Raw genomic sequence first — 57,090 nt, 5'->3', positions numbered from 1 at the left:
TAATTCGACTGACTTGACTGACTTTGTAAGAAGTACTGATCAATGCGAGGCCCTTGTCCCTTCTTCCTCAAGCATTTCATTCTCCCATTGCGCAGAGCTGAGCGCCTACGGAAACGCTACAAAAAGGAGCGTGCGAGAACTAACTTTTATAAAGACCCATTCAAATTTGTAAAGAAATTATTCACCAGTGAGAAGAATGGCACATTAAAAGCATCTACGATTGAGCTGGAGAGATATTTGGAGGAAACACATACAGATGCAAAAAAGGCATGAGCCTATGTCAATTCCGTCCACCTATCAATCCACCAGGATACCAAATGGAGGACTGTGCACCTAAGTGGAAAGAGGTGGAGCAGGCTGTGAAAAAGGCAAGGGCTTCATCATCTCCAGGGCCTAATGGAAGCCCGTATAGAGTGTACAAGAGTACTTCAGGAGTTTCTACGAATTCTGTGGAAATTGATGAAAGTGGCATGGGAGAAACAGGTTGTACCTAGAGCATGGCTCTGAGCAGGTGGAGTCTTTATACCTAAAGAAAAAGATTATACAAGCATCATTCAGTTTCATCCTATTTCCCTATTAAACGATGAAGGCAAGATTTTCATTATTACTCAGAGATTGTCAACTTACCTATTAAAGAACTGCTTCATTGACACTTCAATACATACAAAAAGCGGGCATTCCAGGCTTCCCAGGATGCTTAGAACACATCAATGTGATCTGGCAACAAATTCAATCAGCTAAAAAGGAGAGGAAGGAGCTCCATGTGACACTCCTGGATTTGGCTAATGCATATGGTTTAGTGCCACATGAACTTCTTTGGGCAGCATTTGATTTTTTCAGTGTACCGATGACAATAACAAATTTAGTGAAAGCCTAGTTTGGAGATTTGCAATTTAGTTTTTCAACTTCAGAATGCAGCACTACATGGCAATGCCTAGAGGTTGGAATAATGGCAGGATGCACCATTTCTCCACTGGCTTTTACCGTTGCAATGGAGGTAATCATTAGGGCATCAAAATGGGTAGTAGGAGGAGAGCGATTGGCTTCTGGAATGCGACTACCACCAATTAGAGCAATCATGGATGACATGACAACCATGACTACAACAGTAGCCTGAACTAAACAGTTATTGGGTAAATTAACCAATAACATTGAATGGGCACGAATGCAATTTAAGCCCACTAAATCAAGAAGCATCCGTATAATTAAAGGCAAAGTAGTTGATAAAACATTCTTCATTAATGGTAAGAAAATACCAACAGTGTCTGAGAAGCCTGTAAAGAGTCTTGGGAGATGGTACGATGGGGATCTAAAGGACACAGTTCGTGTGGGAGAAGTTAGACAACAAGCAGTGGAAGGGTTGAAGAGCATTGACAGCTGCGCTCTACCAGGCAAACTAAAACTCTGGTGCTTTCAGTTTGGTCTATTGCCGAGGTTGCTGTGGCCACCGACTGTGTACAAGGTTTCTTTGACAATGGTAGAGAAGCTGGAAGCTTTAATCAGTTCATACATCAGGAAATGGTTGGGAGTTCCACACTGCCTCAGCAGAGTGGGACTTTATAGTAAAGGAATACTGCAACTACCAGTCTCCGCTTTAACTGAGGAGTTTAAGTGTGCCAAGGTCAGACTGGAAATGACATTAGTAGAGTCATGTGACAAATGCGCAAGGGAGGCAGCACCTGTGTTGAAAACTGGAAGAAAGTGGGCAGCAAAGAAAGCTGTGGAAGATACAAAGGCTGCCCTTCGAATTGGTGATATCATGGGGCAAGTTCAGCATGGAAGAGTGGTCTCAGAGCAACTTGGTCTCAGTTTAGCTCCTCCTACAAGGCACAAGGCAGCCCCAGCTCAAAGGAGGAAGCTGGTAGTCAACGAGGTGCAAAAGCAGGAGGAGAGGATGAGGTGTATAAAGGCCATTTCCCAGGCCAAGCAGGGAGAATGGATGAGATGGGAGAGTGTGGAACAACGTAAGATGGGCTGGCAAGACCTATGGTCAATGGAACAGAGTAGGATCAGTTTGCTCATCAGGTCAACATAAGATGTTCTCCCATCACCACAGAACCTAAACCTCTGGGTAGGAGAGGATCCCTCATGTCCTTTGTGTTCATCACCTGCAACATTAAGGCACATTTTGATAGGATGTTTGGTGGCTCTTAGCCAAGGACGGTTTACTTGGCGCCATGACCAGGTGCTGCAATGTTTGGCCTTAGCATTGGAAGACAAGCGTAACATGACCAATAAGTTGCCACCTGTTCTATCAAAACATTACACACAAAAGACAACATTCCTCCGCCCAGGAGAGCAATCACCAAGAAAAGGTGTTAAAACCAATCCTCACCCAGGACAACTGGAAAATACTGGCAGATGTTGATCAACGGCTTATTTTTCCACCTGAGTTTGCCACACCTAACCTTCGACCAGATATTGTCTTGTGGTCTGGATCAGCACGCCTTGTTCACCTGATAGAGCTAACAGTGTCATGGGAGGATTCTGTAAATGAGGTGTATGAGAGGAAGAAACTGCGATATGCTCAACTAGCCACTGAAGCGGAACAGCGAGGATGGAGAGTCCGGGTTTACCCAGTGGAACTGGGTTGTCGAGGATTTGTGGCACACTCTACAACCTGGTTTCTCAGAGACGTCGGATTCAGTGGCCAAGACTTAACTGAAGCAGCAGAGAGGAGCAGCAACTGGCTGTGGCTGATTCATCAAGCACAATAGAAAGAAAGAAACGCTGATGTACAATAAGTAAGCTGGGCTGAGTTGAGTGGGGGACGGAGGGGGTTGATGCTGGGACGCCAGAATCACTGTCGAGCCCTCTTGAAGTGTCGTGGGGTAGATGACGAAACACTGAGGACGTAAGGTGCCCACTTGAAGACCCCAGAGATGTACCCTATTTAGCTTAATCCGTTGGGTGAGTTGATGCGCCAGGGAGAAAATAAGCTGATCCCTGGAGCCAGCAGTATACTTCAGCCATTAACACCAGACAGAAGAATATTTACATCATCATATAGAAGGAAACGTAAATGGATGGAGACACATATGGATCACATTAGTTTACTATAAAGCTACGTCTTAGTTGGTACTTATCTTGGTGAGAGCCGAGTGCAAATCAGCATGAAGTTTTAACATCTACTCTCGTGTAATGGAAATCTTAATCTCATAATAGGTGGGAATTATGGGAATACTGGATTCTAAGCAACAAAGAAATGCCACAATTTATCAAGACCTTGAAGCAGATAGGAGGGAGAAACGCCCATAAACACCTCATATGTGGTCGCTCCCAAGTATAAAGGCCCCGATACTCACGGCAAAGTTCTTTTTCGTTCTTCGTTTTAGGGTAAAACAAAGCGATTTACTGTTATTATCGAACATCTGACACTGCCCACACTGCTGAGAGCGACTGATAGATGAATATGTAAATATGTGCTGTGTGCTTTCCTCTCTGTAACAAAATAAACACAACAAAACTAAACTAAAAGAAAACGGCAAGCATTTTTTAATTAAGCATAAAAAAAGCATTTGATCATAGCAATGTGGATATGCTTGCTCGAGTTCTGCAATTCAGCACTCTAGTAAGTCAGGTCACTTTTATAATTTATTATGTTTGCCACCCCAATGAAATCAGTCGGTCGTACCTGGCCACCCCAGAAAAAAGTTCTGGCTACGCCCCTACTCTGACATATGCCGCAGCTGTGCTTCAGGCGACTCAAGTTCAAGTCCTGGCTTAAGGTGCAGGCTTCTCAAGCCAACATCAAAGTTTGTTTACAAATTTTAGCCTCTAGTTACTTTGAATTATATATCATCAAGTTGACAATGCATTTTGCCTTCAGATAGACCAAATGCGTTCTCCAAACCTCCTCAACAGCATCACCATCAGAATCTGATATGCCTAAATGGAACCATATGTAGTAAATGCATATCAAAACAGACAGGATCATATTATTAATGACATCATGCCCAAATCTGCTCTCCTTCTCTTTTTTTGAACAGACTGCCGAACACAATGAACTTGTGAGGATCTAGTTTAATGCCGCTCAGGTACTTTCAAGCCTCTGAAGTCTCATTGCCTCTAATGGCTGCTTTTATATTCAGTCACACCTGACTCATTGAAAATCAAAGCCTGGAGGCCCCTTTTCACAGTGACTAAAACTAGCAGGAGAATCAACCTGGTGAGAGGGGCAACCGTGTTTGCAGCCAAGTGACAGGGAATTTATGGGAGCACTTAGGCTTCTAGGGAAATAAGTAAGAAAGAGAGAGCGAGTAAAAGAGGCAAACACTTGTCTATGAGTGGCTTATTAAAAAGGTGAGAAGTGAGTGTACTGTCTGGAAGGGGGAGTAATTGTGCTCTTAAAAGGGACTTCAAAAGGCCAGTCGTGTCGGTGGAAAACCGTTAGCAACATGTGAAGGAAATGGCTCATGAGGGTCCGCCGCTATTGGCATGTGGTGGATCAAACCATCTGGGGCGGAGGAACGGCAGACACCATATGTCCAACTGTCCTCTTGTCCATCTTTTTGTGAAACCACATTTGTCTCCCTGCTGTTACGTTCTATGAAATGGGCTAATATGGCACAAAATGGTTGATTATGACCTGCATTGCTGATAAATCAGTCAATGGTTTTCAAGATAAGCTACCCAACAAATACAACACCGTTGTAAATTGTATTTAATATGACAGATGGTGTTTTTTTTTCACGTTAGAAATATTTTTTTCCCGTAAAGTTGCAGATCTAGACTAGCTCATAATGTTGAGCTATGGAACTTGGGTCTGTTTTTATTACTGTAGTAGGCTGGTGATATTTAAATGTAAAAAAAAAAAAAAGAAAGGTTTTCACAACGTTTCTAAAACTTTTTACTTTGGTTAGTTTTTCTTTTTTAGACTGGTTTCTAAAATGTTTTTAAAAACAAAATGCAACACTACCTAAATGCAACCAAAATTTGTGTTTGCTATAGCATGGCTAATAATTACAGTCTGCACACCTTGTACTAGAGAGTACAGTAATGTTTTGAGCTATTACCAGCAGTTTGTTCTTGATTTCATGGTGATATACAGTTTCAGTTATTGCAGGAAAATATGCTACGGTCTGTTCTGCAGAGGCTGGCAAACAACCAAGCCTCCTTCCCTTGCTGGTTCTGCGTTGCAGTGGGGATTAGATGTTCTCTGCAAGTTTATTCATGGTATTATAAAATGGTGATGTAGATCCAGTGGCTTACAAATATTCCCTCAGAGGATATTGAAACTAAAGAGACAAGTATTTGGGGTTTTACTAAAAACTTCACTGGATTAAGCAGTGATATCAAAATGATGGCCATTGATTTAATTCCAACGACTCCGGATGTGGTTTATGAAATGGCTTTAAAGGGATAGTTCACCCAAACATGACAATTCTGAGATCATTTACTCGCCCTCATGTCATTCCAAACCCACAAGACTTTCTTCTTTGGGAGAATGCTGTTTTAGACCCCATTGACTTTCATTGTACGGACAAAACTTTATTATTATTTTAATTTTATTTTTTAGCTGAAAAGAAAGTAATTATCTTATTTTGGATGAATTATCCATTTAATTTACAAAGTGAACAGTGATACAAACAGTATATAACCAAGGCAAGTCACCTTTATTTAAATAGTGCTTTGCAGTAGGCTACAGGTTGTTTCAAAGCAGCTTCACAATATAATGATCAATGTTGCAAACTTCATCAAATATGTGACAAATTCAAATTCTTCTGTAAAATAGCTCCACAGAAGAAAATCTCAAGTCAGTTCAGTGTTCATTCAGTTCAATAACTGTGTAAAGTTGATAAATTATTAAATGAGTTCAATTCAGTTGCAATCAGTACAGAAGACAAAAGTGTAATTGTTCAGCTCAATTCAGTTCAATAACTACGGAGCCCCTAAAGGGACATGGTGAACAAATAAAATATCATGGAAGGAAAAATTATTTGGCAATGCTTTTGCGTTCCCCTAGAAACTTTGAGTTCGCTCACAAATTGTTTGCGTTCCCCTGAAAACTTTACGTTCGCTCGGAAAAAAAATTGTGAGGGAATGCAAAGGTTAGAATTTTTGTCCATGTCCCTTTAGGGGCTCTGTAAATAACAGTGTCAATGATGCAAAGAATGAAAATTATGAAATGAAGCATAAATTCATCGAATTAGCTGAAGCAGCTCTGCAGAAAGGTTGGTTCTTATTAGTGCAGTCAAATCAATAATATTACTGAATATTGAGTGTCTTTTAAACCACCTTGCATTTCAAGGTACACGTTTTTTTTTTTTTTACATTCTTATCAGTTCTTTCTTTACCTGGGAATCGATCCCCGAACTCATATCGAACTCTACCGTTTGAGCTACTACAGGAAAGCCTCTTTGAAAATTTTACTTTGAAAGAGAGTGAGGTAAACGAGACCGACAGTAATGGTGCGTTCGTACTTACGAGGTGGGAAATCGTGTTTACGGCGGCAGGTGCGTTCAAGTCATTTTCGTCGGAGTAAGATGGCGGTGAGTACTTTCTCTTAATTATTTACACAAAAATACAGCAAGGTTCTACTCTAGTTCTAGAAAATGAAGAACAAAGAAAATGTGCATTTGGAACTGCTCATATTCCTCAGGCAGATCTTCAGACTGAGATTTATTACAAATTGTCACTTAGCACCACATCTTGAGTCTTATTACTCCCAATGCTTTTTTTTCTCTCTAGCAGCCAAGTATTGGAAATGTTTTACTGCTACTAATTCAACATCTGAAGGCCTTTTTATTTTTTATTAATTGAGGGCTTTGAGCTCTTGACTCTTTGACAGGGATACAATGATTAGATGGGGGAAAAAATGTATGGTGCATTACTTGCAAGTATTTTAGCAAGCTTCTCTGCAGGCTAGAGCTCTGACCTTTAATAATGGATCAAATATTATGGTCAATATACAAATAATTTACCTAACTCAAATTTCAACATCAACGTCACCAAACCCATACACTTTTGCTGTCTTGCCAAATGTCAAGGCATTTTTTGAGCTTGCAAATGTTGCCTTATTTAGGGGTATTTATTTATTTATTTATTTTAAATTAAATTTTCAAGACATTGCACTAGGCCCATGTGTTTCTCATGAGTGTGAGTTATTTTGAATCTGGAATCTCAGCCCTTTCAGCTGCTGTTTGCTTTGTCTTGCCTGCCTTTTATCTCCCACTGGAGTGATCCAGAGCAAATATCATTTACAGGTGCAGTAGTATTATTTTTAATCCGTTTAGAGGATTGGAATTTAGGAGTTCTCATTTGTAAGTTTAATTGCAGGTTGGTGCAAATTGACTCTTCAGAGAGAGAGAGAGAGAGAGAGAGAGAGAATGGCAAGACGCTGGGAATGTGGGGAGGGATGTAGTGGTCACTGAGGATGAAATACTGTACAGCAGATACTGAAGAGTGGAGTTGAGCAATTATTTAGATGAATTGGCAGTCACTGCTTCTGAGATTTACTGAAGAATACTCAAAACAGAAAAGAGCTTTATGTATCAATGAATTAATTTGTCTGTTTAACATGGTAAGAAGCGGTATGTATTCACATGCTTCCATTTTATAAGAAAATGTGTGTCAACTGTGTGTTGTACAAAGCTGTGAAACCTTATAAAAGAGGCATATTTTTTTTAAATGAATGTCCTTCTGTTGGGACATAGCAGTAATGTCCTGCTTAAAAGTTGTGAATGTTGCTAATTTATTTAAGTAATTTAAAGCATATTTTATTGTAATAATATTTTAGGTAAATGCAGATTAATTTTCTGTTCCACAACCTCAGAAGAACTGCAGCGTTTGTCTCATACAGTGGGGGGTGACAGTGAAGATGCTTCAATGTTCTATATATATTCTATAATGTTTTTTTTATATATATATACATTATTATTATATTGTTACATGTTAAATCATTTTATTATGTAATATTGTTTCTTATTAATACTAGATTTTTGAGTGAAAAAGTCAAAAAAGTTTTGAGAATGATCCAAAGATCATCTTCAATATAGTGGCAGGAACATGACTGTCTGTATAGAGGAGTTTCCATGATAAATGCCACAAGCATAATTTTTTCATGTTAATTGGACACTTTTTAATACCAATCATTATTTTTCCTGCATCATTTTTGTGTTGCCTTGAATTATCTTTTTACCACACATGAAATTGTCTATTCCTATACTGTTCCACACAGGTGCTGATGAGTGTTCATGAGCAGCCACTGATTTCTGTAGGAAATCCCACATCCTGCTTCCTGTAAGACAAAGGTAAGAACCCCTGATGTGTTCACAAGAGCACACAATAGATAACACATGCTTTGTAATCCACAACCATTTATTCATGTCACCGGCTGCTAATGTATTAAGGAATGTTCCTGGTTTCACGGTATTTGTTAAACAATGTTGATTGCCACATATAATTATTTCCCCTCATTTGTCCAAAGAAAGGGAGAACTCAAAACTGACTGTTGCATGAGCACCAACATGTTAAAAGCACATGTGCTAACCACTGCACCACACATATAAAACCAGGCTGGCAGAAGTGTAATATTTGACATTGCTTTATGTTTCCCATTACATTTGGCCTGCTGTTATTAGTAATTTTGTTGGCATTGTCTCTGCACTTTTGATTTATGAGTCCCTCTTTTACACATAAAGTTTTTACATTTATTTACTTGGCAAACAGTTTACAAAAAGTCCTGTTTATTACCTGTTAAATAAACTCAGCCCTCACCATTAGAGTTGCAGGCTTCAAATTAATGCATTTAGGGTCAAGCAAAAAAATAAAAAGGAGGAAAAAAAGTGAAGTCTTAAATATCCAGTATGATTAAATATGAGCAGATGATACCACACAGGAGAAATAAACAGAGGGAATTATCAGGTCCATTTGACCACGCTCATAATTGAACATGCGAGACACCGCAAAAAACACTCTAACGTCTGAGATCTTGTTCAGCTGAGACCGCAAGCAGAAATGGAGCTTGGATGTGATGTCTGTTGCAGAAACTCAAGAAGAAGAGAAGTCAAAGCAAGATGACTAATCTGTGGGCCCTGGATGTTTCTGTGCAAAGATAAATCAAGTGAAGCAACGTCAAGTCTCGTTAGTAAATGATGAATCAGGTCGAATATTTTGCAAATACAACCCAGAGTGGTTTCCTGGAAAGTCTTGACATCATTTACACAGCTGCTCATGTAAACGGATCATCCTGAGCCTTTATTACACTTGAGAGCCCTGCGGTGGAGTTTCCTACAAGTGGTCAAGCTTTACCTTAGGATCCGTCAGGGAGGTGAAGACCTCCCACTGGTGTCTGGGTAGAAACGGACCAAAGATAGACAGGACTAAATGTAAGGTGATGTTTTAATGGCATTTCTTAATGTTTTTAACTGCTATGCGTGTTTTTCTCATTATAATTTAGACAAAGTATGTTTTATTTTACTATTAGGCATCTTAAATTCCACCGTGAGGTTTGTCCATTAGATCTTTCTCATTTGCAAAGTCTATTTGCTTAAGTCTAGAAGTGTCTAGCATGTTGACAAGTTGACAAAGAGAGAACTCGGATTAAAACAAGAATGTTTTTGAGCGATCCCAGAGCTCACCGTTGACTTATACCTTAACCTGACAACATATCTCTCTTAGAAAACTGATACGGATGACTCTTCTAACTCTTCTTGCATATTTCACACCCTTCCACTCCACAACATTAGAGTGTCATGGTCACAACTGACATGGAAAACTTTGACTTTTAAACAATTAAATACCTTCTGAAGGAAGTGTCTAGCAGTGAAGTGATCTGGATGACAGTGGGTGCTACTGACGTCTCATTGCAGGTTATGGGAAGTGAGATAAGTTGAAGGGAAGAATATGGACTGAAGACTTCAAAGCAGAACATGCCCACTATGTCATTGTAAATGAGTATACGGACAAACTACTGGGGTGAAGAAGATAATGCTTCAAAAGTATTTGAAAGTTGGAGATAAGGATCTCATCAGTGCCCAATAAATAACCTTCTGTGGTGTCTGTTCATAGTAAGATGTCACGGATGTAGCATGCAGCTTTGAAGCATTAAAACAAGAGAAGGGTATCACAGTTTACTTGGTTCAGATATCTAGCCCTGGTTTCACAGATTAAAATGCATGTTTGACTTAAAAGGAACTTGCACTGACAGATTGTCTTAAAATATGTTAACGCCATTGTTTTGTTTCAAGATGCACACCAGTAATGTTTTTTTTGGCACATTTATAAAAGCTACTTAAATGTCCTAATTGAAATCAGGCCTAATCCTGGCTTAATCTAAGCCCTGTCTGTGAAACCAGTTCATAATGTCAGAAAATAATGACATTTTGTTTTACTTTCCTTATTTTCCTTATCCAGATTTCATTCATTTGAATGTTTTTCCGAAATAATATGTAGCAGTGTAAAATAAGTAAAATATGTTAGTAATTATAATGGAATAAGAATGTAAAAATGCTACAGTAAAAACATGATATTTAGTTGTGTTCCCATAGCAAATATTTTGAAAACTTACATTTGATTTCAAAGGACTATACATGCACTTTTTGAAGTAATATGTATAAATAACCTTATAATTTAAAATGATCATTTAAATAGTATTTAACAATGTACATGTAGATATTGTAAATTAAGGGTAAAAAGTGTGCTAAAATGATGCTTTTTGTAAATACAATTCCCTCATAATTTACAGTGAAAACAGGACATCCCCGTATAACACATTTAATTGTTATTTAAATAAATGTATTTAAATGTATTTTTGTCCCTATCAGTTATGCATATTGTGGTGGTTTATGTTACATTTTATGTTGTTTAGTTCATGTTTATTAGGTCATGTTTAAGTCATGTGCGTTGCCCTGGTGGTGTTTAGTAATTGTGTGGGTAACACAAACTATTTACGTTCATTAGTCATAGGTCAAGGAAAGGCTAGTTTTGAAAAACTGTAAGTCATCGTTTGGCCTTCTTTTACCACTTATTTGTTTTATGGCTTCTAGGTTAGTAACATTATATAGGTTAATTAACTATCCCATAATGCCTGAAATATGGCCAACCTATTATTGAGAGTTACTTTCTGACAACCACAGCTGCCATTCTTTAAATTATTATTTTTTTTTTTTTACAGTATACTGTAATCTTAATATGTTTTAAAAAACAAAACAAAACAAAAAACACATTTTTAAAATACAGAGCATGACAAAGCCAATTGACAGTAATGCAAATGTCCACTGCTTGCTGGGTTTGTACTATAGCTGTTATTTATTGAAATGATCTGTCTTACAGGCTGTGCTCAGTTAATGTTTTCTGACTGCACATCCAGACTGATGAAATCCAACCTTTATGGCTCTAAAATATTCATGCCGATGCTCAATGTCTTTCCACTCTGTAAGTATGACATGCTTTGTTCATCTTGTTCCAATTTCCTTTTGTGAACGGCCTGTCAGTTCTTAAGATAATCAGGCAGTTCATCACTCTTTTCATGCTTTTGGACTATTGGTCATTTTTGTACTTTCAGCTCTGTCCAGGGGTTTGTAAATCACATTACATCATCACATTAAACTGTATTATCTGCTGATCAGTTTTTTTCCCCCTGTTCCAAAATGATTACTGTCATTTTGAAATGAGTATCTGGTTGGACACCTGATCATGGAATTACCCACAATCAGGTGTCCAACCAAATACTTGTTTCAAAATGACAGTAATCTTGGTTTGTTCTTCACTGAGTGGGTTTGAGTTTCTTGTTTGTGTTTCTCACAGCATGCAGAAGAACCCCACTTTTACGGGGACAACATATTTATTGCGTGAGAAATCAACTACACATGAGTGATGTGACATTTAGTTTAATTTGAAAGAACTGTTCGATTCCACATGTCAAACTGTTGCATATTAAGTTCACCCAAAAAATAGGATTCTAATTATTTACACACCCTCATGTTATTCCAAATAAACAGATTGAAATTTAAGTTTTTCACTGAAAATCTTGGTGGAAGGAAGACATTTTTGGATCAACTTGATGGCAGATTTCATATTTTTTGGATGAAATGTGTGTATATGTGACCCTGGATCACAAAACCAGTCACATGTCGCACGGGTATATTTGTGGCAATAGCCAACAATACATTGTATGGGTCAAAATGATTGATTTTTCTTTTATGCCAAAAATCATTAGGATATTAAGTAAAGAGCATGTTCCATGAGGATATTTTGTAAATTTCCTACCGTAAATATATAAAACATATATTTTTGTGAGTGAATGCAGCAAAATTGCGAACATAAATGGACAACTTGAAAGGCAATTTTCTCAATGTTTAAATTTTTTGCACCCTCAGATTCCAGATTTTGTTGTTGTATCTCAGCCAAATATTGCACTATCCTAACAGACCATACATCAATGGGAAGCTTATCTATCCAGCTTTTATATGATGTATAAAGCTCAATAAAAAAAAATGTACCCATGTGACTGGTTTTGTGGTCCAGGGTCTCTCTCGCACGCTCGCACGCACGCACACACACACACACACACACACGGAACTGATAGGGACAAATGGAGCAAAAAAAAAAATATATATATATGTCATACACGCTTTAAACTGAGAACAAAGTCTTTTTTTGTGAGAAATTATATAAATGACTATATATGTGGGGTTATTATATATTATGCTATTAGAATATTTTTGAATTTTTGAATTGGCTTTCTTTTTTTTTCTTTTTTTTCATTTTGTTATGTGCTTTTGTCATTTTTCTTCTTTTTTGTTCTATTTCGGTTTTAGTTTGAGTAATTTTAGTACTTCAACTTTTTCATTTCAAATTTTTCAAATTTATTTTATAATTAATAAAGTTTTTCATAAAATATTTATATTCTATTTTATATCTTTTTTCAATGAATGAAAAAGATGTATTATTTTTTATATTTTTAATAGATTAACAATCATTCATTAGTTAACATTAGTAAACTACGTTAGATAACATGAACTAACAATGAACAATAATTCTGCAGTATTTATTCATCTTAGTTAATGTTAATTTTTAACATGTACTATTAGGCCTACATTATTAAAATCAAAAGTTGTGTCTCTTGAGATTAGTTAATGCACAGCGTACTAACATGAACAAACAATAAACAATTGTATTTTTATTAACAAACGTTAAAAAAGAGGAATAAATGATAACGACACCAGTGTAGTCGCCCACCAGAGAATCTGTGGGGATTTATCGAATTGATGGCTACAGGTCACAGGTCATGCTGTAGGATCTTCTTTAACAGTACCAGGCAGAGAATGTCAACACTGGGGCGGGATGAGATTCAGGGAGCCTCTTTAGAGTAATGTTCACAGAGCTAGAGGAGTAGAGGCCTGTCTGGATGAGTAACAGTCCTGTCTGTCTGAAACAGTCCAGCAGTCCCTCTATCAACAGCCAGAATGCTGTTTTCTTCCAAAAATAAAGGTCTGTGCTTCACGGATTCTGTGTAGGTGAAAGCAGCTGGCACTCTCGCCATTTATAGGTCTGAAACCAGCTCTGGCTGTGGTTATGATTACTGATTTTTACAAGTGTGCTGTAATGTAGTTTGTCATAACATCAGACCTTCTCTGTCAGTTCCTGTCTCATGGCTTTAGATCATGTACTCCAAGGGGGGTGATTGAACATGAATAGGGGGAAAGTCTTTCTGGCTTGTTGGATAAAGAAAAGTGAGAGCACTCCATCGCTCTATGATTGGTTATTATTGGCTATGATTGGTTCACGCGATAAATCCCACTTCTTGTTTTCGTGCTTGGTTCGCAAATCAGTCTGAATGAACAAAATGACTGCATTCATGGGAATACTAATTAAACAGCTCAGCCACTAATATCACTGCTTTATGTCACTTCAAAATCAAACTTAGAGTTGCCTGAAAACATGTGTTTTTTTAGTGAGCAAACAGCCCGGTGAAATTAAAGGTACATTAAAGGTTCGTGTTTATGACCAGCGTGTACCCAAGCATGACTGATGATCCGAAAATTAGTTGACTATTAAAAAGTACACAAATAAAATATATTATAGAATTGTATTTGGTTTTTTTTTCTTTTCTTTTCTTTTTCTTTTTTTTTATGTTATGTAAAGTAATGTTTATTTAACCAGGAAAATGTGACAAACTTAAGTGTAACTGGAACATGAATTTACATTTGATTTATTGATTGATTGATTTCCAATTGAAGCCATTTTCTTTTGAACTTTCTATTGATCCAAAAATCCAAAAATATTAAGCTGCTGCTCTTATAATAGTATAATAGTGCTCTTTGATGAATAGAAAATAGATAGATAGTATTTTGTTTTTATTATTAAATAAAACAAACTTTTGAACTGATATATTCCAATTGTGCAGCAATAATTTAGACATTAAAATAGAAAAAGAAATCCATGGGTATATAGCAATAATAATAATAATACAAATAATAATATAGCAGGTATGTTTGGGGGATTTTCTGCTATGGGTTGTGATTATCTGGTACAGTTCTTGATCTATTTTTTTTCCCAGTTCATCACTATTTTCTACTTATGTTTTTTTATTTTTAATTTTTTATGTAGTGATGAATAATGGCAGAATTTTTCACATATTTTATTATTACAAATATTTTTCATTAATATTTTGCGTGTAAAGGCGAACTTTCGTGATCTAACTATTGTGAAAAATGCTTATGGAGAGTTTTTGCTATACGTTTTTATTATTCCAGACAAAAGAAATCTCCTGAATGCACTGTAGAAGAAACACAGCAGGCATGAGAGGAATCCAGAACAATACTTTGAAATTAATGGTGTGACCAAAGCCAGGAGACATACCCGAGATGATTTCCTTCACTTCTGCTGAATCTGGGACAGGATTGTTGTAACAGTGCATAACTCATTAAAGGGAGAGTTCACTCAAAAATGACAGTCACTGTCATGTCATTGCAAACTTGAATGATTTTCTTGAAGACAATAAACAGACAGAATTTCCTCTTTTGTGTTTCTTGAAAGAACAAAGTCGTACAAGTTTGGAACAACTTGAGGCGAGTAATTGATTTTGGAGTAAATTTGTCATTTAATTTTACTTATGTTTTTATAGCTTGTTATACACTGTAGGTATAAATCTGAAATCTATGTGTAAGAGATTAGCTGTAAGAGTCACATGGTGTTGGAATCGTGCTGCACTTGGTGAGAATCATAAAACTTTACAGCTGCTTTCATCTTTGTTCACATTCTTTAAGAGTCAAGACATGCTTTGATTCTGGTGACCAGTAAAGGCTTATTTCAGACTGTACTACCTGAATGAGAACATGACTAAGACGGACCAAACCAAGACATGAGCAAACAGGTTAATTACAGTTTATTAGCAGAACAGTGAGTGTGCTTGCAAGCATTTCTCCATTAGTTAGGAAGGTTTTTTTGCGTTTGAGAAAACAGCAGGATGCCTCTTGACTCAAGTTTTTGATTTCAGATGTCACAGTCACTCATCGATATCAAAAGATGTGTAGCATCATAAACATCTGAAATCAGATGTACTTGACTCATTGCATAATTAGAGTCATGAGGAAGTCATAATGACAAATTAATTAGGAGTTACCAACTTTATGACTTGGTCTTATTGTTTTTTGGTGGCTTGGCAGGATCAACCCCCTTCCCACATTACAGATGAGGAACTTGCTTTAGTATTAACACGCGTTGATGTCTCCTTCACGCTCATTATGGTTTCATAGAACCGGCCCGCGTTCCCCTCTCAGCTTCAGCCCTGCATGGCTTGTGTCGGTTGGTTCATTCCATAGAAGGGTGACATGTGGCATACGTATGACCATCAAAGGATATTTTCACCATATGGAGAACTTGTCCTCTTCTTATCTCGCTCATCACGAGAAGATATATTTAGTGTATGATATGTGTGGTATGGTCTAAATCAATATCAAAATATAGCTGCAAGCGATAATCATTAAGGTCCAAGCAGATTGGAAAAATGTGAAGCCACATTTCAATGCTGCAGTTGTTTTGATGGTAAATTTCAACTTCCTTGATTTCAGCTGCTTAGTTTTAAGGATACAATTATAGCATACAGCACTATATTTTTACACAAATGGCATGCAAATTTGATGAACAGGTTGAATGTTTTCCAGAATATTCAAAATGACAGGATTTTGGGTAACACTTTATGGGGCTAAATTTAGAATTCAGAAACCCTTGTTATTAGCGATATCGGTGGCCATTAAGTGAACTGCAGCCAGCAACTTATTGCTTTTGCTCGCACTCGTGCACATGTAACGTTCAAGAGACTGTACATGATTCAATACTCAAAGCATAGTTATTTTTAGTTCTTTGCTTAGAAGTAAAAATAAGTTGGAAATACCTTTTTTTGCGATATACTGATAACAAACATCCTGACGCCATCCACGCTGCTGAGGGTGACGTTTATGAATAAGTAAATATGTGCTGCACGCTTTCCTCTCAATACCAAAATAGACACACCACAAACATGTGAGAAAACAGCAGTTAAGTAAGCATCTGATCACATATAGATATGTTTGCACAAGCTCTGCAATTCACCGGCATCATGTCAACAAATAAGGTCATTGAAAGTACACTGTTATGTTTGACTATAAAGTAAGCATTACATCCTTTCCATTTTCCTGGCAAAAAATGACCAGTGTCCTTCACATTAAAAATTTTTTTTTTTGGTTCTGTTTTTTATTTAGATTGAACTAATTTCTATTCGTAGTAATTTTAGTACTTCACCTTAAACCTATTTTATTTCAGTTAGTTGGCAAGGCAACATTTCTAATTTTTGTTTTTAAGTTATCAAATATTTATGTTTTAGTTAACAATAATGACACAGGTACACACACTCCGAACCACGGTCACCTGGACTCCTTAGCATTTAAGAGTAATTGAAAAAAGAATGCCATTGTAACAGAATATACAGAGTATTGCGTTTCACTTCGACCGCAGGGTAAACTGGACACACGTTTTCCCTCTGTTGTGCTCTTTGCATGATTACAATGTTCCAGAGCATCTTTCTCTTTCTTTTTGCCTCAATGGACACAGAAACTACTGGGAGACATGTGGTCTGTTCTCTTCACATCATTGCAATGTAATTGCTGATCAAGAGGGGGTTGAGAGTTCAAATTGGTGCAACAGATGGAAGGCACACTTTGATATATTAATGGGGAAAAACAGTAGATAGATAGATAGATAGATAGATAGATAGATAGATAGATAGATAGATAGATAGATAGATAGATAGATAGATAGATAGATAGATAGATAGATAGATAGATAGATAGATAGATAGATAGATAGATATACAGCAATATGTGCACTGGACAGGATATGTTTGTTGGACTCGTCTGGTATGAAAACAGTGGAATGTCTGATATTTTGTATGTTTCAGCAGGTGCTTTTGTGAGAGACTCATGTGATCATAATGTTTTAGGTCATGCAGTGTTATGGCAACTGTTACTGCTTGAAAATGTCAAGAAATGTACGTTTATCCATGTGGTAACTTATAGTGTATTTAAGGTAGGCATTTAACTGTGTGTTACTTGGGCATCAAACCCATGACCCAGAAAATTAAACTCATTGCCATTTCTAGTGCAGTTTTTAAACAATTAAGCTATAGTAGCTGAAAATTGAGAAAAGCTAGTTGATTATACAGAGAGTAAATTTATTATGATGTTTGAAGTGGTTTAATCAAAGCTTCTGGGAATTATTTGTTTTAGGAAAAACTCATCTGTACATTGTTTATATGTTGGACATTTACAGATATTTAGAATAACAAGCTGAACAGGAAAAATAACTGCACTGTGACCTTTATTACGTTTATGCCTCAATTGCTTTATTTTCTTAGACGATTGACAGCATTATGTGAAAGCAAATTGACCAACAGTGTCTCTTGCATCTGCTCTGGTCCCTATTCATTTATTTTAATTTAATCATTTAATTTAAAACAATAGTAATAATAATTACAATATGTAATAATAAATATAATATTACATTTAAATTTAAAATATATTATTAATAAAATAAATAATAATAATATAATACAAATAAGATGTTTTACTTAATACGTATTTTAATATTTATTTATATGAATCAATATTTTCATTATTAATTCTATTATTCTTATTATTCATTGTCATTTTCAACACCTGATGCACAAGTTAAACTTAAGTTTTTTGTGTTTGGTTTAGTACAAGGGGTAGAACATATGTTTCTGTCTGTAGCAACGCTCAGTAACCTGAGGCAGTCATTGATAGAGTGATCCTGCACACACTGACTCCAGTTCAAGTGTGACATTCAACCTCCACCTCCTGCTTTGGGAGGGCAAAGGTACTTCTGGTGTCATCCTGTCGATTAGCCAGCCGTGTCATTAATTGGCTCTACTTTTTGTGACCTCTGGATGACTGTAGTTTGCTCACCGTCCTCCGTACAACTCCTAACAGAATTTTATAAATATCGGTTTTAACTTTTATTCATTGGCTATACGTGCTAGAAGCAAAACACCCTTTGCAAGAATCTAAATTCACTTACACGCTCTACTGAGTTTATCAGTCTCGGTTAGGTTTGACTGGAGGGAGATTGCTTTGTCCTAAAGGGCCTGGGAATGTTTTCGTCTCCAGTCTCCTCCCACTTAAAGCCACCTGGGCCTCATTTCCTCACTTCCTCTCCTTGCACTTCATATCTTTCACTGAGAGTTAAAACACCTGATAAAACGCCCTGCTGACACCTGAGGCCAACTAAAAGATTCATTTCTGAATGATAAAAACCCTGGGGGGCTTTATAAGAGTATATTACTTTTTTTGTTGTTTGTTCAAGAGAGATTATCATTTTATTACCTAATTCAGTAATTATTTGGTTAAACTTTTTGGAAATAATTTGTCTTGTATGATCTGATTGAGCTAGTAGAACACACTTGTTGACCTGTGTTTCTTTTCTGTACTAATTTCAAATGTTGTACATTCACTTATTTCCTCAGCGCGACATTTTCTTAAACATCGCATTGTTCCGCATTGAGGAACTTACACCCATGAGCTGCCGCTTGACAGATCCAGTTAGATTGTGTTATCATTTATTCATTCCGCTTCGCTTTCCCTGAAACTAGAACTAATCTAACCAATGTATTATTTACCATTAGTGAATACTTACCTAATGCATATTTCAACACCAGGCAGCTGCGTCTTTGTCTTGGAGGTGCTGATCACTTAGTGCTATTGAATGAGCTTGGAGATTGTGACAGGTCAAAGGTTCAAATGACCAGAGGTCAATGTCACACACATATAAGCACAATGACAATTAAGGGTTTGTCTTGATCCACCCTGTTATAGCCTTTGCAGCAACTTTAACGGTCACTGACCTGGGTATTTTCTGGTTGGAAATTATACCTATATATATATACTGTATATATATACTGAGATTCAAATGAATGTATTATGTAAAACCAAATGCATACTGTTAAGAATAATAAATCTTACAGAGTCACTGGTTTAATCAAATCTGCTGCACATTTCTGATATAGATTCTGTGGCATAGCACACAAAATATGTCTTGCTGCTTTTTGTTTTGAAACTGGGGAAATAGTTAGGAAATTGGTGCAAATTACCCTCAAATTGAAGGTTGTCAGAGGTGTCAAACAGTTCACATTGTAGCGTTACTTGTGATAGATGTGAATTGCATGAACTGTGTTGCACAAATAGTGAATTTTTGTAGTGCACACTGTTTAGAAGCAATATACTGTATTAGCTTATTGGTACTAAGCTTAGGGGCCCAGTGCCATTCCTGCATAGAAATGCAGGAACGGTATTGGAGTTTCCTCTTAAATATTGTGGTTGGCTTGTAAATTAATCATTAAGAAAATCTTGGATTAAATGAGAGCAAGATAAATGTAGGCTTTGAAACTGGTCAGTATATTTACCCATATTTAGCTTTCAACATAGAACTTAGGAACAAACAGTCCTTTGGAAGTTCGCTGCCTGAAACCCTCTCTTTTAGCTTGCACAGTGACACACCTGAGAGAGAGAGCCCAGGCAAAGGTCCTCACTGCAAGAAAGGTAGAATTTCACCCCCTTTGAAGTAACAGAGAAGGATTCAGGCCCCTTATTAGCCAGATAGAATCTACACTCAGACATGTAAGTTAGCGATTCAAATCTATTGGGACAGATTGAATTCCGTTAAATAGTGCTGTTTTTTAGTTTTCTCAGGCTCTCTTGGCTATCTCTTATGAGGCAGCAAACAATGAGAAACACTGCAGGACATTCAGTGGCAGAGGCTGGCTGGGAAAAATCCTCTGGCTGTCTCATATTCGCTCCTTTCACAAATCTCTCCATAGATAGGTTATCTGCGTAAATGGCAGTCTGTACCCCAGAGTACTTTAATATGATAATGATTATTTTTAAAGCTTTTTTTGGTCAGCAGAATTTTTTTAACAAAATTTTATTTTATTTTAGTTGGCCAATTAAAATAAGTGAAATATTAATGGAATAACTGTGAAAATGCACTAAAGCAGACAACATGCAAAAGTAATCGTACAGTTTTTATGCAAAAGCTTTTAAACTGTACTTGCAATGGTTGTTCTATATTGTCGTGAATTATCTAGGATTTATCTAGTGTTACATGCGCATATGTTCTCTCTCCTTTATTTCTGTTAAATATAAGTTTAATTAAATGTAATTGTTTCTCTATATATTTTTTCCAAATAGGTTAAATCTTGTAAGAAGCACTGCTAAACATGATTATTTAACATTATTTAATTTATTATTTATAAATGTACTGTATTCTCTAAATAGGCAATGTATCCCAGGAAATACTTAAATTTATAATAAAAGCATTAGAAAAGTGTCAGAAAAGACATGAAAACGTTATTTCGGTGTAATAGAAAATTGCAAATAATGATAATTGTGGAAAATTAAAAGCATTCAACCATTAAATAGGTTAATTGGCAAATATTACAATTGGTCAAAAGTCACAATGTCGTCTGTGTACTTTTATCTTCCATCGCCTAGGGTGGTCCAATATTCACTAGAAACCAAAAGAACATTCAGTTCCTCTTTAAAAATCATTAAGTGTGTCGCAATAATCAGAGTCCTTTGAGTTCCCATTCTTTTGATTTTGGTTCCTTGTCCTTAGTGTTGGCAGGAAATGTCTGACAGAGGAAGTGTGTGATAAGACCAAGGTGTTTGCAGGGAGATGTGAGATTAAGTGCTGGACCAACATTTCTGAGGACCCCGGCCACCGGGTTAGACAAGTAATAGGTAGATGGAGCTCTTGGGGGTTACGGGGAAAGGAAAGACACCTTTGATTGAAAACAGCCATTTATCCTCAAACATGAGCTTTTGAGAGGATTAGTCTAGGGTTTTGGGTTTTCTCCTGTTGTTAAAGTTTGTCTCACTAGAGGGACCCAATGCCAGTACAGTTTTGTTTTAACTCCAGACTCAAGAACAAGAACAGCACCCCACATCTTTGCCATTTCAATGACAATATGCAGATAAGAATGCGAGAAATAGTACTTTGAACTTTGTGCTATAGAAAATGATGACAATGATTTGCCGGGCAATGTGTTTTGCAAAACAATATGCTCTACTAAGTAAATGATGAATGAAATTGGCAAAGGTATATCTGCTTCTGTGAGCACAATGGAAACATTTGTTAACAAAACTTTGTATCTGAAGATAACTAGACTTCTTGACATAATATTGACAGAAAATCATACTGTTTTATGAATGCTTTCAAATGCACTAGGCACCGTTTAGTTGTACTAACACATGTTTCTTTTCCCTCTTTTTTTGCAGCCCTTCCCCCCACCCGTAATGAGTAAACGTCTCCCCCCGGTTAGTGGTTGTCTTCCTTGCTTCTTTGCGACTCCAAAAGATCTTTTGACACAATATAAGCCTGGCATGAATGTGAAATGATTATGCAACATTAGAATTTCAATTAAATTCCCCCTCACAGAAATGTCTAGAAACACACATAATCCCTTAAAGATCTTCTCACACCTTGTTTAGTTAAAGTACTAACTGACTTGGCTCTCAGCTGCGCTACAGTTTGGAACTTAAGACTGAAGATGTGCCCAAATATGATATAAATGATATTTACTTGGCAGAAGTTGAATCTGGCATGGTTTTTCCACAGAAAAACAGCAAGGGATGTCGAACAAGAGGAGAGTAAGCGGAGATACGGATTCTGTTGGGCAATATGAAAAGGAAATTAAACCACACACAAACCAGATTTGAAATAAAGATTGTTTTCAGGGTAAGTTCTGTCCCACAAGAGCATTGATGTCTCATTTTATTGTAGGAAATGCCCTTTTTAAATGTAGTTCAATGCCTAAGACTTTTATATCGCTATAAAAGTTTCCAAAAGTGTATTCAAGGTACAAACAGTGCAGGTACATCCGAGTCTTGTTTTTTTTCTCTAACGTAGGACAGAAGACTGATGAGGATGGCGGTAAATGAGGTAAAAGCAGCAATCAGCTCCAGGTGTCTCTGATATGGCTCACATGCCACGGGGGGGCTGCAGTAGTTTGCCGGAGGAGACCTGTACGGGCCGATGCATGGGGCTCCCAGCCCAGATGGGAGGGAACGGGGTGGGAGGGGCAGTAAGAGAGAGGGAGACACTGAGAGTGGGTGAGGCAATTGGGAGAAACAGAGTGAGACAGATAGGAGAGGGGCGAGGAAAAATGCCCCTCGTCGCCTCTCATTCTGACGCACACATGCAAGCAAAACATGCACGCGCACACGTGGATCTTCAAAGCCGACTGCTTTCACAGTCTCCCTATTAGCTAAAGAGATTACATCTGGGGCCCTGAACCAAATAAATAAGGTGAGAGGAGTGTCAGAGCTCAGTCTGCTCCACCTCAGGATCCTCTCAGCACTTCAGTGGTGAGCAGAAAGGAAACACTCTAAATCAGAGGGACATTGAGAGAGCTGGACACAGCAGGGATTACACTTTTTTTCCTACTGTGGATTCCTCTCGTTTCATCAAGAACAGATTCGCTGGCCTGTTGCATTCGGGCCGTTTTGCCGTTCTTCTCCAGAACATTTTCGTTGTCTCTTGCTGTCCTTGTTTTTCCCCGTCCGACAGGGGTTCATCAGTGGATTGTACGTGGGAGAGCAGGAGGAGGTGAAGCAGTTCCCCACGGAGGTGTTTTGAGTTATGGATGTTGACACATTCCTTCTGGACACGAGGGGAACCGGATCCAGCCTGAGCAGCACAAGCAGACGCAACCGCCACGGACGTTTCACGGGGCTGCACCTCCTGGTATCACCCTTTCTTCCGTCCAGTTCTTCAGCATGTACCTTTCTGTGAGGCTCTTTCCAGTCTTCCGAGCTCCAAGACAATGTGCAAATGGAAAGTGACTAAGGGTGCCTCAGCCTGGTTCCGTCTGTCCTGCCTTTCCCTGCCGCTGCTGCTCCTGCTCCTGTGTTCGGCTTTGCCTGTGGCCTGCCATGACTCCCACAGGGCCGTACGCGCCCCGAGGGGCGCCAACTCCTCGTCGTCTGCCGTGGTGGGGCGGCATGTGCGCAGCTACAACCACCTCACGGGGGATGTGCGCAAGAGGAAACTCTTCTCCTACCAGAAGTTCTTTCTCAGGATCGATAAGAACGGAAAAGTCAATGGCACCAAAAGCAAGGATGATCCGTACAGTAAGTAATGACCATTTTTCTCCTCTTTCTTTTCACATGTGGGTCCCATAGAAGAAATGTCACTGTTTATTTCCTGCCTCCTTTGATTTCGGAGTCAAACATCCAGCACATTATATAAACCTTACTTGATGTTGGTGGGCGCGAGCTGCTGTGCGTGGAGCTGGGCTTCGCATGCGTTGCTAAGAGGTAGTCAGCCCTAATGTTGGTCCTTAGGTTTCAGTGCCCAGATTTATTCATAGCCACTTTCCTGGAACCAATTTGAAAATAACAGGGTAGTCTTTTTTCTGTAAAATATGCAAAATTTTGGAAGTTACTCCTGAACACCATGCAGTACATCAGTTATCTTTATTAGTGCTCCAGTGACTCCCTTGTTGCTGCAATAAATGGCTTTTTATTAATTTAAAGCTTATGTCAGGCTGTTTTATACTTTTTTCTGTGTTAAAAGTGTAATCACGTTCAATCATAAATCATCTTTAAATAATCAGAAGAATTTCAACTTCATTTCACTGTTTGTGGCATGTCCAGACACCCGGCAAGGAGCTCGAAGCACCTGGCCACCACACTCCGAAAACTCCCACTGCACTTTTTCGTTAGTAGGTTGCGCACACATTGCCACTAATAAAAAAAGCTTTGACATATGGGTCCCATGTGCGTGCTGCTTGGCTTTTTTAGACAAGGGTGTGCTGGAACTCCGCAAGACATGGCTGTGGGTATTTCAATTAGCTGAAATGCCTCTTAAATGTGTTGCACAGAAAGTCTCTTAATAAATCCAAGCCCAAGCTTGAAGAGTTTTGGAAAGCTTTCAACTACCATCAAAGAGTTTGTCCAGAAAGCTGGACAGTGTTAGATGTCCAGTGTTGTAGATGTTGAACACTCACATGATTATCTTTTTGAACATAATTATAATGATTGCCAGCTATTTATTTAAATTAAACATAATACATAATACATAATATATTAAATTATTATTTTTATATATATATATATATAAAATATATGATTTTGTACTAATACCTATGCCAGTGATCTCTGTACAAAAATTCTTGCCACTTGCTTACCACATGTGAAAATTGCACTGTCCTCGTTAGCTCCCACAGTGACCCTTAGGCATGAAACATACTGGTAATAATGTTCCGGCCAGATGCACTGGTCGGGATTCACATCTCGTTTTAGTGCTGATATATCTGAAGTGTGGATATGGCCTGGAATGTCTGCGGGAGGCATAGCAAAGGGGAACCACTTGTTGGTGAATGGATCATTTCTCCAAAACAGATTGGACCTCTTCCATCCCTCTGCTTTCCCTGTGTTTTTTTGCGGACGCTATAATTTAATTCGAAGGGCCTCTGGTGCCCACAAGGTAGCAGCAGTGCTCCCCGTGTCCCTCGCTTTAAAACAGCGGCGCAGTGCAATGTTAGTGCGCGGCGTTTACAACAGGCTTGTTTGCTTGATTTATTCTGTAATCAGAGACCATTGTTGTTGCCGCAAATGCCCGTAAAAAGGGCAGAAATGAGTGGCTTGCCATGTTATGTATCATCATGCACTTGAAACATCAAAACATCCTCAAATGATTTTACTCCAGTTGGAGCCACTGGCATTTTAAAAGGAACCAGTCCCTTTGCGGTGTAATATTTCTCTCAAGTTAACAAAAAGAATATTCCCATGAACAGCACGGCATGTTATTGTATATAGTCTGATGTCATGTCGACAATAATCTTTGTTTGATGGCCCGGTGTTTGAATAGAGCTAAACTTTACGAAGAGGGAAAAGTCTGTGCACAATATATCTGTGCCTGTCAAACTCGTTTTAAAAAATATATATTTTATACTTCAACATTCAATGTTTATGAAAAACACACTTTGCATTCTGTTGAAAGTAATAGTCGAATGAACTGAAGGTCAGTATTTTTTCTGCATGAGCATAACTTCAGCCAGAGTTACAGAATATAAGAAGTATAAGATGTTACCTATTTTGTTTACCAAATTCTGCAGTTTTAATGAGACATTAATAGAGTCTATTTACCAGCAATGCACATATAAAATGTCACATCTTGATGTGAAATTTACATTTACACCACCGTAAATACTCGCAGTAAATCAAAAGCCCGTATTTTATGAGAGGGCCAATATTTGTTTTGCATATTTGATGTGGAAAAATATTTGCAGAGAGCCTAAGTATGATAGATTGTTACATTTCCCAGATTCAAACTCCCAGTCAGAGAGTCTCTTTGTCCATGTTTGAGGTTCTCAAGTCCAGCCTTCTTTAGTTTTCAAGTCCACAAAAGACCTGTCTATGTGCAGCTTGAAATCCTATCCCACCCATATTGTTTGATTTTCTTTCAGAATCCATCAGCTCAGTATCACTTTTGTCACATTGTGTCTCCCCCAAGACATTTTTGGAAATGGCACCCCGTGCTGGAACTCGGAGCTGTCCTCGGTGTATTGAGCGAGCCTAACAACAAGCTCACTGTGATGCAAAAGCTCTCACAAGGACCGACCCGAGTTGAATCTTTCTTTTCCTGTTTTGATCTTGTTTGCCGTCTCTTTCCTCTGCGCAATTGTTTTATGTTTATCACACAGTCCTCGTGCTGAAGAAAACGTCAGAATCAACACAAGTGCAAAACCTCTGGTGTTGTAGTTCAGTGGCATTGGCATGGCCGGAGGAAATTGTTAATGAGGATCATTAGGCCTTGACAGCTTTGATTGAGGGGATGTGTTCGATCGGAGTTCAACTACTGGTTGAATCTTAAGGTCTAAAGTGCAGGGGTCTTTCCAATCATCGTGTCAGCTCTTGGGCAGCAGATCAAACAAGGGTCAGGCCAGCGGTCATTATACGTCTCACTTCATTTGGGGGCAGTTTAATCTAATAGGGCTCAATTAAGTATACAGATTGTTGCTGGTCTAATGAGGTGTTTCCAGGCCAAACTCCATTAGCTTTGCTCGGAGTGGTACTCTTGTTTTTCTTCATGATAGAACATTTATATAAATTGCTAGTTTTAATTCAGGTGTTAAGGTTCAGCCACATGCATACAAAGCAGCTCAACAACAAACCTCTTACTGGATGAAATAGCTTGTTTGCTAAATGATAGTTAACGCTCATAACCTGTCTTTCCGCCTACGTTCAATCAGCTTCTGTCGGTTTACCTCATATAAAAGCTGTTTTGTCATTTTAATGAGAGAGAAAGACGAATAAGCTTATTCTGCCAAGTGTTTCTCAGAAACTAGAGTGCAGGGACACTGGCCTGCTGGGTAGTGTTGCACTGCATTGTTGTTATGACTTCAGAGGGCCTCTCGCTGAGGCTGGTGTGATGTTAAATGCTTCATCAGGAACAGTAACAAGATAACTGCATGCTAGTTGATGCTAGTTAACCCTTTCCCTGTCATTGACAGAGTTTTCTAGCTTTCCGTGTTTTCACTATTATAGGGTGGGGGGGGGGGGGGGGCGCTATTATGCGTAATAGAGTAGAGAAACTCCGGATCAAAGACCGAAAAAGGAGCAGAAACAAGCTATAAAAGCATTGCTTATGCAAGTTGTAGCCATATTTGTTGCCTATAATGCAGAAATAGATTTCACATCTGGAAGAGAGGAGTGCACGTTTTTTGTGTTGGCTACGTTCGTTTTTTTTTTGTGTTTTTTTTTTGCATAAGTCCGTTTTCTCTGTATCATATATACGCACATTTGAGAAATGATCTTATACCAAATGTAGGAGGGTTTCTACACAGCATTTTATAAATGAGGCCCCTGGATTAATTCTCTTATTATTTGCATCTAGCAAATCCCAACAACAACAAAAAACTAAATTACCCACTTTAATACTGAACCTTCTTTATGAGCATCAGGTGATATTTGTTCAGCATCATTCTGCCACCATGATCAGAACTGAAGTATCCTCATGTAACGTAAAGAGCTGTGCAGGTAAAACATCAAACCCTCAAGAGGCGCACTTGCAACTGACGCTAGCGGCTGCGTTTTTAGCGCACTTGTTAGCGTGCTGATTCAAATCCCGCTCTGAGTGGGTGCGAGTAGGACCAGTTACACTCGCTGTTATTCTGATAGGCCTATATACAAATTTAAAAGGCTTGGTTAATGCACACAATGTAAATAACAGTGATTTGGTCATAGTGCTCAACCACTCCAAAAAGCATGTTGCAAACAAAACATTTTGACAGAATGATTAATTGTGCAGCCTTACTAGTTAGTGATCATGTATGTTGTACTGTATGTTTATCATAACATCAGTATATTCAGTCAGCTCCTGCTTCATAGCTCAAATGAAGCTGTAAAATGACTCACTGGTGAAAATGAACATATGCAATGTGTAAATTTAAATTACATGTTGCCAGCCCTGACCACATGGATGGCACTCTTCAGAAGTGTGTATGTGCTCTCTGTGGTAACTTACGGTGCCCGTTTATAGCTCCCGTGGGAAATCCCAACCACACAAGTAATAAAAGTGACTTATGAGGATTGAGCTGATGTGCAAAAGGTTAGTGCCAGTGTTTCATTCTCTTTGACCTTGATGTCCTCATATACTTTCTCCTTTCTGATTCATAAATAACAGAGCTGTTTTTACAAGACATCTCTACAAGAGCCATGGCCCTCAGAAAAAAATCCAACTTGCTGATAACTTTGACATGTTTCCTTATGTTTCCATTATATTTATTCCATCTACTGTATACTAATGTTCAAAAGTTTGGGGTCAGTAAGATTTTTTTTTTCTTTAGAAAAAAGAAAATATTAGCAAACACAACTGTTTTCAACATTGATGATAATAATAAGAAAAGTTTCTTGAGCACCGAATCAGCATATTACAGTAGAATTAATTCTTTGTGACACTAAAGACTGTTGATGATGTTGGAAATTCAGCTTTGCCATCACAGGAATAAATTACTGTACATTTTAAACTATATTAAAATAGAAAACAGTTATTTTAAATTATAATATTTTTTATTACAATAAAATAGTTTTTACTGTATTTTTTACCATGATATGAAAATGTATTTTGTAATTTGTATTGTATAGTTTTACCGTGTAAACTTAGATAAAAGTAAATGTTTTCAAAATGACAAGTCCATTAAACCTACAGCACATGTGTAAATTCTGTAGTAGCAGCTCAACATCTTCATCTAGTTAATGCATCCATTTTTCCCATGCTGAAAGTTCAACCTGGAGGAGTGGAAGACCAGATGTATGCCTAACCTCTGACCCCATTACCTAAAACAGAGTGCCATTTGTGCCAAGGGGTGTGCTGGGGAGAAACACCACTGTCTCTTTTCTGCTATGGTCTATCTGATTGCCAACAGACAGTGACCAAAAGCACACTTGTCGACCGCTGGGACAAAAATTTTTTACTTTCAGGAAACAATCACAGTACAATACTACTGATCATTGAGCAATTTATGGTGTAACACTGAGATGTAACATGTTTTAAGCCAGGTACAGGGAGTCTTGATAACTGAGATATCTACTGTACAAATACCCATTGTTCTATTTATATTTATCGAGCCTTTAGCTAGGAAAGGCTGAGGGAACAGGACTTTGCCATGTCTTTCAGTGTCCTATTAATCTGTTAAGTGTTTGACATGCTACAATACTGGACAAATGTATAGCTGAAAGCAGGGTGAAGTTTTCCTCAAACAGATCTTCTCACAAGCTCCAAGGGGAATTCCTAAGCGATGTGTGCTTGAACAGATGGCGGTGGTTGGGGCATCAAAGCACTGAAGTGAGACCAGGGACAGTGTGAGCAGAGATGCATCTGGCCAGTCAAAAAAGTGAGCAGGAAGTTTGAGTGGTTTTGCTTTGGTCCCCATTAAGATGGGTGTCTGCTAGGAGGAGGTTGGAATCTGTTTGCAGCCACAGAAGGTCGTCTGAGTGTTTGGTTATCTTATGTGTGTGTTTGGGGATGGTGCATGCATGGTTTCATGTGCTTGTGAGCGCGCAAAGTGTTTTAGTGGTTTCATTGCCCTGGCAGTGCAAACATTGAACAGATTTGTCTGTCATCAAAAATTGGTTGAGCAGTTTACATGGTGGTTAACAAATGCCTGGAGAAAGACATGATACTTAATATACTCTGATGGCCTATGTGAAAAGAGTTTTAAATGGGATTGTTCACCCAAATATTAAAATTAATATAATAAATAATGTGTGTGTGTGTACACATACACACACACACACACACACACACACACACACACACATATATATATATATATATATATATATATATATATATATATATATATATATATATATATATACACGCATATCCTTACCACTTGTTTCAGTATAATGAAAGTGAATGAGGCAAAAGTGACAAAAAATCATAAGAAGTCATAAAATCATAAACACACATACAAATAAATATTTTGAATCAGATCTTTTCAATGAATCAGTTGATCCAGTTTACAAAATGGGTCTGAATCACAAATCAGACATGTTATAAAGTTTACTTTTTTTTTTTTTGGGTGAACTAAATGTGCAACAATTTAAACAAACACATTTTGTACTAAATAATTATTAATTATTTATATATATATATATATATATATATATATTTATTTATTTATTTATTATTATTATCATTACTATTAATAATTCGAATACATATCATTTATCTCAGTTCATAATCCCAGTCCTCTCCTAAATAATTCTTAAAACAACCCATTATGGGGCACTGAGTATATGGAGCCTATATGCAACTGGAAGAGAGAAAGAAGAACTGTACTCATTTTCTGACTTTCTTTTCTTTTTCTTTTTTTCTGTGCTGTTTCAATGAGTCACATTTTAGCAGATTTATAGCAGGAAAACAGCACTACTATTTTCACTACTGACCCATTACATAACATGAAATAACTTCACGTAACTATTTCTTGTGTATTAAGCTCAGACCAAGACATGCACATTCAAACCGTATGCCCCTGGGAAACAATGTTATCATGTAGTCAAATACACATCATCCGTATTTGGATCACATCAAGTCACAGGCCAGTGGCAAGTCATGTGTTCCTTTATGTTTTTCTTTAGGCCAAGCACACACTACAAGACTGAAGGTTGCCTGTGCACATTTAGAGATTCACATTTTCTTCTACGCACTGTCACAGATTTTCAATTGCACTTCTTAACCAAAATACAATATTTGACTTCTGTTTCCCACTCTCACCTTCCTTTTGCCTTCAGTCTTGTAGTGTGTGCTTGGCTTGGCAGGTCATTATTTTTCGGCACGAGATATAGATCTAGAGACCTAAAGAGAAATATTTAGAGGCAGATGTGCCGTGGTGTTATGTGCTATGAGTTCTCGGAAGATAACTGTTGGATGAGAGGGAGAATGGATTGCCAATAGGTTTGCATTGCATAGCAAGTGTCTGTAGGAAAATCAGCAACTAAAGCCTGTTTATGAGGTGCTGAAAAAAAATGAAGGAAAAAAAATCATCAATCATCACAAAAAGATTTTAAGCTCTCAAAAAGTTGTGTTATTCGGAGTCTGTCTGCAGAGTCCACATATGCTTTCTGTAAACGATCTTGTGCAATGCAGAAAGGCTCATTTAAAAACAAACGAAAATCCAGATATGCAAGGTTCATCGATTTCATTTTTAACACGACAGAGGATGCACAGACATGACCGAGAACATCAGTTTATCGTCATCTGATCTGATGCGTATTAGCATGAACATTTTTTGCATTTCTCCATACAATCCAGCACACACTGCTAATGAAAAAAGGTGACAAAATCCAACATATCTTATGGCAATTCGTAATTATTTTATGTTTTTGTGAATTGGTGGCTAATTCGTTTGAATTCATATGATCTCATTCATACGTTTTTGTGCGATCTGCTTACGCCCCAGTGTCAGGTTTGTTTAGGGGTGGGTTGAGTTGACCTTCATGCTTCCTTTAAAAAAATAAAAATAATAATTGTCTGTTTTTGTACGATTCACACAATACAAATGAATACGAAATTGCCACCTTGTAACATAGTTACGTTTTCCCATAAGATCGGGTTGTAAAATCTTCAAAAGGTCTGCATACAAACACATTCACAGTCCTCCCAGCCAGAGTTCATTCAAAGTCACTCTATTTCAGCAGGACCAGGAAAGTAGGATAATGAGACCGGCCCCCCAGACCCGTCCACTGATCTCCCCGAGCCCAGGAGCCAGGGGCCCACAGAGCCCAGATCAAAGGTGCAAGTCACTGTCATCAGAAGCCAATGACGGGTCAGCTGCAAAGATGCCTTTTAATGGGGACCCTTTTTCCTTTACGGTCTGTGGAAGGGGGTTTAATTGAAAAGACGTGCGCATCAGAGGCGTGGCAGTCCAAGGTTCCCAGGACAATTAAGCACTCTGGTGTAATATATGACTTGACCTATACAGACTTTGCATCGGTGTGGAGAGCTGACAAGCAGTTGAGGGTTCCCAAGTGCAAGTACGATTCTTATTTTGACGTCTGGAAACGATCCAATCTGGAAACTGCTAGGGAAAGGTCCGTCTGCCTGATAAAATTTTTTATTTCCAAACATGTTTGAAGTGGATGGGGGTCTCTTTCACTCTCTTGCAAGCTTTGGTAGTGATGCAGGTTGCACGAGGCTACAAATATAAGGCTGCGGGGTTTTTGTAATTACCACAAGATGCGATAACCTGAGTTCTGTCACTCTGCCAAGAAAACACTGAACGCCGTTAAGCTGGAAGGGGGGCGGCCACCTACAGAGCCTGGGGCAGAAGCCAAGTCTACTGAGGGAAGATCACGCTAGGCTACGGGTGGGACTCACTGGACCACCGTTGGGCCACGGGCAGTGTAATGTCACAGACACATGGCCGGGTATGGGTAAGGTGGGGCCGGGCTTGTTAAAACGCTAAGGCTTATAAGTCTTTGTAATCTGAGCCCTAATGGGGAGTAAAACAAGAATACTTGGAGGATTAGGTTGCGCCACGAAAGAAAATTCTCACATTTTTTTAAGAGAATGTCTTGGCTAGTGCTTTGAATAATGCAGGCGGTGAAATCGTGTTTGTCAGAATACCGGAGCACCATGATATAGATGTAACAAAACATTGGGTCTGCCAGGAAAACTGTTTAATAGTAATCACGCTCTTATGAGTCAAGGAATTGCTGTCTGTAGAGCAGCGGTTTTCAAACTGTCCTGTGTGAGGGATTCCAAGTGGTTGGCGAGTTTACTGGCTGGAATAAAAATACAAATAAAATCTTTTTTATAAAAAAATAATAATGGCCGGCAAGTTGACTAGCTGATAAAAAAATAATAAATATATAAAATATTTATAATTGACAAAAAACACCAAAATTTATTCAAAATGTAAAATTTACATTAGTAAAAAAAACTATATTTTAAATTTGTTATAAAGGGCTTCTGCTACTTTGATAATGTAACTGATAGTTATCAGTTATAGGCTATTTTAAACACAATGGACAATCTGTATGCCATTTAAAACTGTAGGTAATTGTTTTTAAGTAGTTTGAAGTTTCCCTCAGACTTGGGTGTTAGGTGGTCTGCCGGTAATGTTAAAGTGGTCCACCATCTGATTAAGTTTGAGAACCACTGCTGTAGAGGTTTGCTGAGTTTTAACTCTTACCTGACTGCGCAGACGCACTTTAATGAGCCAAATAAAACTGTAACAGACTTGTTGCACGCACAGCTGTTGTTTTTGGTAATGTCTTAAAAATGTTGATTAGATAATATGTGCTTGCGAGCTTACTGCGCTTCAGACACTGGCCTTAAAACGTTTCTCTGTACTTTTAGGTCAAATCTCACATTAAATAACTGGTACTTGACAGAAATCTGAAATGAAAGAGAGGCAGATCTTAAATGTTTATGGTGTGGAAGAAGAAAGCATGCAGCGAGACCTGTTGCTTAGATGCCTCAGAGATGTTTTGGTTTTGTAAATCCAGTCCTTTGTTGCAGACCTGCATTTCAGCTTCAATGCAGACAGGGGAAACACTCTTGGAACGCGTGAGGTAGTCGTAAAAAAATAAATAAAAATTAGCGTGTTTTGGTTTGACAAACCACATCAAATAGCCGAAACCAAACAGGTGCTTTCTGCCAGGAGATTCAGGCTTTATTTTGACATTGAAAGCTTTAAAGAGCAGTCACCAAATTTACTGTAGACATGACATGTTGTTTGCACACATGACATCACTCACAATGTGTCTGCATGTGTACACACAAATGTATGTGTCTGTATAATAGATGTTTGTTATATGCTTGGGATTTCTCGTCAAAATGTATATGCGCGTGTCATTTTGGGCAGCCGTTCTATTGCTTTTGTCCACTCTATTGCTCTTTGATCATGGATTATTCCCCCTTAATCCTACCAAGTCTGTGATCCCATCTCTGAGCCCCCTCCTTTTATTCTGTGGCTCTTGTTCATGAACCTGAGGCGAGGGAGGAGAGAGGATAGGAGATGAGGTCTCCTTACATCTTCTCTTGGTGACTGCAACATGAGCCCATGTAGAAGAACTGCCTTCAAATCCACTTAATCCTCCTGTTGTAGCAGCGCTTGTGTCCCTGATCCACAGGTGTGGGTTCAATCCCTCTGCGTCACAAAACTCAGGGGGTTTTACATAGTTCTGAAATATGTAATATATTGACTTTTTGCTGCAATAGATCATCTGACTGACGTATAAAGCAACCGATCACGTTTTTTTTTTTTTTGTAGGTTTAGGCTAGTTTATTTTAAACTAAAACCTAAATTAAAACTTCTAACAATTGTTTGGTTAACTGAAATAAAGCTGAAATAAAATATAAATTTTAGTTGAAAAGTTGAAAACTACAGAGCTATATATATATATATGGGGGCCGATATCGATATATCGATGCTAAAACGATATATCGTGCAGCCCTAATTTTTATACTGTACAAACTATATATTCTATCCCCTAACCCCAACTGATGTATTTTAATAAAGGGATCTCATAAGTAAATACTGCATCTGAGTATGTACAGTATCTTTTCTACCACACGTACATTTATTTACATCTGCAAACATTGCACACTGACAACACTGTTTAGTTTTGGGGATAAGTTTAAGTGAGTTTAAGTACTTTTACATTGCTATAATTAAATCATTTTTATTGCTTATTTATTTACTTGCTTTTGAGGCTTGGTTTTATGGTTTTGATGTCTTGTTGAATAGTTGCAGATAAAAGCACTGAGTTCACTTAAGCAGCGAGGTAAACTGAACAGCTCGTGTTCGTCAAAGGCCAGAAGCTGCAGGCAAAAGCTCTTTTAACCCCATACACAAACAACATAGGATCATATAGCCCTGTTTGCTACTAGGACATGCTTTGGTCTGGGACTAATCCCATCTAAAGCGTGATGGCTTTATGGGTTTACATAATTGCCTTTTAAAAAGCAAAACCATAATGATTACCACAACTTGGATCCCTAATGGCTGCAAAGCTTTGCCAGTATGCCTTTCAGCTCTGAAAACAATAACAACAAAGACAGCAAAATATGACTTTTCAGCTTTTGAAGATAAGTACTCCTTTTTGCCTGGGAAGATGGAGAATTTTTGATTCTAGCATTGGGGTTATGAGGTGGATTGTGGGTAAAGTTTAAGAAGGTCTTTTCTGTAATGCCTTTATCTATTTACAGTGCATGTTGATATTTGTTACCTGTTCTATCAAAGCACAAATGTGCCTTCTTTCTATGTTATTATGCAATTACATGTTTCATACGATACCAGCGGTGCACCATAAATATTCACATAATTCCAAAACTCTAAAAACGGCAATGCTTTTATTTGGACGTTATGTAAATGATATGTTTATGTTTGTTTTGTAGGTACACTCGAAATCAAGTCTGTGGATGTGGGCATCGTTGCCATCAAGGGGATTCAAAGCAATTACTACCTTGCAATTAACAAGAAAGGGGTGGTCTACGGGGCGGTGAGCATCATTTTCTCTTCATTTCTCTTTTAATTATAGTTAATGACTGGACTCTACAACAAATAATGATAACGTCTCACGATCCCGTCCAAACCGAAGTCGTCCTTCTTATCGGGAATTTTTAAACAACATTCAGAATTTCTAAACTATTTATAGAAATTCAGCTCTTTACAAGCTTCCAGAAAGATCCGTCAGCCCTCGGGTCCCTCTCAGAGGCTTTGATGTCAGAGAGCCTGCTCTATTTCTCATGTCTCGGGGCACTTAAAAAGCCTGGGGTTGTTTTAAAGGACAGTTCCACTCCATTGCCTGTAAATAATCCCCCGGCAAAAGTCGGCTTGAGCAAAAGAGTTCTGTTATCTTTGAAAAAGTAAGCTGAGAAGGCCCTCTTCCTTACACTGTACTCTCTCCTCCAATACTGCTCCATGCATGCGTTCTCCTCCATTCACAATCCAGCCATACAATCCCCAGCTCCCTCTTTGTTCCGAGTTCTCTCCAGCCCCATCGCCTTTCATTCATCCGCTCTCGAGAATGGCAAATGTTACCTGAAACAGGGAAAAATAGTGCCAATAGTTTTCCCAAAAGTGAAATCAACTGAGAGGAAGGGGAAAGTCCTAAAATATAATCGCCTACGCCTCAGGACTATTGTCCTCACTGCGGAAGTATCAATCAATATAGTGACGTATGCCACCATTTTTTCTATTTACGCTCGGAAAAAGGATAAAAAAAGGACAGGGTGATGAAGACCCCGATGTAAAGCGGATAACAATCGGCTGGATGTACATTATCCCTTTCATAATACATGATATACAATATTATATTCTTTTTATTCAACAAAAAAAAAATCTGACAAGTGGGACAATAATATTTATATGGTTTGCATTCAAATGATTACATTTTAAATAACTCAACAAATTGAATAGACTTTTACCACATGACCAAAGATAATATCTAGAACTGACTCACAAATCTTCTTTTTTCAGAGGGATTTCGGCATTGACTGCAAGCTGATAGAGCGGATCGAGGAGAACAGGTACAACACCTACGCCTCGGCAGAGTGGAGGAACAAGAAGAAGCCCATGTTCGTGGGCTTGAGCGCCAACGGGAGGCCGATGAGAGCCAAAAAGACCCGGAGAAAAAACACAGCCACACACTTTCTCCCCATTCCTATCGTGTAGCTACAACCCCACCAAAGGGAACATTTAACTGCACTGAGGAAAGACTTGGAATTTTTCGACAGTAGGCCTATAAAAGGGAACCGTTTGGAGAAAAGGGCACTATGTAAAGGAACTAAGAGAACACCTTTTCACTGAGTCAGACTGTTATCACATATTTTTTTAAGTTATTGGCACCAGGGAAAATGTGGGACATTTTTTATGCCAAACCCTTTTCTAGCGAAGGAAAGGTTGGACCAAAACCGACGGAGAGGAATCGAACATTGCAACCTCCCAGAATGAACTGAAGAGACCTTTCACAGAGTGTATTGCTTGTGTGTATTTGTGTGTGTGACCTTTGGATGCAGTTATTTATGCTGTACTAACTCATACGAAACACTCTAACAGACTCTCAAACTCTGTGACTCAGTGGACTGAAAGTTATGCAAACACTTACTGGAAGCACTTGCTCAAGGTGCAAGACTGAGAGGCCGAGACGGAGACCCCGCTTCCTACCATCCGAATTTAGTCAAGCTAGCACCATAGCGTAAAGAACTCTAATATTATTAACATGCAAAAGCCACTGTATTTGATATCTCCATTCTTTACCTGACTGCTTTGGAATAAATTATTTATTTTATGTAATATTTAAAGAAAAACAAAGACAAAAAAACATGGAATGGACATTTTTTATCATTTATGCTCCTCTTTTAAAAAGCTATTCTATCGGTTACACATGAATAAATAAATATATTTCTCTTTACCTAGCAGAAGTTGCATCCATGATGCTGAGAAAAGCTCATTTTCTTCTTTTATTCACTTTTCAGATGTGAAATGTATCTGTAAAACAAAATGAATTTGCTGCACTTAGGTTTTTTGGTTAATATATTTTTTTATTTTCTCAGTCCCACAATTGAAAAAACACTATTGTTTCCCAAAAAGAAAGAAAAAGATCCCAGTGATAACTATGAGCTCATCTCCAAAAGCATTCAAGAACTCAAAACACATACTATCTTCGGCCACTGCCACACTTATTGTCCTAGTATCAGTCATGGAAGGGACTTTTTTTTTAAGCTGAGTTCACTTGTGCCCAAACATTCATTGAAAACATTCATACTTGTTTATATATTTCAGCAGTTAACGAAAACCACATATAAATCTATATCCACCCTCAATGCCCTTTGCCTCATTTTCAACTTTAAGCACAACTTTCAATCATCAAACTGTGCTTTATTAGCCTGCTCACTTCAAAAGAGTCAATATGAAGGGCATGTGGTGTGTGTGTAAATATTGGCAGTAGATTATGGGCTGATTCTGATTATCTCTTCTGTAGGTCTAACGCTTTCTCTCCCTCTCAAACCTTAGGAGCAGTTCCAGCAATTACTAAGTTAAAACTTTGGGTTCAAGTCTCACCTTTTATCATATCCCCTCTTGCGTTTTTGAGTTCACTTGGGAACAGTGACGTTGACTCATGGACTTTCCCAGGCAGTTCCTATTATTTCAATTCAGAGAATTGATGTGTTTGTTTAGAAGTTCTAGGTGGTTCGTAAACAACTTTTCATGTGCAATTATACCGTAAGGCTTGTAACCGAAAACCGGTTTCATTTTGAGGGGTAGCTAGGCCTGCTACGACGTTCGGTTCGTTAACACACTTTTGTACGAGGCACCGAACTAAAAATAGTTATTCAAGGGCACCGCAAATGAATCAGTATAGCGAGAGAGACAACATGACCATTTAGTCAGATATTCCTCTCCTTTTTTAGTAAATCAGAAACAGCAGCGCATGTAGGCCTATTTTGATTCCAAAAAAAGTTGGTCAGGGGCACAGGAAGTGGGGGTGCTGGGGCTCACAGGATTGTAAATGTAACGCATTTTTTTGTTCATTTACATTTAAATTAATTTTAAGCATTTAGTAATTTATTTGTAATAAACACTTTGAGTGGGCTAATTAAAAATTGTTAGGACTATTTATGTTAGATTATGTTTTTAAAACATACGCGCAACGTGTGACGTCATATTGTGTGAGCGTAGAAAGAATTAGTCCGCAGCCGCTCAAAAAAAAAAAAAAAAAAAAAAAAAAATTGTTTTCGTCCGCAGTTGCTCTACTCCTGAGCGCAAGTCCACCGTCAGTGTTGTGTAAGGCCCTGTCCCAAATGGCGCACTTCATGCGGACTTTCGGTCTCGTGGACTTGAATTGCGCGTGCTCGCTGAGTCTACGAGTCCGTAGGCCGTCCCATTCAGCATTTTACCGCTCTGAAGTGTGCTCAGCAGCGCCCCCTTTGTACCCTTGAAGCGGTCTTCCACGAAGCCCGCATAGATGCAGGCTCCACGCACTTTAACTACCCAGGAATCCTTGCGAAAGGCCAATCAGACAACAGATGGGAGGAGATTTCACTCACGGATAATTGTTGACATGGCTGTGAAGAAAATATTACTGTTTTTATGACCTAAATGTACATTTTACCAGTTGTTACCTACAGTTTATACAAACATTATGGTCATCGACCAGTGGTTGATGTCTCAAACATAATAATAGCGTGTTTAATAATACGATCGCATTATGATTCATTAAATAAATAGAACCGAATGGCAGGGCTTTACTGAGTCATATGTAAACATAGTAGGCCTATGAATATTGAAACCTGTAAATTGAAAAAAATATGTTTAAATTATGTTTTAAAATTGTAATCTTAGTTCAAATGGAACATTATGTATTATTATGTACAACTGTATACATCATTTAAATAAGCATGATTTATCTATTGTCTAATGCCCAGGTGATATGCATAATATCAAAATATAGAACTGTAAAATTAGGCTGTGTAGTGGACATGCAGATAAGACGTCGGAGCGCAAAAATGTGATTTCTCCTGTCCAACAACAACCAGACCGTTATTTCCGGCATGCCGATCGAGTCTGTCCCAAAAATACCTCTCAATGCGCCCTCGTGGACTCGCGCCAAGGGCCCTATAGGTCTGCACTACATGACGTCACCAAAGTGTGGACTCTGAGGAAGTCCACAAGTCCGGAGTGTGCCATTTGGGACAGGGCCAAAGTAGCCACTAGACCTGTTTTTTGTGTTATTTTCTATTTGCTGTTGCTGTGCAGGCTCTTTTATTGTAGCCTACCCATGTGTAAACAGCCCAATAACCCTATTATTTGAAGGCTTAATTTATGCCCCGTAGACCGGTCCGTTGCATTACGAATGAAAGCAGTAGCCTATCAACAATGTCAAAAAATGTGATGTGCAGTCAAGTTCGGGTTTGTGTATGCTGTTTAAATGAGTGTTCTCACTTGTGATTCGCGGAGTTTTGACGAGTTAGACTTGATATTGTTTCCTTTATTCAAAAGTGGTGATCGATTTTAGTGAATCGTAAGCAGTGTAGTCCACTTGAGTTGAGTCGTCAAGTTTTGTGAATCAATTATTCGAACGCATTTATGTGGCCTTTAAAAAAACTGAATAGTCACCGAATTTTTTTTATGTCTTTTTTATTTAAACTCCTTATTTGGCACTGGATCCGTGTTTCTGTTTTCCAAATACTTATTAAAAGACACTTACCATTCTCATTATTTATGTAGCCTAAATAGGGCATGATAATTAAAGTACAAAAATGGGCCACATTTTATGCTCAGAAGTAGGCCTACATAGCCTATATATTTTCCTAAGCCAATAAGCAAATTACATTTCGACATGAATAAAGAAGTAAACAAGGAAGATAAATACAAATACCTGTTGTATAAGGCTGTAATCCCCTGTTGACTCATGAAAGAGCCACAGAGTCATTTGGCTCTCGCAGGGAGAAGCTGATTCAGATGCATCATACATATTCAGTGTGCAGCGCTGAAGGAATTCCCATTTGTTGGTTTTAGCTGAAATATATATTGTGACCTTCACAGCTTCACAACTTCACTCTTTCCCCAAAGGAATCTGTGGCTTGTTGACCAAACCACAGGAGCAGCTGTGAATATTTCATTCCAGAAAGGTTGCTTGGAGAGCAGCAATAGACAGGGCTGATTTTAACAGCCCCGAGGGTAGCGGCACCACTGCATATTTTTGGATCTAGATGTGGTGATATTGAGCCAAGCCCAAGGAGTTCCAGTAACAGAGGTGCTCTTCTATCATTAGTGATCAACAGGTCTCCGAAACACGCTAACCTCATGTCAGCTAACACAAAAGAGCAAAAGTGCTAAATATAGTGGCTTTTCAGACTGCACTTACAGCACGTGTTAAACACAAGGCCAGTTCAGACTGAGATTTGGATCTGTTATGATCTCTCGAGGTTTCCAATTTCTGTTCAGCAGGTGTGTCAAACATTTGCCTTGGCTTTGGCTGAGATGAAGCATGTGTTTATCAATTCAGCTCGAGTGAGTGAGAGAAACAGAGAGACCGAGTGCCTGCCAACTCCAGACAACTCCGACCCTTCAGGAGAACAGAGAACTGAATTTACAAATTAATACCAAGCCATATTCTGCATTTGAATGTAAGTTAATACAACCTAAGCGGCGGAGTATTTTTCTTGCTTTTTTCATCTGTACCGGGATAAGAACAACATTACTTGTCAAATGTGATTTGAAAACATGAAAGTATCCAATTGAGATGGCAAGATAGCTCAAGATCTTTCACAGACGGGCCTTTCTTGCCCAAACTAAAGCATGTGTAATGTTCATGTAACTTGGGTTTGGCAAACATGCTGCTAATAAAGTTGGTGTTTATTCGGTCCGTCAACCACATTAAAGCATTTATCCAGTAACATTGTTTTCTAAAACAGCAAATGAACTTGATTAAAGACAACTGCGATCTGTTTTGAGGGTCTGCTTTAGGCTTGAAAAACATGAGATTTTATAGCGGCTGAGGCTTAGTGGTTGTAAGTACATATTGACTATTTCATCTTCTTTCAATAAAATCACATTGTTCTAAAGCAAAAAATGCATAAATAATCTCGTGTTTCAATTTCATCTCTTCTAAAGTGTTGTGGCCTTTAGAGAATTGAGCAGAACTATTCACTGACCTGTGGATCTGGAGTCATCAAACTTTGCCACTGTATGATCAACAGTCGCTTCAGAACCACGGACAGCTCTGGTTTAGTCTTTATGGAAAGTTGGGCTGATTTGAATTGACAGCTACAGTATGTACAGTAGACTTAAGACTCGACATTCCCCATCTAGCAAAAACTCGTCGAAAAGACGTCATTCCCAGGCGTCTAAACAACGTTAAAATTTGGTTGAAAGGTGAAAAGCCGTCTTTTTCAGGTCGTTGAAAGACGTCTATAAAAGGATGTCCCAATTAGGTTGTAAAGTGAAGTTGAAAAGATGTCTTTTTCAGGCCTAATTTCAACCGTGAATTCATGATTATATTTATATTTAATATTCATAATTACTGTCAAAATAAGACAATTCACAAAAGTGTACCAAAACATTTATTGACACATAAAATACATATTTCATCTTCAGCCTGCCTTTGATCAAACATACCCTAAAACAGTAACATAAATATAAATAAAAATAACTTCTATATAAATTTATAAATAAATATACATTTAAATGTAGTAATTTAACTAGTACATTTGAAGTGTAATTTAATTTGAATTTTCAACATCATTACTTCAGTCTTCAGTGTCACTTGATCCTTCAGAAATCATTCTAATATGATGATTTGATTCTCAATAAACATTTATGATTATTATCAATTGTACTGCTTCATATTTTTGTGGAAACTATGATACAGTTTTCAATATTCTTTGAAAAGAACTTTCAAAAGTGCAGCATTTATTTGAAACATTTTTTTTTTACAATTTAAAAGTTTTTACTGTGGCTTTTGATCAAATGAATCCATCTTTTCTGTATATACATCATTTTTCAAAACAATAAATCTTTAAAATATTGAAAATGTTTATAAAACAGACCAATTATAACCACATTAGAAAACATTAAATGGATAGTTCACACAAAAATTTAAATTCTGTTATTAATTACTTACTCTCATGTCGCTCCAAACCCATAAGACTTTTGTGCATAACACAACTGAAGATATTTTTAACAGATGCCTTGTGTGTGCAAAAAAACAACAACAACAAAAAAACAATTACGTCTTTATTCACAAATTATGTATCGCCGACGCACGTTGCACCATGGCCGGCTCTCACGCCAACATAACACTGATGAATCGTGGTGCTCCGTGAACAAAATGAACTCAGAAATGTCTTTGCCTCACTGATTAGCAATTGATTTATCAAATCTAAATCATCTTCAGATGGTTCAAAATGCAGCTGCCAGACTTCTGACTGGCACCCGGAAATTTGATCATATCTCCCCTGTATTATGCTCTTTGCATATCTTTGGTCTGTTATAGAATTGAGTTTAAAATTGAACTGTTTTGTACAGCACAGTGGTCAACTACTGTTGTTTTTATTGTGCTTTATAAATATACTTTGATTTGATAGCAATTAAACACCTTTACGCCTAGATATAGAAAACTTTACCAAATGAAGCATGTGCATCAGTCTTGGCAAAGTAACCAAATCAAGACCTTCAAAATAAACAGCCTCACAGATGCAGACGAACTGAATTAAAAAAGCAGTATGGGAGAAGTTTGGCTGTCTGTATGATTTTGATAATGACTGCAAGTTCTTCACCCGCTGGATGAAATTATGTCAGGATCATGAACCCTTTCCATTCGTGGTGAGGAATAATGCATAAAATGTGTGAGGCGTGATAGTTCGTAGAAACCCTGAGCCCACCTGCCCGTTCCTCTCCTTCACCATCTGAAGGCATCCAGAAACATGCAATTGGATCAAACTTGTCAAGAAGTGTTTAACCGAACAGACAGAAGGAACACAAACAGATCTGTGGTGTTTTGACACAAACGCTTTTCTTTTTTAGTTTGTTCAAGGAAAGTGAAAATATAACACATTTTCCTTTGCAATTTGCTTGATTTGATTGGGTTTTGCTGAAAAAGAGAAAGGAACTTGATATCTTGCGTAACTATTTGCCATTTCCAAATTTTTTCAGCGCTCCGTCCACAGCATTCCATCCACATGCATTATTTTGTTTTCCTGTGGGTAATATCTGGGTGGGCTGGCGTGTTGTCACACATGGTGTGTGTGTGTGTGTGTGTGTGTGTGTGTGTGTGTCTGTGATGAGAAACCTCAGGGATTCTGCCTGCAAGCTTTGGAGGACTCTCAGCGGTGAGAGGTCTGGGAGCTCTCGTCTTCAAGGCCGCATTGCGTCATTACCTAACACTAGCATCTCGCTGGACATCTGGCCTTGACATGAAACTTCCCCTTTATCACCTGCATATTGGACAGAAAAACAAGTCTGGTTCCTCTCAAAAGGACACATGTCTTTCCTTACTTCTTACTATGTGGAAGACTTTTTTGTTGTTGTTTGTATAAAATCAGAGACTGACGCCTTTTGAAGCAGTTCAACACCTGTCCTCCCTTATGATCGACTATTCGTGGTGCTAGAGGTAGAATTTCAAAGGAATCAGCTAGAGTGGATGTCGAAAGAAGGTTTGTGGTGTGCAAAATGAAAATGTTTTAGGGGATAGAGGATAGTTGGAGTTGTTAGGAATACCACAAGTGATGAAAAAAGAATGGAAAAGAATATGAATTCTTTACTTTTGTTGGATCAGTCACTCATCTTTGGTATTTTGGGACAAGCATATTGTCTTTAGACCGCAAAATGTGAGACATCGCCGATCATTTTTATGGAGAATTTCAGTGATAAAGTGTGTTTAAGCTCGTGTTTCACAGGACAAACGGAACCACAGTCACAATAAAACTTCTGTCACCGTGACTTTTATTCAGAAATCCTGATGTTCTATCAGTCTGCCTACTGAGGCGGATATTGAACAGAGATTCATGTAATTTGAACTTATTCCTGGAGTCTTTCCAGAGCTGTATGAATAAGACCTGACCTCCCTCAGACTACACACCAAATGCTAATAATCATGGTTTTGAAATGTCACAGTCAATTTAGCGGGTTAATCTGTGATAGTTCAACAATATCACTTGGACTCGCACAGTCCCATATAGCGTGACAGCGCGATATCCCAATCCTACAAAATGAAAAATCATTTTAATGACTGTGTCTGGCAAACGCGTTCAGTGAAAAATAAAGCAGGCCCTCCAAACTGGGCGCATCGCTTGATTTCCTTCGAATTGCAGCTCGGCTAAAGCATTGCCATTACAGGGTTAATTTTTCATTTTCATTTTAGGTGGCGTGACTGCCAAATGCCTAAAAATCTGCACCATATGCTGAATGTCCAACAGTTGAGGCTGAACCTATTGAAATTATGAAAACTGTGAAGAAAAATGAAAAAAGTGGTTTTGCTAGTATTTGGCAACATCTTTTAAGGGCTGAGAAATGATGAGGTCCATTAATGCAGCTGGAACACTATGTGAATTTTTCATCTATGCCTGATGTGTGGGAAGATCAAACATGCGCTCAGAAAAGCATTCATATCCCGTTCAAAATAAGATTTAAATAGCGTAGATCAGTCTGTCTTATAGATAAATATAAATTTCAAAGAAGAAAAATAAAACAGCAGGTGCTGCCTTTGCGATTTCATATGGCTATACACAAATTTCACATTCTGTAACACATGTATATATAAAGTCTGCGCTCTGTTGAATGTTTGCACATTACATACCCCATATGACATGTAGTGACGCTTTTAATATAATATTATGGTATTTTTTCTGCTGACTTCAGTGTGACATTTTATAAAGCAATCGCACAACCAGCTGCACATCCAAAATACACAAAATTTGTGTCAGACTTCTTTAACCTCTTGTCCTGAGACACTTCAGTGGTAAAATTACCCAGAAAGTACACATTTTAAAAGCCTTTTTAGAAAATGTAAAACACATGCTTCCCACATATGCAAGCAATAAACATCCTCTGGCCCTTTGTCCCCAATTTCAGTCATCACAAGTCTAGATAGAAGGAGTGTCCAAAACATTTTTATTGCATTTAATTTAATTTATATTATTATATATTTTATTTATTGAATATAAAGATATTGCCTTAAAAGATACCACATTATCTATTATTATATTATATATATTATATATGCATAAAATGTTATATGGACATTATATTAAAAGAAATGGCCATTTTAAATAGGTTTAATGTTGCTATTACACATCTTCTGAAAGAGTACTGAATCTCCTGATCAAAACAAGCGATATCAAGTTATATGCATTTGTAAAATAACGCGATCATCAACATTAAACAGCATGTAAATCAAAATGACCTAATCTTACTGAATGAAATGTCGATCCAGGACGAGCTACAGGCCTGTGAACCTTTGGGGGTGTTGATGAACTCGATCTACTCCATAAATGTTTTGATCATCTTTCTGAATCTGGTCTGGATGTAGTCTTTGACAAAAAAAAAATTTCCTCAGCTTTTTGCTCAAAATGTTGCTTTTTTTTTATGAAACACACACATTCAAGTGTTGATTAAAAAAAGAATGCATGAAACTAAAATATTTAGTTTAACTAATATTTTTAAGCAGAGGGTCTGTTCTTTCTATTGATGTATTTCATGTTCAGATATTCATACAACAAAATCTACTGGGGGCCATGACATTTTTGTGAAAATGGCCAATTTTTTTAAAAAAAATTTTAAATGTGGCGGGGAAAGAGTTAAAAGTAGCATGTAGTGTAACATTTTTTCATAAGAATAGGCTACCTTCAAGCTTATAGGAACACTCCACCGTTTTTTTAAATAGGGCTTATTCACCTTCTTTCCTACATTTAGATAGGTGGGCAAATGCATTTTTGTCTCAGTGCATGCATTGTTTTAGTTTGACAGGGTCGGCGCTAGCTTAGCTTAGCTTAATGAATGGAATCCTTTGTTGCCAGCTAGCATGTCCTGAGTAAAAGTGATAAAAAAATATATATAAAAAACCCCACCTAATTACTTATTGTGGCCTGCGTATTCACAACGAGTACAAATAACGATTCAGATTAACACTAGGCGATTTCCTATGCAGATATTGACTTGGGACTATATTAGCAGGAAGCACAGGCGAAGCACTGCTACTTGGGCGCAGAGATATCACGCAACACATGAAATCCCACAACTTGTGAATACAGGTATAATATCTGTCGATCTATACGCGTCATGTTTAAAATAATCACTTACTCTGTGGACAGCTGTCAATTTGGTCCTTTCGGCGTGGGCCGTTTTTTCCAGTTCACTTTATCACACCGGATAAAAAAATCGAGTAGCCTACTGCAGGATGGATCAACGCCGTGAAATCCTCGATAGCTGTGACACAACTGCGGGCACGATCATCTTGATCTGACGCGCTGAGCCTGGTCATCGATGGCAGTAACTTGTCCCACTCGCCACAGCACAGACACTCTATTTCAGTCGGCATAGGTTGGCATATTCCCACACTCACACCACCAGTTCGTGTTGGCTCTCATCCTCACGTCCTCAGGCTGTTGAGTGATCGCAACGTCCTCCTCCTGTCGTTCTATTTCCAAAGCACGCCGCTCATCTTCTGAAAACTCTGGTTCATATGTATGGTTCTGGATCTTGACTGTCTGAGAAGTCACCCTCTTCGTCTCTCACAAAATCAGCCATGTTCATCGCCATTGATGTACTGTAGGAAAAATAGCCAGCTACTATTCACGCCGGTATGTTGACGGAAGTCGTGGGATTTCATGTGTTGTGTGATATCTCTGCGCCCAGTGCTTCGCCTGTGTTTCCCCCTAATATAGTCCCAAGTCAATATCTGCCTAGGAAATCGCCTAGTGTTAATCTGCATCGCTATTTGTACTCGTTGTGAATACGCAGGCCACAATAAGTAATTAGGTGGGGTTTTAAAAAATTTTTTTTTTATCACTTTTACTCAGGACATGCTAGCTGGCAACAAAGGATTCCATTCATTAAGCAAAGCTAAGCTAGCGCCGACCCTGTCAAACTAAAACAATGCATGCACTGAGACAAAAATGCATTTGCCCACCTATCTAAATGTAGGAAAGAAGGTGAATAAGCCCTATTTAAAAAAACGGTGGAGTGTTATACAGTACAGCACTTAAAGTAAAAACGAGAAATTGAGAAATTTTCAAGCTATCAATGTATATCTCTGCTTTACAGTACTACATGTACTGTATAGTATTATTATTTTAACTGTAGTATACTATACTAAATAAAAGTAAGAGGCACACTTTTGGTAGAGCACGCTACAAGTGTACCACATAATTGAGAAAGATTGCATACGCTACATAACAATTACATAAGGTTCATTTTTTATTTGTCATAGGCCCATAGGTTTATGTCCTCCTACTACAGAAAAATCAACTAAATTAGAACTAAATTTCCACAAAGGCCTTGTTTCCCTTGTATAAAAAGTTCCTAACCGCAGTGTCACTCCCTCAGTTGTTCACTAGCAGTAGCATTCGTTTTGTGTGGTCATTCTGTGGGAGCCATATTTCAAGTGGCACGTATTGATCTCTTACGAGCAACTGCAAGCTATAACTCTTTCTTGAGGCATAAAAGGGTGGGCCGAATGACACAGCTTACTCTTATTGTTTCAACATTTTGAAAATCAACCCATCAAAACTAATTATAAAAACGTTTTGTTTTTCCTGTCCGTCAGTGGGGTGGGAGAAAGGACAGTTTGATGAAAGGGATGTTTCATAAAGGCCTCCTATAGCCTGCAACATGGGTTTGTTTTGAAAGAAAACAAGTGACATGAGACAGAGGAAAAGACCGCTAAGCCGGCTCAGGTCTCTCTCATTGAGTTCAATTTCCTTATCTCTTCTCCTCTGGTTTCTTTCCAATATCCTTCTTCCATTTTTTTATGGTGCCTCTCATGCAGGACACAAGTCATTGCAACAAGCACTTTAAAAACTAACATACTGTCTGGGCAAGGTAACAAATCCCATATGCCTCAGAATTGTAGTGTGTTTTTTTTTTTTAGATTGATCAGTGCAATGTGTCGTCCTGTACTTTTAAGCCTAAATATTTTAGACCCTCCAGCCGTCCATACTGTACAGTTTAGGCCAATCACATCCATCATGTGCGTTTCATTAAACATATACCGTAACAAATGTTCTGCCATATTTTGACACAGGTGACATCAAACGTGGAGCATACAGAACTAATCATGCACAACTTGTATCTCAATCACAAATGTAGTCTTTTGCATTATTACCTTTAGGCCTTGATTATAATAAAGTAAGTCTCTTTCCTGCCCTGATATGTGATATATTTATCAAAACTTTAAATCAGATTGCCCACTTTAATGTATGATTATAAAATTGGCACTGAACTCACTAGACTGACAAGATCTGTGTTTGTTGACTTAATGCACCAGGAAGGGGATTTTATCTTTTTGCTCTTTGTCAACCAGTCTTGGGGGTAGCGCACTACAAATGCCACATAAAATAAAATAAATTACACACAGGTTTTTCATATAACAAAAATGTACAGTATAATATCACAAAATGTACTATTATGGTCTAAATTGTTAAATTAACTTTCTACAATTGTGATTCCTGTATAAAACACTTACGATGCATTAAAGCAGAACTCGGCAACTCTAGCGAACTCTAGTCACTTCTTCGCTGATTTTCCCTTTTGTTGTCGCATGTTTTCCCCACGAGCTCCCCCTACAGCTGTGGGGGGGGCGTATATTTCACAACAAGGTCGTAAAAACTCACTTGCGGCGGCCTCCTCCCCCTCTCTACCGCTTCTCATGTGCGTTTGTTTTGATCAGAGCAAGCCAACTGTATCGCGTGGAGCTATGTCTACCGAGGTGGGTAATCTGGTGATACATCATACATGCGTGTGTGTTTATGTCGAATTGCTGTAAAGCAATTCGTGTTTCTCGTTCTCGTTCTAGTTCTCGCTTCTCACGAGACTTCCAATTTCTATCTTGCCGGGACGGTAGTCCCCAAGTTGCAAGGTTGGTTTTCCGCCTGGGAACGCTGGGGGGAGCTGGGAAAGTCACCAATATCACCAGAACAGGTTGTTTAACCATCCAAATGATTTCTAGACAGTTTTATTAAGTTAAAAATGTTACCAAGTTCTCCTTTAAATAATTCAGGACAAATTGTGACGCTGATGCATACTATCTATTTTAGCTGATAAACACAGCAAAAATAGCACTTGTAAGCCAAGCATAGTGCTTCAATTCTGGAGGAGAAGGAGTCTCAAGGTGCGGTCCAAGTTGGTCACATTCGCTACCTTCAGTCAGTTGATGGTGAGAAAAAGTGATGCAAAAGCAACTTAATGTGTGACTTGTTTAAATTAGAAAGTAACTATTAGTTTCTTTTTATAAGGGGTTACTCAATATTGTAACCCGTTACTTTAAAATGTAACATTCCCCAGCACTCTTGATCTATCACAAACTTTAAAAGCGTCTTCTATAGCAGGCTGGCCCCCCCCTCCCTCATCTCCTTGTGAAATGTGGACCTGTGAGCTCTGCTGGTCTGTCTTTTCTCACCTCCACTCATTTGGGCCTTGATAAGAGCTCTCCAGCTGGGGCTCAGCAGGGCTGCGGCGCTTCATCACACAATGTCTTAGTGCGCTGTTCTCATTTACACACGCTCCTATTGGCCCACGGCATCACGCTTGGTTTTTTACAAGAAAGGCACTTTTAACCATATGTACACAATACAAATTAAGTTTACCTTGGCCAGCGAGGCTTAAAAGCCAGTGTCCTCAACCCTGCTTTAAAATAGCTAAATAACTGTGGAGGGTCTGACATCAAACAAGAGAGGAACCCAGGGGGAACGGGAAAGGGGGAACATCTGACCAGACTCGAGCCTTCAATCCGAAAGGAACAGAAGCTGGGTGCCATGTCATTTAATTAGCAAGAGCGTCTACTCTGTAGTTTCCTTGTGAGTTTCAGTCACGGAAGAATTACATCTCCAGGATGTTTTTCATGGTGTTGTTTGCAACTATGGCCCTGCAGGTTGAAATTAAAAGGACATCATTTGCTTATGTTTGTCCATTTAAGGGGCATAATTACCTTCACGCTTCAAATAAACTAACTGACACAAACTAGGGACACAGTTGATGATGTTGTTGTTGTTGAAGTGAGGTTGATCTTGTTTTTTTCTTTCTTTTTAGTTTTGATGTTTTTAATGCAAGCGCTTCAATTAGTATGCTGACACCACCTCTACAGATGGAAATATGGAAATCGTTAGTTGTTGTATACAATTTAGCTGATTTTTCAAGATTTTGAGAGTCTCGACATGAGCCTCCAGACGACATTAAAAACATCCCAAATCCCTAACTTCTGTTGGGCAAAGAATTAATCTTAGGTAAACACAACCAAATAAAAACATTCAAATAAACCAGTTTAAGTTTCCTGGAAATATATTCAGCCCAGACTCTTGGAAACATAACATAGAGTTGTGCAAGGAACTGTGTGAAAATACTTTTTTATTAATTGATAATCTGTGCCTGTAATCATAATTTGTGTGAAAAGGAATAAAGGTTGTTGGTGTCATTTCAGATGGAAACTGCAGTGAGTTGTATAAGTAAGTTTTTGAAGTTAAGGCACATTTTCCCAATATTCTAGGTTGATAATAACAGTTAGGGAGCCCACAGACTAACTGGTTTTGAAAAGATGCCAATTTTCACATGACCAACACAAACCCAAATGAGTCCTAACCATTCTTAACAGCAGTAGAATAAAGTTCAGTATAATTTTCTCCACCGGAAAACATGGATATCTCTAATATATACACTTGAGGGATGATGAAGGCCTCAGCGGTAATGACATCTTGCCCCAGACTAAGAAATCATATGTATCGTCTAGCAAATAGGCTGTATAAAGACTGGCATGTGGCTAATGGGGTTAGCATCCACCGGTTTTCCCATCTGCCCCGGCTGTAACCTGTGTGTGTGGGGGGCGGATGGCTGGTTGGTTATGGCATACTAGGTCGGCTGTCAGCCCCCCATTTACCACTGACCCAAAAGCACTACTCTCAGTCCCGCCACAGATCCTCAGGCGGTGGGTTATCTGAACTGCAGGAACTCCTGATCTCTTGTTCCCTAAATTCCCTGGCATTCTATGAAGAGATGAAATCATAATGAGAAAGAAAGAAATGAAAACAGCCAATAACAACAATCTAATTCCGCACAATTACTGGAATATTCATGTGCTGAGAGAAGAGTATTACATAATGCATGCATTAGCTATTATTAACTATTATTAATTATACGTTAAAGTAAGTTATGTACGTTTCTGAAACATATTGATGTCTCAAGTTTTAGGGGTGAATAATGCACTATATATTATAACATGATGAAAAAATAATTTGAAAATTTCACATGAACTGGCTCCTATAGATAACCTAAAATATACTAAATAATATTTTTATTATATAGAGAATATATATATATATATATATATATATATATATATATACACACACACACACACAAACACACACACACACACACACACATTATACAGTAAGGTATTGCATTTTATATAACTTTTTATAATTTAAAATTTTATACAACAACTTAATTCAAAACAAAATCATTATCATTATAAATAATTAACTATAACCTAAATACAGAAAATAAACTATACAAAAATCATCATAATCATTATGGCATTTTATTCACCCATAAAACAGATTATGAGTCATCAAAATGTTTCAATGATAAAATGTGAAAATAAATATTTTTCACCACATGCACTAAACAAAAATAGAACTGTGTTTAAAATATTCTGCAGATGTTGTGGAAAAGCCTGGCAAGAGTGACAGCCATCTGACAACGAAATCCTGTGTGCACGCTTAGCGCATGAATGACAGACCACCAAACCACTGCCTTCATTAGATGTTTTATCAGCGGCCTAAAGGCTTATTTCTTGATGATGAGTCTCCCAGACCAGGACACGCAGAAGATAGAGCCAGGATGTTCCTTTAATGCCAGATCATAAATGCCAGCACAGTGGTGCTTCTGGTCCATTCCCTAGGTAAACCCACAATGCCACAAGAATCCACATGGCTGGAAGAGTTTAACTAGAAACTGACAGAGTGAAAGGGGAAGTCAACATTGAGCTGAGCTGAACTGTGAACTGGCTGGGGAGGTGTGGAACTCAGCCATAATGTCCCGGGTCAGGTTAAGTGTGTTTTCAGAGGAGGGTTTGTTAATAGGACGTGTTTCAACTCCCACTTATAAATGAAAGTGTCATTTACTAGCGGGAATACGCCAAGTAAACCTATGCTTATTCTTGTGACCTTCCATGAAAATTTTCTTTTATTTACATTAAACAGAAACATAAAACGTCCATAAGATGCATTACTATCTGCATGTCAACTGCAAAATAAGAATCTGGCAACTGATAAACTAATAAAAAGGATCAGTGTTAATGGCAGTTTATTTATAAAGCAAAATTAGAAGCAACGTAAAGTTGACCAAAGCATACCAAGTGTTTCCTTTTCAGCGGCACTGCACTTGCTCTGCTGAAATCATATTTTATGAGTTGCAAATGTGACATCGCAGTCTGCATTGCATTTGATGAAATTAAAAAAGACTGTGTCCTTTGAATGAATAGAAAGAAATGTCTTTCTATTGAGATGTCCTTGTGGGCTGCACTGAAAAACAGCATGGAGTATTCCAACTACCAATTAGTAACAAAAGACAGTGGTTACTGAATCAATATCCAACTCACTTACTGAACATCAAGTTGTTAATATAATGTATCATGCATCACAATATATGATTTATTTATCACTATATATATATATATATATAGTAAATAATGGATATGGGAAAACAAAATAATGTAGGAAACACTGTGCTGTACATGAAATAGATAAGCATAAATTATATGAATAAAACAAAATTTGATTTGATGTTTCACAAGCTTGTAAAATGTCTTGGAAAGGCAAACCTGTTTGTAGTTACAGGGTTTGTTGTGCTCCTCTGTTTTGTAGGTCAACATGTCCTCCCCCCCATTAATTGGTGGCTCGGTGTATCACGCAAGGAGAGTCGCAGCTGCTTCGCATTATACAGGGAGAAAAGCTGGTGGAAGATGGTCATCTCTGCTCGGAACAGGTTCCCTATAATGTACCTCTAATGTAGATTGACTTACTGAGCCCCATCATGGGCTCCTCTAACTGAAAACCACTATACTTCACCAACTGTGACCAAAGTACAGGTTTTATGTCTATACAAGCAAACAAACACCCTCTAATTTGTATACACAATGAGGTTGGGTACAGTTTTGTATGCTACCTCAGTCGCATGAGCGCGTGGGACTCCAGTGCAGACACATCGGGATGTGGGACAAGTTAATACTGCAGTATAGCTGGCCTCACATGATGAGTGACTTACACGCATTTTCCCTTTAATGCCAGGTGCTTTAGGCATAACAAAGACTAGAGCATAAACAGCACAATTACTGCACTGACAGATGTGCATTAGTACAAAACATGTGCATTTTGATTATTAATAAAATCTGCAACTTCTAATGAGAAACGGTGGTACTTAAGCAGCATCAGGAGAAAGAGAGTTCCAAACAAAAGTCACAGCAGAACTGTGCATTTTCACACATTTATTTAATTAATGATTCAATGGCTCAGTCATAAAGACAGTCACATGTTTCATTCTTGTAATCATTATGTAATGATTCAGTGACTCGTGAATTGATTGCTTTGTTCCTGAATGAATCAGAGTTTTGAATGATTTGGTTGGGTGAATAATTCAATGACTCGGTCATAACAACAGTGGCTATATCAGGTTTTTCAATAAGCAATTACTTCATAACCAATAGATGTTCTATGTAGAATAAATGTGTGTACAGTGGTATAAATGTATTCCGGACGTACTAGATTTGCCAAGTTGTCATTGTCATGTGACCTACCAGCATCAGCTTCAGAATCTCGCCGGAAGTAGGAGTTCATCCGGGTACTTTTTGTCTGCTGTTTTATAAATACTGTGAATTCGGACATAGTACTCTTTTCACATTTTGTTTTTCACCTACTGAACTATACAGTATAGGATGCAGTCAATCACTTGCTTTGTTCCTGAATGAATCACCATTTTTAATGATGATATTTCGATGATTCGTGAAGATGGTCATTTGTCATTCATGAAGAAGGTCGCCACCTACAATATAACCTGCAGAATGAGTCACTTAAAATCCACACTGATAGTGCACTGACTGTCTGGAACACAGAAACAAAGACAAGCAGAATGCTGCTTCATCAAATCTCAAAAAAAAAAAAAAAAAAGAGGTCTGGTTTAATGTTTTCTTATGCTTTCTCTTAGTAACAGATTGCTAAAATAACACACACATTGTTAAAATGGCAGGGGAGAATTTACTACTCGCCTTAAGGGACAGGCTGTTTGAGGTATCCAAACAGTGTGAATCAGTGCAAGATCACAGGCACATTAAAATCATTAAACAATATTATGCAATAATAGCCACACAATACGTCTTCAATAAAGTACACAGCCATCATAGGCCACCTAATACGTACATGTGTAGATCAGTATGTTCGCCTGGTACTGTGGCCCTAACAAGCAACAGACCTCAAGGAGAAAACAGATCCTACATCATAAAAGCATCTCCTTTTTTTGTTTTGTTTCTTGAAATAGCTTGTGATTGACCTCACCCTCTCAGCCACCTGATCTTCTCCTTGTCCTGGGCCTCATATTGAGATTTAGCAAACAGAGAAACTTAGTAAACCCCCTCCTTGCAAGTTCTATGCTTAACCTCGGCCACCTACACTGCCACAGGGCGACTCTGGGGGGACCTCGTTCTCAAAAAGGAAATGGGGCAAAACTATCAATTCAAGACACATGTTAGGGAGCATAGCCTTTTCCCTCAAAATAGAATAAACAATTACCAATGCAGGAGTGGAAAATCTGAGGTGAAAAGGGCCAAGGAGAATGATGTGTTGTTGTTTTTTTCATTGAAATGTATTGCCAATGACAGGCGTTTTGGGCTAACTGACCTCCTCAGCTGTTATCTTAGTTTGCAAACAAAACAAGTCAGAATATTGTAGTGTATTGTAATGAATCAGAAATATACTACACAGCCAAAAGGTTGTAGGGTAAACTAAGGAGACTATAAGGAGACTAAAGAGATTACATGGGTGTATTCTTGATTTTATGCACCTGCTAGTAATGCGGTGTAGTCCCAAACTCTTCACTGGCAACTATACTGAGCTGAGACGTTTTAGGCAGCAGACAGAGAAAATAAAAGTCTATTTCATGTAGATCTAAAAAAAAGAATAAAAATTATACGTATACGTATAAGTATATATAGTCCATAGAATGGTGAAGTTACATCATCTGCTATTAAAGGCTAAGTTTACCATGCTATAAAACCCAAACCATTTCTAGAAAAAATTAATAAAATCACATATTATTAACAGTCTCACAATGGAACTACTGACTAACCACAGTAGCATTTGGGGAGAATTTTTTATTGATTACAAAATGTATTGAAATTCAGCAAGGATGCATACAAATGTAACAAATAAATATTTCTATTTCAAATAACTGTCATTCTTTTGAACTTTCTATTAATCAAAGAATCCTGTAAAAATAAATGTATCGCATTTTTCACACACACACAAAAAAATATTGATAAATAATGTTTCTTGAATACCAAATCATCATATTAGAATGATTACTGAAGGATCATGTGACACTGAAGACTGGAGTAATGATGCTGAAAATTCAGCTTTGACATCACATGAATAAATTACATTTGAAAATATATTCAAATAGAAACCAGTTATTAAATTGTAATAATATTTCACAATATTACTATTGTTACTGTTCTGATAAAATAAATAAAGCATTGGTGAGCATGAGACTTCTTTCAAAATATTCAATTTTGATAATAAAGTAAATTTGTGATTAATTCCATAAAAGTTTTTGCATGGTTTACTTTCAGTGGCACAAAAAGTAATTGATACATACACAAAACCAGAGCACTGGAATCTTTGATAACCTTACAGAATAACTTTAGTCAAATCTAACATGAACAGATTTTATGCCAGAGTCATAGGAGCTTTTCTTTTTGCTGGAGTTTTTGAGGAGGAATGAGAAAAATGGCCTCCCACAAGGCTGAATTTACCCGTTTCACCACAAATTAGTAGCATAACCAACAGAGAAGAAAATTCAGCGCTAAATCAACATCTCCACAGAAAGGGCCAAAAACACAAAGATGGAAAAAAACAATCAAATTCTTCTCAAAGAACGAGTAGCAAAAACAATCCAAGCGAGTGATATGTTGACTATAAGGTACTTTTCACACAATGAGCTTTTATAATGATCTAAACATTCCTAGAAATAGAAAGCAGTAGGGATCTATCTGGCAAGACTACATATCAAGGTTGCACCTAGAAAAACTAATAATAATAAAACAAAAACACAGATTAAGCATTTAGTGCCAATCTCATGGTGTTAAACCG

At 37.9% G+C, this 57,090-nt stretch overlaps 1 protein-coding gene across 1 annotated transcript; it reads left to right on the top strand.

Moving 5' to 3' along the window:
• Window positions 1–22,611: 22,611 nt before the first annotated feature.
• Window positions 22,612–37,431, top strand: fgf10a (fibroblast growth factor 10a). The gene is made up of 3 exons (XM_082140550.1): window positions 22,612–23,627; window positions 35,413–35,516; window positions 36,497–37,431. The coding sequence occupies exons 1-3, from the start codon at window positions 23,321–23,323 to the stop codon at window positions 36,689–36,691; spliced, it is 606 nt and encodes a 201-aa protein (XP_081996676.1). The 5' UTR covers window positions 22,612–23,320; the 3' UTR covers window positions 36,692–37,431.
• The last annotated feature ends 19,659 nt before the right edge of the window (window positions 37,432–57,090 follow it).

The sequence above is a fragment of the Leuciscus leuciscus genome, assembly GCF_965113295.1.
Source record: "Leuciscus leuciscus genome assembly, chromosome: 16".
Lineage (NCBI taxonomy): Eukaryota > Metazoa > Chordata > Actinopteri > Cypriniformes > Leuciscidae > Leuciscus > Leuciscus leuciscus.
This window is presented reverse-complemented; position numbering and strand designations above follow the sequence as displayed.

Coding starts and splice junctions, on each gene's coding strand:
- fgf10a (XM_082140550.1), top strand. CDS start 23,321: ATGTGCAAATGGAAAGTGACTAAGGGTGCCTCAGCCTGGTTCCGTCTG. Junction 23,628..35,412: donor AAGCAAGGATGATCCGTACA/GTAAGTAATGAC, acceptor TTTGTTTTGTAG/GTACACTCGAAATCAAGTCT. Junction 35,517..36,496: donor AAGGGGTGGTCTACGGGGCG/GTGAGCATCATT, acceptor TTCTTTTTTCAG/AGGGATTTCGGCATTGACTG.